Raw genomic sequence first — 72,089 nt, forward strand, 5'->3', positions numbered from 1 at the left:
CGTACATGAAGAAAAGGTACTTTCTTACTTGGAAGCTGCAAGATCAATGTTTGATGTGTGGGTGGCGGAAGGATGGAACTGATCTGATACCATAATTGTAACAACCGCACTTCTATACCCTGATTCAAGCCACGGATGTTACTCCTTTCATACTACTAAGGACATTATTGTGTGTACACTGTTGGGTTCAGAGATCTACTCTGAACTTGTTTAGACTGTTAAGTCATGGTTTGGGAGTGAAATAGAGCTAAGATGAAGTTTTGAATTGCTTTAGAATCTGGGTCGTGTGGTGATGACCAGCCGTGTAAGGTTCTCCCTGCTGGAGCAGGGCACGGCCGTGTGTGCCACACGGTCGTGTAAGGTCCTCCCTGCTGGAGCAAGGCACGGCCGTGTGGCTTCCACTCGGCCATGTCACCTTGGCCGTAATGAAGAGGGGCATGGTCGTGTGGCTCACACGGCCGTGTCACCTCGGCTGAGTCAAAGGGGTGCACGGTCGTGTGAATCCACACGCCCGTGTCATTTTTCCCGAGGAGGAGAGGTGCATGGCCGTGTATGGCACATGGTCGTGCAACCTTTCCAGAGACAAAGCCTTGCATGCCCGTGTGTGGCACATGGCCGTGCAACTTTTCCAGAGACTAAACCTTGCATGGTCGTGTGTGGCACAAAGCCGTGCAACTTTTCCAGAGACTAAACCTTGCATGGTCGTGTGTGGCACAAGGTCGTGCAACTTTTCCAGAGACTAAGCCTTGCATGGCCGTGTGTGGCACACGGCTGTGCAACCCTGACCAAGAGGGAGAGGGTTGGGGTCGTGTGACTCCACACGATCGTGTCGGGGTCACGCCCTGCACCCAAAAAGGAGTGGTTCTCCCCCTTTGTACTCCTTCTTGACTTATCATTTTATCTCACAACCTTAGGGAGAATATTTGATACTTCAACTACTACCAAATCGCAAATTCATTGTACATCATTCTTAATAGTACTTTTACACTAAGCGAAGATAAGAACATATGTCCATCAGCACCAAAATCTAACATGGTCAGATACTAGCAAATTTCCAGGATCGCTTCCCACTGTTCCATCACCCCTACCATCAAACATTGCTCCTGCTGCCCCTTCTTACTCCAGCTTTCCCTTACCTTTATCTATAGTATAAGGAAATGCAAACTATAAGCAAAGGCTTAGTAGGTACCATCTACTCACAAACTACTCATTAAAGAGAACATGCTTTTTAAAAAAAGAACTGCTTGGAAAGAAAACAACAAACATGCACTTGAGTATAGTTCACGCTAAAACACATGCTTTGTAAATATGCACATGATATGTATTTTTAAACTAGTTCATCATGCTAATCATCAACTTAAACCATGCTTGTGATGTAACGAGAACAAAAATCTTAGCGTATCATAAAGTTCATCAACACTACACTTTATAACTCAAGTTGTCCACTTAATGATGGTTTTACTTTAACAAACCAATGAACTTTGAAAACTTTATAATACATAATAGTGAACATAATAGTCAACTTTCTTGGGTCCGGCAATGTACCACTTTGCGCGCATCCTTAATAAGACTCGAGGTAGCTAATCCCGAATATATTAAGGTACTACTAGGCGAACTTATGCCTCGGGGCAATCTAGGAGCTCATCCCAAGGACCTTGGTCCAGTACATACCACTTCAAAGAAAATACTTTCTTCTAATATCATTTTCTTTTACTTTGCACTTGCTTGTCATTTCAACAAACACTTGATGTGAACTTTATCCCCTCACACTTATAGGGAAGCACGTTTAGGGCCTTTGAATCTGCTTCTTAGCCCCAAACTAAATGGGAAGCAATTCGATACTCCCTACACATGCTCTTAGTCCCCAAAACTTTTGAGGGCTTCTTACATAATATGATAAGCTTCTTCCTTAACATGTCTAAAGCATAACTCAACATAAATCTTCTAGATCATTCATAAAAGACATTACTAAATACTTCTTCGAAGTAACTTATACTGCAGGTGAGAGGTACTTACATTCTTTTGCTATTTCTTACTCTTACACCGCTAGGGTTTAGGGAGAACGACCTCTCTTATACGCTTTACTCTCCTTGGTTAGCCCTTCTAAGCATACACCTTCCTTGGGAGAGATCCTCCTCCTAGATTCTTCCCTCGAAAGGCTTTAAAAACATAAAACCCTAAATTCTGGCCGAACTTGAGCAAGAGGAAGGAGAGAATTCGGCTAGAGAAGAAGAAGAAGATAAAAACTAGGTTTTCATCTCTTCAACTCCCTTTTATACTAGGTGTAAGTTGAAGCATCTCTTCACACAAACTCCACATAAAATGAATTGTTTCATATTGCTCATGTGATGCTTTACCACCACCCTAATGGAAACTCTAACCAATCATAGATAAGAGGTCTTGGGTTCAATCCTACCTAAGGTCACTTTTAAATCTATTTTTATTTTTTTTATTTCTTTTTCTCTTCTTCTAGTTCTTTTTACCTTTTTGAACAGAGAGAAAATTTACGGGTGTTACAAACTCCCCCTTATGCTTTCTTAACTTAACATTAACTATTCTCTCCCCCTTTCACATAAATCAAAAAGAATATAAGTAGAGAGAACTATGTAAAAAAAAACAGCTTTTAATCTGTTTAACTTGAAGGTCCCCCTGAAAGGTAGCACCCTTTTTTTTTAAAAAAAAAAAAAAAGAACTTAGCTAAATTCTTAGATTTTTAAGAAACTTTGTCAAGTACCTAACTTTTGAAAAAGAATTTTGATAGCTTTCGAAGAGCTTTAGATAAAAAGGATAGTTAAGTAATTTAGCTTTTAAAAAGAAAGAAAACATAGTTAAGTACTGAGTTTTAAAAGAAAAAATCTTCTAAAAATAGTTAGCTAAGATAATGATTTCTTTGAAAAAATATTAAAAAAAAACTTTATCGGGTACTTAGCTTTTGAAAAGATTTTTAAGAAAGACTTAGTTAAGTACATTGAAACTTAGTGAAAAATACTTTTTCAAAAATTTATTTTTCTAGATATAAAAATATTTTAACTTGATGAAATATTTAATGTTTATTTTATAAAATTGAATTATCTTTTAAAAAACTTTAATTTAAAAAAAGAATTTTGAAAAAGAATTGATGCTTTAATTTGTTGATGTGGAAAGCATCCGACGATTGAACTTTAGTTTTGATAATAGCAAAAGGGATTCAAAGTTAAGTTTAATTGTTATCTAATGAGCTTAAACAAGTTTGTAGGAAAGTCCTAACTAAAGTTAGGAAGGAGAAAATCCCTAGGGGGTGGTAACCCTAGGTCCTAGGGGGTGCTAACCCTAGGTCATAGGGGGTGGTAACCATAGGTGGAGGAGAAATCCTAAGGGGGGGTAACCTTAGGTCCTAGGGGGAGGTAACCCTAGGTGGAGAAAAAAACCCTAGGGAGTGGTAACCCTAGGTCCTAGGGGGTGGTAACCCTAGGCAGAAAGTCTAGTCGGTCTGGAGGACCGGACTGGCATCAGGTATGCTCTCCCGAGAGGAGTAGGTGAGGATGCGTTCCTCGGAACAGGGAACAGTAGGCGTCGGTTTGACCTAGGGTTTCTGGTTGGAAATTCGAAGTTAGAATTTGATGGTCCGATGACTGACAGATTTTATATTTATGATATTAAGTGCAAACTTTGTGTTGCAGGGTATCGTTTGGACTAACGTATCTTCCAAGTACAAAGGAGCAACCTTAAGCCTCAGATGAACAGTGTCCGAGGTGCCTCCATGGAGCTTGGAGGCGCCTCGGGTGCAAAGGAGTAGAGCTTGTGTGCTACAGAGCTGGAGGCCCCTCAGACTGAACTGGAGGTGCCTTGGACCGCAGATTGGAGGTGCCTTGGACTGGCATGGAGGCACCTTCGACTGGCATGGAGGCGCCTTGGACTAGCATGGAGGCGCGTTCAAGTGGATCATAGGAGAAGGTTTCAGCGCTGATCCACACGGCTGACTCGGCATGTTTGAGGCACCTTGAATGGACTTTGAGGTGCCTCCAGCAGGTTTATAAGGGGTTTCGAATAGCAACCTTAGGACAACAATACTGAAGTGGTCCTCTACTGTCTGCTGCTCAAGAAACGACCCTGAAGTGCTATAGCAACGCCTCGACAACCAGGAGCTTCAAATTACTATTTTCTGTTGTCGGTATAAGCTTACTTTCTGTATTATTTGTATTGCATTTGTGTAAAATTTTGCGTGATATAAGTTGTTGCCCAAAGTAAATGCTCAAAGAGCATGGGCCTTGGAGTAGGAGTCGCCCTAGGCTCCTAACCAAGTAAAAATCTTGGTGAGCATCTGTGATTGTTTTTCTTTTCCTATTATTTGTTCCGTTGCCTTATTCGTCGAGTTTTTCGAATCTGAAATGCGTGAAAGTCATAAACGCTATTCACCCCCCCCCCCTCTCTAATGCATCTCGATCCAACATAACTTTCTTTCACACCCCCTTAATTAATGTCAAAAATATTATAGGGTGTCCTAGATTCCAGGCATGAAAATTCAAAGTAAAAATACAAGTTTAAAATAGAAGTAATTATTTATTATCCTAATTTTCCATCTCACCCTTTCTAAGTTATCAAACATGTTCAGCTTATGAGTTTGTGTGAGATGAACTTAAGTTAATTTTCAACTAAATTTTAAGTTCATAAATATTTAAAAATATTGAAAATATTTTATATTTGAACTTAAATTTAGAGAATTTTGAATTTAAATTTGACTTTAAATTTAGATTAAATTTTGAAAATATTTGATGCATTTTGAAAAATATTTAAGTTTCATCTAGATTTCAACATATTGAATTTTGAAGAATATTTAAGTTTGACTTAGAATTTAGATTTCAGAAATATTGAAATTGAGATTTAAAAACTTAAGTGTGACTTTTCAATGAGTTTGAATTTTAAATTTTAAAATATAAATTTAATTAGATTTAAATATTTGACAATAATTAAAATTTTGAAGATTTTAAAAATATATTGACAATTAATTAAGCTTGGAATTACAAACTTACACATTAGTTATGATTTAAAAATTAATTAGATTTTGAAATTAATAATAATTTGATTCTGATTTGAAAGTAATTAACATTTTAAATTTAAAAATAATAATAATTTAATTATGATTTGAAAGTAATTAACATTTTGAAATTTGAAAATAATTATAATTTAATTATGATTAAAAATCAAATAATCAGGATTTTTGAAATTCATTATGATTTTAAATAAGATTTTGAAATTAAGATTTTGAAATTAATTAGAAGTTGCAATTAAGATTAATTAAAATTTATTAAGATATATTAATTAAGATTAAATTCATTAATTCTAAATTTTACCTAAGTCCATCCCACCCTTTTCTAAATTATCAATCAAGGAACCTTATAGGTTTTTGTGAGATGGTTAATTTAATCTTAAATTTAGATTGCAATCTAAGGATTTGTTTACATTTTAGTTAGACTCAGGTTTTACAGTTAGTTAATTAAATATTTATTTTGATGATTGGCTTCCAAGCTGTGGCGAGGCACTAAACCTTCTTGGGTATGGGATCATCCACCATTTCTAGACAAAGCCTTTCAAAGAAATTGAATATTTAATTTCCTTACATTAACTCCTAGGTCTAACTAGTTAAGTGTAAATCAAGCCTAGGTCTTTATCTAGCCTAGTCTAATCATGTATAATAAAAGCAGTAAAATCAATCATTAAACAAATCTATTTATTAATAAAAATAGTCTTTCTATTGGCTCTCCCTGAATTATAGCCTCGATAAGGTCTATCAAAGTAATGAATTTGATCCTTGGGGACCTAATATTGTCCAAGTCCAACTTGATTAATCAAGTTAGACTTGGGGACCCATGGTTTAACTAGTTTTCTATTTGATCGATTTACTAATGATAAGTATGATCTAAATCTTTGTTTGGTCTTGAATCCAAGTCTAGTTCAGTTGTATACGACCCTTTGTTTTTCAAGAATTATGTCAAGGTTCTTGGAACCCAAAGTGAACTGTTCTAATAAGTCCTTGAGTTCTTTGACTTGAGTTCTTAAATTAGAATTCTCTGGCTCAGTCAAAAAATTCGAGTTAGTCACTTCTTAAGGGTTGTTACCTCTTTTTGGAGTGACTTAACTCAGACGATGGATTTGGCCAACTCTTTTAATAAGTATGAAACTAGATTTTGCAATTCATCTACGTTAGTACCAGAAATTAGAGAGATTACAATGTTATTTGGCCCTTTTGAAATGGATACGGATCTGTGCCTTCTCTCGGACTCAGTTTCTGATTCGCTCTCGATATCAAACTCGGACTCGGTTTCGACAATGTACGCTTGTGCTGGTAGAGCAACAAAGCTTGATTGCTCGTGTTCTTCTTCGTCGAACTCTTCTGATGATTCAGACCACGTTGCCTTCAACGCCTTCCTTCTTCATTACTTCTAGTTTGGACACTCCAGCTTATAGTGTCCCTTCTGATTGCAACCGTAGCATGTAACTCCAGTCTTGACCTTCATATTCGATTAAGTCACCTTCTTCTATTTGCACATTTTTTGTAACAATTTTATGAGCTCGGAGGAAATTTCATCATCTTCTGAGTCCGATTCATTTTTGGATTCAATTTCAGTTCTGTGCTTAACTTTTGGTTCTCGGGTTCTGCTCATACCTGCAATCAAAGCAATACCTTTCTTGGCTGGACATGCATTAGTTTATTCATGCAATTCAAATTTGGAAAATAATTCATCTAATTTAATTAGAGAAAAATCCTTGGATACTTTGTAAGCATCTACCATTGATGCCCACAAGGTATTCCTCGGAAAAGCATTTAGTGTGTACCTTATTACTGTAACGACCACCCTTCTTAATACTCTACTACTCTCTAAGAATGACTGTCACTTAACTACTAACTCTACTTAACCGGTATAATTAAAAACCACGAGGAATCCCTACCGAAAAATTTTGACTGAGTCTCCCCTGTACCGGTGACCATAATCATTAATACATAACATAATATACACAGCCACAGGCGGCTGGAACATTTATCAAACAACCACGCAGTTTATAAGACACAACAACTAAAAAAAAATAAACTATTCTAGCAATAACAAATGAATAAAACTCCAACAGTGGAAAATAACCAAACTAACAATGCGGAATGAAAATACAATCTCAAAAGACATAAACCATAAGGTACAACTCACCTATTTCTATCCACTAAACATGAAAACTCAAAACTTCCCAGGTCTCTCCATAGTCTTGGCATCACACATCCTTCGTACACCTCCTTGTCGCCTTCCTTTCTATATCTTTTCCTTTCCTGTATCTGCAGTAAGAGGAAATACAAACTATAAGCAAAATTTGCTTAGTAAGCGCTATCTAACTCACAAAAACATGAATATGCATGTATACAGAAAGAACTAGAAACTATATGCTCTAAAAGGAAGTAAAGCATAAACATAACTGCTCATGTCAAATTAATAGCAAAGAAAAGCTAAGGAATCTACTCATGTAATTCTAATAGCTAATCATGCTGCTCATCTAATAGGTAAACATGAAAAACTACTCATCTACTAGATAAACATGGTAGAATAAAGAACTAAACTTACTGATTTTTAGAACTATATGAAACTTATTTCATTTGTTCTAAACTTAATCTTTAATACTTTATGTTTATGTAAAACTCGTTTTACTTGTTCAAAAACTTATACTTATAATACTTCAAAATAATAATCAACTTCTTCTTGGGCCCAGGCTTAGTACCATCTAATGTGCATTCCCTAATAGGTTGGGGTAGCGAGCCACCAATCCTAAAAGAGCATACCTTGGCCTACCAGGGCCAAGACCTTGGAATTGGACACCAGGCTTTGTTTAACGACAACCTTGTGAAGTCGGGTACTAGCCTCTTCTTAAAAATAAAATACTTATAATCTTAATTACTTCTTCTTTAAATGCCTTGGCATTTTAATAGACACCTTGTGTGTAACGACCACACTTCTTACTACTATTACTCTCTAAGAGTGACCATTACTTAGCTACTAACTCTACTTAACCGGTAATATTAAAAACCACATGGAAACCCTACCGAAAAATTTCGACAGAGTCTCCCCTGTACCGGTGACCTTAGACTGATATACAAACACTATATACACAGCCACAGGCGGCTGGAACAGATAACAACTCTCACGCAGTTATATAAGTGTCAAAACCAAAAGAAAACAATACCACAAATCATCACACAAGAACACAATTCATCTACTATGTCCTAATCACATCAAAATAACATATACTGTCTCAAATACTTCTAACATAGCAAAAGAAAAAGAAAACTAAAGGAAACTCCTTCCTAGTCCCAAGGCTTCCATAGTCCTGGCATCACACATCCTTCGACCACCTCCTTGTCGCCTTCCTTTCTATATCTTTTCCTTTCCTGTATCAGCAGTAAGAGGAAATGCAATCTATAAGCAAAATGCTTAGTAAGCGCTATCTAACTCACAAAATCTCGATATGCATAAGAATATACTGAAATCTAAAACTGAATGCTCAAAAGGAAATCTACTCATACTCATCTACTAGTGAAAGAAACATACTGAAAGGCTAAACATGTAAAGTAAATCTATACAACATGCTAGCATAAAGAACTAAACTTACTGAATTCTAAACTCCTTCTGAATCTTATTTCACTTGCTTAAAGACTTATTCTTTAATACTTATGTGAAACTTATTTTACTTGTTCAAAAAAAACTTATACTTATAATACTTCAAAATAATAATCAACTTAGTCTTGGGCCCTGTCAACTGTACTTACTTTGCGCGCATCCCTAACTTGACCCGAGGTAGCTAGTCCCGAATCTAGTAGGGTATACTCGGTTATCTGAACCTAGGGACAACTATGGGAGCCCAACCCAAGGACAACTGAGAGTCCAACACAGTTCCACTGATAAAAGTAAAATACTTGTTATCTTTTAATACTTCTAATATATAATGCCTTGGCATTTTAATAAGCATCCTGTGTGCCAAAATCCCTAAAGTCTTGACTTTGGGATCTACTTAAGCCTTGGCCTTTTACTTTCTTTTCTTTATCTTTCTTATACTTTTCTTAAACTCAAAATACTGTTAGGGTATTTTTAAATATGCATCTATAAGTGAAATCAACTAGGTAACACACAATCATGCATATTTAAAAGAAATCTAAAGCCTTGTTCTACAATGCTTTCTATAAACTATCTGTATTTTAAAAATAAAGACTACAGCTTTAGTTGTTCCATAATTCCAAACCTCCTAAGCAGTTAGGTGAAGCAACTACATTAAACCTCAATAGTGCAGTAACATTCAAATATCATAAAATCGATGGATCACAACTACACAAATTTAGCTAACATGAGGTAAACTTCAACTCTACTCATTCTACAATCTTGCTCCTTTAGTCATGATAAAGAGTTATCTGAACTAACCATTACCCTATCTAGAAGAAAGGTTTGTCATTATACAAATATTGTACCAACATTTAGGGTCATCTAGAAAGAGTAGAAATCATGCTCAGAATTGATCTAACAGTTAACTCTCTTTTCTCATCTTCTAAACTAAACTTCTACTCTGAAGTTTCTACTTGCATATCTAAAACACTCACATACTTCTCACCTATTAAATTCATTACATCACTTCAAATCATCTTTTAGTCTTAATACATGATACTCACCAAAACAACATATTACATATGCACATCTTCACTCCTTCATCCACACTTCTGCACTAAAGAGATTACACTACCTACTTCATCGTAAAATAAACCAAAATCACTGCCGGATCAACCTCCAATTAGCCTAATAAACCAATACTTAATCCAAGTCATTCTGTGTTCATTGCCTATTAGCATAACAAAGGGAAACTAAAAGCTTAAAGATAAATCTAACTTTATATATACTTGAAATACAAGGCAGTTCGTTGCATAGATATATATATAAACTAAAACTGAAAATCTACAACTGAAATGTTTTCATGAAATTTGAAACTAACATGCTCCAAATTAATCTAACTCATTCTAAACTGCAAGACTTCCTCAATTCTGTACAAACACAATCAAAAAGTGTGCCTAAAGACTTCCTCAAAACTTATCATATCAAGTAAAGAACATCTTTAACCCAACAGAACCTCACAAATCTACAAAGGAATATACTTGAAACCTCTTAATCTACACCGGAGATTTCCACAAGCAAGGAAAGAACTAAAATGTTTCTTATCTTCTAATTCTTTTATTATAGAATGTCTCAGCATTTCTTCGAGCACTTGGCGTGCTGCTGATCCCAAATTCTGAAATTTAGAGATCCTATCAAGACCTTGGTCCTTTCTTTACTTATAACTACTTATAATCTTCTACAAAGATTTAATGAAACACATGCTTTAAATTAAAGAACTATTCTTGCTCATTAAGGAAGTAGCAAACTTCAAATCTGCACCCTAAAAGTGGAGGACTGCATCTTCGTGATATGCATGTTGTTTATGCACACGACAGTAATGGAAAGACTATAAACTATATGCTTATTATTAGAAGGTTGTGCAAGCTTATTATAAAGATTGTTCTTGCCTATTAAGGAAGCGAAACTCCTCTGCACACTTAAGAAGATCTACACTAAAATTCTGCACTACAATAGATCTACACATGCCAAATTGTTTCCAACAAAACAAAGCATAAGGAAAGGGTGCTTCTATTAAACTAGAACTCACTAGAATTTTTGGTTCCTATATAACTTGTTTCGTTTGTTCTAAGCTATTACTTCTATTTCCTCCCAATTGCTACTCCCAAATTTAAATCCGTTTATGTAAATTTCTTAGCACAAACAAAACTAGAACCTGCTGAAATTTAATCCTATGCAAGGCTTGTTCTTTTCTATTACAGCAAGGAAAAATCCAAACTCAGGTGCTACACAATGCAACTAAACTGCATATTCCAATTCGTGTTCCAATATCTCAACAAAAGATCTATAACTGATATCAAAGAAAAGGATGATACTGCTATCAAAGAGTTGATACATGATATACTTAGAACCAGAACTTAAGAAATCCACACATTCTAAATTCTTTAAAAATAGAATATAGACTTAATTCAATTCATATCATATAATACCGGTAAGCATGCATGGCTTCTCTACTGTTATTCTTAAAGGACTCAACTCAAAACTTCAAGTAGTACATGTGTAATCCAAGTTTCATAAGAGAATGTTGTAGACACATACACTTAACCACACTAAAACCTATCCCTTCGAATCTGCCCAGCATTTCCCAGCCTACACCAGTAGTGCAACACAATGACCAACATCTTAAAACACTTCAATCTTGTCCAAAAGTTCCACTGTCAATACAAGAACCAATAACACCAAACCGACCATGTACAAGAACACAGAAACATCCTCAATTCTCCTTGTTACTGAACTTAATGTTTAAAACACACCATACTAAAAGATCTTGTTCACAGTTTCTCGACTAAACTTAGGTTAAATAACTACAATAAAATCATCTAATTAATAGCATAAATGAATTTAAGAACATAACTCAAGAATACATCAAAACTCACGGCAGATGGTCCACCATATTGCTATTGCTTGAAACCTATTAGCAACTCACCTAACCTTGTCTGTCTCAATTCATAGTTTCAAGGTTATTACAGAAATTACTATATGCTTAAAAAAACTAGGTTCTGTAGTGGTCGGCACAGATGCAACTATGTAGCATAGAATCCGATCAAAAGCACAAACCACCTACAATTTATCCCAAAGCTTTCGGAAAAGAAAGGAACAATCGGAGCTATCCTACTGCAGGTGAGTAGCAACTTACCTCTTGTTCTTGGACTTACAACCGAAGAGGAGGAGATCTAGGGTTCGGGTAAAGCTTCAAATCTCGGCTCTTCTTCGTGCTCAAAGCTTCTCCTTGACGAGAAGTGAAGAAAACCCCTCGGAGAACAACCTCGCCGGCCGCCGGAGACGTGATCGCTCGCTGCCACGATTTCGCCAGAGAAGAATCGCCGTCGTACGCCGAAGAGAGGAGAGAAGGGAAATTAGGGCTTGGGGAAAACTTTCCCCTCTTTTGTAACTAGGGTTTTTTATTAACAACTATTGCTTAAGAATATTTCGCTCCTTCCTAAATTAGCAAAGCCCGCTGGCGCAGTTGGTTGGCTGTGTTCCGCTTAAAACTCGGTTCATGGGTTCGAGTCTCGGCTGCAACCATTTTATTTCCTATTTATTCTTTATTTCCTAACTACTGCTTAAATAAAAATTTTCTCCTTCTTTAATAACAAACGATCGCTAGCACACTTGGTTAGCCCGGCTTTAACCAAATCCCAGGTCGCAACTTCAATTCCTCAGCCGTGCACTTTTTATTTCCAATTTATTTAAACGTTCCTAAATACTGCTTATATATATTTCATCCCATATATGTTCACAAACAGGTCGCAGACCAGTTGGTTGGCTGGATTCGGTTAAGACTCGAACCAAGTTCGAGGTTTTGGGTTCAAAACCCGACTTCAACATTTTTTTTTCTTTTTTTTTAAACTTCTTCCTCTTGGTAAAAATACCAAACGAACTCCAAAAATTACATAAAAATACTCTAAAAATTTCTAAAAACTCTAGAATTTTTCTATAGCATTTAAAAATATTTTTGAATTATTTTTGGGGCTCAAAATGAGGAAATTTGGGTCGTTACAATTCCCCACACCTTATAAAAAGTTCGTCCTCGAACTTAGAATAATTCCGGATATTTCTATCTCACACTGTCCTCACACTCCTAGGTAACTTCCTCGTACTTCTGATTCCAAATGACTTTCACTAACGGTACTCTTTGTTCCTTAGTCTCTTAACATCTCGGTCCTTATCATTCATATCGCATCATACCCATTAGTGGTCCTTGGAAGGCCTGTTATAAGGTCTCTGGAGACCATAGGTGCATTAGTCACACCAAATGGCATGACTACAAATTCGCAGTGTCCATATCTGGTCCTGGAGACTGTTTTGGTGCATCACCTCCTTTCACTTTCAACTGATGGTTCCTAGAATGCAGATCTATTTTAGAGAACATTGTTGCCCTCCTTAGCTGATCAAATAGATCATCCATTCTGGGAAGAGGGTACTTGTCCTTAACCGTTACTTTGCTCAACGCTCTAAAATCTATGCACATCCGCATAGATCTGTCTTTCTCCTTAATGAACAACTCTGGAGCTCCCCGGGTGAATGACTAGGGCGGATGAAACCCTTGTCAAGTAGCTCCTAAATTTGTTCTTGTAACTCTCTTAGCTCTGCTAGAGAAATTCAATACAGAGCTTTTGAAATTAGGCTGGTATCAGGAAACAACTCAATTTCAAACTTTACTTCTCTGTTGGGAGATAGTCCTGGTAGCTCTTCTAGAAATACCTCTGGATATTCACAGACTACCTGAATGTCTTCCTGCTTGGGTCTTTCTTGTTATCATTGTCCTTCTAGTTCTAATTACTTAACTGGGGCTTCTGACTCCCCACTGTCTTGTCCTCTATCTTAACATCTAGTTATGCCAAGAATAATACCTGATATCTTCTCTATCCTTTCTAAACATACTTATGTATATATGAATATAAGAGAAACAAAACTAAAATTGTCTCTATTCTTTCTAAGCATATGTATCAAAACATAGAAAATTAAAACATGAATTTTTTTCTTTCCTAAGTACATATAAGAAGATACTCTATACTGCAAATAATAAAGAAAGCATAAAAGAAAATTAAATACTTTCTTACTTGAAGACGGCAAGGATGGTGCTGATGTGTGATGCTAGAGAATGGGACCTGCTCTGATACCAACTGTAACGACCACTCTTCTTACTACTACTACTCTCTAAGAGTGACCGTTACTTAGCTACTAACTCTACTTAACCGGTAATATTAAAAACCACATGGAAACCCTACCGAAAAATTTCGACAGAGTCTCCCCTGTACCGGTGACCTTAGACTGATATACAAACACTATATACACAGCCACAGGCGGCTGGAACAGATAACAACTCTCACGCAGTTATATAAGTGTCAAAACCAAAAGAAAACAATACCACAAATCATCACACAAGAACACAATTCATCTACTATGTCCTAATCACATCAAAATAACATATACTGTCTCAAATACTTCTAACATAGCAAAAGAAAAAGAAAACTAAAGGAAACTCCTTCCTAGTCCCAAGGCTTCCATAGTCCTGGCATCACACATCCTTCGACCACCTCCTTGTCGCCTTCCTTTCTATATCTTTTCCTTTCCTGTATCAGCAGTAAGAGGAAATGCAATCTATAAGCAAAATGCTTAGTAAGCGCTATCTAACTCACAAAATCTCGATATGCATAAGAATATACTGAAATCTAAAACCGAATGCTCAAAAGGAAATCTACTCATACTCATCTACTAGTGAAAGAAACATACTGAAAGGCTAAACATGTAAAGTAAATCTATACAACATGCTAGCATAAAGAACTAAACTTACTGAATTCTAAACACCTTCTGAATCTTATTTCACTTGCTTAAAGACTTATTCTTTAATACTTATGTGAAACTTATTTTACTTGTTCAAAAAAAACTTATACTTATAATACTTCAAAATAATAATCAACTTAGTCTTGGGCCCTGGCAACTGTACTTACTTTGCGCGCATCCCTAACTTGACCCGAGGTAGCTAGTCCCGAATCTAGTAGGGTATACTCGGTTATCTGAACCTAGAGACAACTATGGGAGCCCAACCCAAGGACAACTGAGAGTCCAACACAGTTCCACTGATAAAAGTAAAAAATACTTGTTATCTTTTAATACTTCTAATATATAATGCCTTGGCATTTTAATAAGCACCCTGTGTGCCAAAATCCCTAAAGTCTTGACTTTGGGATCTACTTAAGCCTTGGCCTTTTACTTTCTTTTCTTTATCTTTCTTATACTTTTCTTAAACTCAAAATACTGTTAGGGTATTTTTAAATATGCATCTATAAGTGAAATCAACTAGGTAACGCACAATCATGCATATTTAAAAGAAATCTAAAGCCTTGTTCTACAATGCTTTCTATAAACTATCTGTATTTTAAAAATAAAGACTACAGCTTTAGTTATTCCATAATTCCAAACCTCCTAAGCAGTTAGGTGAAGCAACTATATTAAACCTCAATAGTGCAGTAACATTCAAATATCATAAAATCGATGGATCACAACTACACAAATTTAGCTAACATGAGGTAAACTTCGACTCTACTCATTCTACAATCTTGCTCCTTTAGTCATGATAAAGAGTTATCTGAACTAACCATTACCCTATCTAGAAGAAAGGTTTGTCATTAAACAAATATTGTACCAACATTTAGGGTCATCTAGAAAGAGTTGAAATCATGTTCAGAATTGATCTAACATTTAACTCTCTTTTCTCATCTTCTAAACTAAACTTCTACTCTGGAGTTTCTACTTGCATATCTAAAACACTCACATACTTCTCACCTATTAAATTCATTACATCACTTCAAATCATCTTTTAGTCTTAATACATGATACTCACCAAAACAACATATTACATATGCTCATCTTCACTCCTTCATCCACACTTCTGCACTAAAGAGATTACACTACCTACTTCATCGTAAAATAAACCAAAATCACTGCCGGATCAACCTCCAATTAGCCTAATAAACCAATACTTAATCCAAGTCATTCTGTGTTCATTGCCTATTAGCATAACAAAGGGAAACTAAAAGCTTAAAGATAAATCTAACTTTATATATACTTGAAATAAAAGGCAGTTCGTTGCATAGATATATATAAACCTAATAAAAGGCACTTCGAGCACTTGGCGTGCTGCTGATCCCAAATTCTGAAATTTAGAGATCCTATCAAGACCTTGGTCCTTTCTTTACTTATAACTACTTATAATCTTCTAAAAAGATTTAATGAAACACATGCTTTAAATTAAAGAACTATTCTTGCTCATTAAGGAAGTAGCAAACTTCAAATCTGCACCCTAAAATTGGAGGACTGCATCTTCGTGATATGCATGTTGTTTATGCCCACGGCAGTAATAGAAAGACTATAAACTATATGCTTATTATTAGAAGGTTGTGCAAGCTTATTATAAAGATTGTTCTTGCCTATTAAGGAAGCGAAACTCCTCTGCACACTTAAGAAGATCTACACTAAAATTCTGCACTACAATAGATCTACACATGCCGAATTGTTTCCAACAAAACAAAGCATAAGGAAAGGGTGCTTCTATTAAACTAGAACTCACTAGAATTTTTGGTTCCTATATAACTTGTTTTGTTTGTTCTAAGCTATTACTTCTATTTCCTCCCAATTGCTACTCCCAAAACCAAATTTGTTTATGTAAATTGCTTAGCACAAACAAAACTAGAACCTGCTAAAATTTAAACCTATGCAAGGCTTGTTCTTTTCTATTACAGCAAGGAAAAATCCAAACTTAGGTGCTACACAATGCAACTAAACTGCATATTCCAATTCGTGTTCCAATATCTCAACAAAAGATCTATAACTGATATCAAAGAAAAGGATGATACTGCTATCAAAGAGTTGATACATGATATACTTAGAACCAGAACTTAAGAAATCCACACATTCTAAATTCTTTAAAAACAGAATATAAAATTAATTCAATTCATATCATATAATACCGGTAAGGATGCATGGCTCCTCTACTATTATTCTTAAAGGACTCAACTCAAAACATCAAGTAGTACATGTGCAATCCAAGTTTCATAAGAGAATGTTGTAGACACATCCACTTAACCACACTGAAACCTATCCCTTCGAATCTGCCCAGCATTTCCCAGCCTACACTAGTAGTGCAACACAATGACCAACATCTTAAAACACTTCAATCTTGTCCAAAAGTTCCACTGCCAATACAAGAACCAATAACACCAAACCGACCATGTACAAGAACACAGAAACATCCTCAATTCTCCTTGTTACTGAACTTAATGTTTAAAACACACCTTACTAAAAGATCTTGTTCACAGTTTCTCGACTATACTTAGGTTAAATAACTGCAATAAAATCATCTAATTAATAGCATAAATGAATTTAAGAACATAACTCAAGAATACATCAAAACTCACGGCAGATGGTCCACCATATTGCTATTGCTTGAAACCTATTAGCAACTCACCTAACCTTGTCTGTCTCAATTCATAGTTTCAAGGTTATTACAGAAATTACTATATGCTTAAAAAAACTAGGTTCTGTAGTGGTCGACATAGATGCAACTATGTAGCATAGAATCCGATCAAAAGCACAAACCACCTACAATTTATCCCAAAGCTTTCGGAAAAGAAAGGAACAATCGGAGCTATCCTACTGCAGGTGAGTAGCAACTTACCTCTTGTTCTTGGACTTACAACCGAAGAGGAGGAGATCTAGGGTTCGGGTAAAGCTTCAAATCTCGGCTCTTCTTCGTGCTCAAAGCTTCTCCTTGACGAGAAGTGAAGAAAACCCCTCGGAGAACAACCTCGCCGGCCGCCGGAGACATGATCGCTCGCTGCCACGATTTCGCCCGAGAAGAATCGCCGTCACACGCCGAAGAGAGGAGAGAAGGGAAATTAGGGCTTGGGGAAAACTTTCCCCTCTTTTGTAACTAGGGTTTTTTATTAACAACTATTGCTTAAGAATATTTCGCTCCTTCCTAAATTAGCAAAGCCCGCTGGCGCAGTTGGTTGACTGCGTTCCGCTTAAAACTAGGTTCGTGGGTTCGAGTCTCGGCTGCAACCATTTTTTTTCCTATTTATTCTCTATTTCCTAACTACTGCTTAAATAGAACTTTTCTCCTTCTTTAATAACAAACGATCGCTAGCACACTTGGTCAGCCCGGCTTTAACCAAATCCCAGGTCGCAGCTTCGATTCCTCAGCCGCGTACTTTTTATTTCCAATTTATTTAAACGTTCCTAAATACTGCTTATATATATTTCATCCCATATATGTTCACAAACAGGTCGCAGACCAGTTGGCTGGCTGGATTCGGTTAAGACTCTGGCCAGGTCCGAGGTCTTGGGTTCGAAACCCGGCTTCAACATTTTTTTTTCTTTTTTTTTAAACATCTTCCTCTTGGTAAAAATACCAAACGAACTCCAAAAATTACATAAAAATACTCTAAAAATCTCTAAAATTTTTCTATAGCATTTAAAATTATTTTTGAATTATTTTTGGGGCTCAAAATGAGGAAATTTGGGTCGTTACATTGTGTGTCAAAATCCCTAAAGTCTTGACTTTGGAATTTACTTAAGGCCTTGGCCTTTCTCTTTCTTTTCTTTTTCTTTCTTTTACTTGTTAATACTTCTAAAAGTATTTAATAGGATTCTTATTTTTCCACTAGAATACATGGTTGCTCATGTGTATCTAGTAGTAAAGGACTAAAAATAGGAATCAATACTGCTCATGTTAAACTGATAGCTAAGAAAAGTTGCACGTCTAATAGCAATAGAAAAGAAGTCTGCTCATACTTGCAAACAGCTAAGGAAAAGCTAGAAAAGGAAAACTGCACTTCTATTACTTAGAAAAAAATCTGCACTGCTCTTCAAAATAAAAGCCTGCACTGATATACTTAATAAAAATCTGCACTGCTATTCCTAATAAAAATCTGCACTCTAAAGATTTAATCACACTTCACTATAATCTTTTAAAACTGCACTATGAGGAGATCTAAACTAAATTAAAACTTCCAAATTGATTCCAATTATCTCAGTTTCCCCACTCATCTAAAATCAACCACTGCTTTCTAAACTTTATGTTTCATCATCAACATGATCTATTTATGATTAGAAGGATACTTACTCCAATTTTCCTTACTTTTTAAGTATGTTCCTACTTCAACCAATATGAAGAAGTGATCTAACTGGAATTGTAAACTATGAATATTCAATCCAAATAACTTAAGTGCATATTGGAAAAACATTTGCTTAAGCATCATAAGTTCAGATTCTATTAAATCCATTCAATAGTCTAGGTGATCCACTAAAATGATCCTGCTCCTCTCTACTTGGTCTATCACTGCACAAGCTAAAGTCATTCAACATCTCTCACTTTACACTAAAGAGATTACACCACCTACTTCATCTAAAAATAAACCAAAATCACTGCCGGATCAACCTCCAATTAGCCTAATAAACCAATACTTAATCCAAGCCATTCTATGTTCATTGCCTAATAACAGAACCAAGGGAAACTAAAAGCTTAAAGATAAATCTAACTATATATATATATATACTTCGAATAAAAGGCAGTTCGGGTTTTCTACGGCAGCAAAGAAAACTAACTTGAAACTGAATTTGCACTTGCTTAACCTGCAAATTGAAAGGGTTGTTTTAAGCTTCAAGTAAAGTTGTTCAGGCCCGCAGAAATACAAAGAAAGAAAGGCTATTCTAAGCTATAAATAGAGTTGTTAATGCTTGCTGTAAACACGAATTCTGCACTATACTACTAATACCTAACTGAAGACTAGCATAATGTGTACATAGTATGGAAAGAATATTTTTACCCTCAAGTTAGAAAAACTTGTCCAGCCTAGGATAGCTAAACTAACGATTCTATTGTCATCGTAATTAAATCGTTATGTAAACAGCTTCTTTGCTTGAGTATTCTTGACCATTGTTCAAACACTAAAATTGTCTTGTCACAATACCTAACAACCTAGTTGCTGGACAAAAAGATGAAGACTCCAAACATAGCATTCTTCTAAATCCTTTTAATTCTAAGAGGGAAACATTAAAACCCTATCTAACCTCTTCCACACTCTTTTATTTGTCCAGGTATACTTATCCCCAACAAAACATGCACTAGCAAATCTTGAACACATCACAAATTCCATATCAATTGCATAAATCTGCAGTACATTTACTTACATGCTTTAAGGACTAAGCTACAATCAAGTATCTCACAGCATATTCACCAACATTGTGCCATTGTACACACCTTGCAACCAAATAAAGATTTGCTACTGAAAACCTAAGAAAACATGGTTGTTCTTCATGTATTGTATCATAACATACCATTCTACAAAATCAAACTACATGCTTTAAAGGAAACTAAACTCTTCCTTGTTCCTTGCCCAACACAGAAATCCGAAATCTTTTCGTGCACATCCAAAAGCAATGGAAAACCAAAATCTGCAATGCTACAATATGCAAAAATCTGCACTGCTCCTAAATGCAAAAATCTGCACTACTACAAAAGCTATTCACTCCTTTTCATGCATGCATATAACAAAAGAAATCCGGACTGGAATATTCTCCAAAGGGGGATGTCCTAAGCTCCAATAGAGTTGATCATGCTTGCTGTAAACACAAGGGAAATGCGGTTGTTCGTGCCCTTTTTTTTCTTAGCAAATATTAAACTCTGTCTGAAACTTTTGGAACCACTAGGAGGAAACAAAACACTCACTAACCAGCCAAATCCATTAAGCAAAAACAGCAGTAACACCTCCAACTGAACCTTATCTACTCATGGCATTAAGAAGCACAAAGGAGAAACAGAACTTCATCGTTCCAATTCGAAACCATCCAGTGATTGCAAAACCATAAGAAATCAAAGCTTCACAGTTTAAATCGCAAAACCTCAACAATCACCAAATTAAACTTGCTAAAAACTTAAAACATAAACCTCTACAAAACTGATTCACCACTTGAACTTCTATATATTGCTCTACTGAAAATATAGCAGCCCTAAAGAACCACTGTTAATACACGGCAGAAACAAGGAATCCCAAAACCGTATGCTAAATATATAAGGGTTGTCCTGGCTTGACAAAAAGATTAGCAACAAAATAAATACAACTCTTAAGGCATGCTGTGAGATAAAAATAGCTTATCAATTCACCTTCAAACAAGCCCTAGGGTTTCATGCAAAGCTTCGGGAACAAGGAGAGGAACAAGGAATAGACTTCGAAACTATCCTACTGCAGGTGAGTAGCGACTTACCATGATTCTTGAATTCAAACCGAAGGAGATAACCCCTAGGGTTCGCGGAGAAACTTCAAATTTCAACCCTTCCTCGTGCCCACGAGCTCTCTTCGACTAGGAGACCTCGAATCTGTGAAGAACTCAGGGAGAGAAGTGCTCGCCGGCCGCCGGAGACGAAGCCCTAGCTTCGTTTTCGCCCGAGAAGGAATCGCCGTCGCGAGAGGAGAGGAGAAGAGAAGTTCGGGTGAGAAAAGTTTAGGGTTCGGGAAAAAACTTAAGCCTTTTCTTATAACTAAGATTTTTATTAATTACTATACCTTAAATATTATTCACTCTTTCCTTAATTAACACCGGCCGCCAGCACATCTGGTTAGGCGGGTTTAGCTCGGGTCAAAGGCCTCGGCTTCGATCCCTCAGCCGCGCACTTTTTATTCCAATTTATTTCTGATTTCTTAACTACTGCTTAAATATAATATTTCTCCTTCTTTAAGAAGAAACGCCCGCTGGAACAGTTGGCTGGCTGGATTCGGTTAAGGCTCGGTTCAAGTCCGAGGTCCACGGTTCGAATCTCGACTTTAACATCTTTTTTGTCGAAACTTCCTTCGTTTAGTAAAAATATCAAACGACCTCCAAAAATTACATAAAAATACTCTAAAAATTTCTAAAAATCTCTAGAATTTTTCTATAGCATTTTTAAATATTTTTAAATTACTTTTGGGACTCGAAATGGAGAAATTTGGGTTGTTACAATTCCCCATACCTTATAAAAAGTTTGTCCTTGAACTTAGAATAATTCTGGATATCTCTGTCTTATACTGTCCTTTACTAGTGGTACTTCTTTGCTTCTTAGTCTCTTAACTTCTCTGTCAATCATCACTTATATCGCTTTGTACCCATTAGTAGTCCTTGGAAGACTTGTTATAAAGTCCCTGGAGACCATAGGTGCATTACTCACACCAATTGGCATGACTACAAATTCGCAGTGTCCATATCTCGTCCTGGAAACTGTTCTGGGTGTATCACTTCCTTTCACTTCCAACTGATAGTATCCAAAGCATAGGTCTGCTTTAGAGAACACTATTGCCCTCTTTAGCTGATCAAATAGATCATCTATTCTGGAAAGAGAGTAATTGTCCTTAACTGTTACTTTGTTCAGCGCTCTAAAATCTATACACATCCGCATAGATCCGTCTTTCTCCTTAACGAACAACTCTAGAGCTCTCCGGGGTGAATGACTAGGGAGGATGAAACCCTTGTCAAGTAGCTCCTGAAATTGTTCTTGTAACTCTTTTAGCTTTGCTAGAGAAATTCGGTACGGACCTTTTGAAATTGGGTTGGTGTCAGGAACTAATTCAATTTCAAACTCCACTTCTCTGTTGGGAGATAGTTCAGGTAACTCTTCTAGAAATACTTCTGGATATTCACAGACTACCCGAACGTCTTCCTGCTTGGGTCTTTCTTGTTATCATTGTCCTTCTAGTTCTAATTACTTAACTGGGTTTTCTGACTCCCCACTGTCTTGTCCTCTATCTTGACATCTACTTATGCCAAGAAAACACTTGATATCTTTTCTATCCTTTCTAAATATACTTATGTATATGAATAAAGAAAACAGCAAAAACTCTTATCTGACTTAAGCACTTATAAGCAATCACTCTATGCTGCAAAGAATAAAGAAAGCATAAAAGGAAACTTAAATACTTTCTTACTTGAAGACGGCAAGGTTGGTGCCGATGTGTGATGCTGGAGAATGGGAACTGCTCTTATACCAACTGTAATGACCACCCTTCTTAATACTCTACTACTCTCTAAGAGTGACTGTCACTTAACTACTAACTCTACTTAACCGGTATAATTAAAAACCACGAGGAATCCCTATCGAAAAATTTTGACAGAGTCTCCCCTGTACCGGTGACCATAATCATTAATACATAACATAATATACACAACCACAGGCGGCTGGAACATTTATCAAACAACCACGCAGTTTATAAGACACAGCAACTAAAAAAAATAAACTATACTAGCAATAACAAATGAATAAAACTCCAATAGTGGAAAATAACCAAATTAACAATGTGGAATGAATATACAATCTCAAAAGACATAAACCATAAGGTACAACTCAACTATTTCTATCCACTAAACATGAAGACTCAAAACTTCCTACGTCTCCCCATAGTCCTAGCATCACACATCCTTCGTACACCTCCTTGTCGCCTTCCTTTCTATATCTTTTCCTTTCCTGTATCTGCAGTAAGAGGAAATGCAAACTATAAGCAAAATTTGCATAGTAAGCGCTATCTAACTCACAAAAATACGAATATGCATGTATACAGAAAGAACTAGAAACTATATGCTCTAAAAGGAAGTAAAGCATAAACATAACTGCTCATGTCAAATTAATAGCAAAGAATAGCTAAGGAATCTACTCATGTAATTCTAATAGCTAATCATGCTGCTCATCTAATAGGTAAACATGAAAAACTACTCATCTACAAGATAAACATGGTAGAATAAAGAACTAAACTTACTGATTTTTAGAACTATATGAAACTTATTTCATTTGTTCTAAACTTAATCTTTAATACTTTATGTTTATGTAAAACTCGTTTTACTTGTTCAAAAACTTATACTTATAATACTTCAAAATAATAATCAACTTCTTCTTGGGCCTAGGCTTAGTACCATCTTATGCGCGTTCCCTAATAGGTTGGGGTAGCGAGCCACCAAACCTAAAAGAGCAGACCTTGGTCTACCAGGGCCAAGACCTTGGAATTGGACACCTGGATTTGTTTAACGACAACCTTGTGAAGTCGGGTACTAGCCTCTTCTTAAAAGTAAAATACTTATAATCTTAATTACTTCTTCTTTAAATGCCTTGGCATTTTAATAGACACCTTGTGTGCCAAAATCCCTAAAGTCTTGACTTTGGAATTTACTTAAGGCCTTGGCCTTTCTCTTTCTTTTCTTTTTCTTTCTTTTACTTGTTAATACTTCTAAAAGTATTTAATAGGATTCTTATTTTTCCACTAGAATACATGGTCGTTCATGCTTGTTAAAATAGCAAATGAAAACTAAAGGAAACTGCTCATGTGTATCTAGTAGTAAAGGACTAAAAATAGGAATCAATACTGCTCATGTTAAACTGATAGCAAAGAAAAATTGCATGTCTAATAGCAATAGAAAAGAAGTCTGCTCATACTTACAAATAGCTAAGGAAAAGCTAGAAAAGGAAAACTGCACTTCTATTACTTAGAAAAAAATCTGCACTGCTCTTCTTAATAAAAGTCTGCACTGATCTACTTAATAAAAATCTGCACTGCTATTCCTGATAAAAATCTGCACTCTAAAGACTTAATCAAACTTTACTATAATCTTTAAAAACTCCACTATGAGGAGATCTAAACTACATTAAAACTTCCAAATTGATTCCAATTATCTCAGTTTCCCCACTCATCTAATATCAACCACTGCTTTCTAAACTTTCTGTTTCATCATCAACATGATCTATTTATGATTAGAAGGATACTTACTCCAATTATCCTTACTTTTTAAGTCCGTTCCTACTTCAACCAATATGAAGAAGTGATCTAACCGGAATTGTAAACTATGAATATTCAATCCAAATAACTTAAGTGCATATTGGAAAAACATTTGCTTAAGCATCATAAGTTCAGATTCTATTAAATCCATTCAATAGTCTAGGTGATCCACTAAAATGATCCTGCTCCTCTCTACTTGGTCTATCACTGCACAAGCTAAAGTCATTCAACATCTCTCACTTTACACTAAAGAGATTACACCACCTACTTCATCTAAAAATAAACCAAAATCACTGCCGGATCAACCTCCAATTAGCCTAATAAACCAATACTTAATCCAAGTCATTCTATGTTCATTGCCTAATAACAGAACCAAGGGAAACTAAAAGCTTAAAGATAAATCTAACTATATATATATGCATATACTTGGAATAAAAGGCAGTTCAGGTTTTGTACAGCAGCAAAGAAAACTAACTTGAAAGTGAATTTGCACTTGCTTAACCTGCAAATTAAAAAGGATGTTTTAAGCTTCAAGTAAAGCTGTTCAGGCCCGCAGAAATACAAAGAAAGAAAGGCTATTCTAAGCTCTAAATAGAGTTGTTCATGCTTGCTGTAAACACGAATTCTGCACTATACTACTAATACCTAACTGAAGACTAGCATAATGTGTACATAGTATGGAAAGAATATTTATCCCCTCAAGTTAAAAAAACCTGTCCAGATTAGGATAGCTAAAGTAACGATTCTATTGTCATCATAATTAAATCAATATGTAAACAGCTTCTTTGCTTGAGGATTCTTGACCATTGTTCAAACTCTAAAATTGTCTTGTCACAATACCTAACAACCTAGTTGCTGGACAAAAAGATGAAGACTCCAAACATAGCATTCTTCTAAATCCTTTTCATTCTAAGAGGGAAACATTAAAACCCTATCTAACCTCTTCCACATTCTTTTATTTGTCCAGGTATACTTATCCCCAACAAAACCTGCACTAGCAAATCTTGAACACATCACAAATTCCATATCAATTGCATAAATCTGCAGTACATTTACTTACATGCTTTAAGGACTAAGCTACAATCAAGTATCTCACAGCATACTCACCAACATTGTGCCATTGTACACACCTTGCAACCAAACAAAGATTTGCTACTGAAAACCTAGGAAAACATGGTTGTTCTTCATGTATTGTATCATAACATACCATTCTACAAAATCAAACTACATGCTTTAAAGGAAACTAAACTCTTCCTTGTTCCTTGCCCAACACAGGAATCCGAAATCTGTTCGTGTACATCCAAAAGCAATGGAAAACCAAAATCAGCAATGCTACAATATGCAAAAATCTGCACTGCTCCTAAATGCAAAAATCTGCACTACTACAAAAGCTATTCACTCCTTTTCATGCATGCATATAACAAAAGAAATCTAGACTGGAATAAGCTCCAAAGGGGGATGTCCTAAGCTCCAATAGAGTTGTTCATGCTTGCTGTAAACACAAGGGAAATGGGGTTGTTCGTGCCTTTTTTTTTCTTAGCAAATATTAAACTCTGTCTGAAACTTTTGGAACCACTAGGAGGAAACAAAACACTCACTAACCAGCCAAATCCATTAAGCAAAAAAAGCAGTAACACCTCCAACTGAACCTTATCTACTCATGGCATTAAGAAGCACAAAGGAGATACAGAACTTCATCATTCCAATTCGAAACCATCCAGTGATTGAAAAACCATAAGAAATCAAAGCTTCACAGTTCAAATCACAAAACCTCAACAATCACCAAATTAAACTTGCTGAAAACTTAAAACATAAACCTCTACAAAACTGATTCACAACTTAAACTTCTATATATTGCTCTACTGAAAATATAGCAGCCCTAAAGAACCACTGTTAATACACGGCAGAAACAAGGAATCCCAAAACCATATGCTAAATATATAAAGGCTGTCCTGGCTTGACAAAAAAATTAGCAACAAAATAAATACAACTCTTAAGGCATGATGTGAGATAAAAATAGCTTATCAATTCACCTACAAACAAGCCCTAGGGTTTCATGCAAAGCTTCGGGAACAAGGAGAGGAACAAGGAATAGACTTCGAAACTATCCTACTGCAGGTGAGTAGCGACTTACCATGATTCTTGATTTCAAACCGAAGGAGATAACCCCTAGGGTTCGCGGAGAAACTTCAAATTTCAACCCTTCCTCGTGCCCACGAGCTCTCTTCGATGAGGAGACCTCGAATCTGTGAAGAACCCACGGAGAGAAGTGCTCACCGACCGCCAGAGACAAAGCCCTAGCTTCGTTTTCGCCCGAGAAGGAATCGCCGCCGCGAGAGGAGAGGAGAAGAGAAGTTCGGGTGAGAAAAGTTTAGGGTTCGGGAAAAAACTTAAGCCTTTTCTTATAACTAAAATTTTTATTAATTATTATACCTTAAATATTATTCACTCTTTCCTTAATTAACACTAGCCGCCAGCACAGCTGGTCAGGCGGGTTTAGCTCGGGTCAAAGGCCTCTGCTTCGATCCCTCAGCAGCGCACTTTTTATTCCAATTTATTTCTGATTTCTTAACTACTGCTTAAATATAATATTTCTCCTTCTTTAAGAAGAAACGCCCGCTGGAACAGTTGGCTGGCTGGATTCGGTTAAGGCTCGGTTCAAGTCCGAGGTCCACGGTTCGAATCTTGACTTTAACATTTTTTTTGTTGAAACTTCCTTCGTTTAGTAAAAATATCAAACGACCTCCAAAAATTGCATAAAAATACTCTAAAAATCTCTAGAATTTTTCTATAGCATTTTTAAATATTTTTAAATTACTTTTGGGACTCGAAATGGAGAAATTTGGATTGTTACAATTCCCCATACCTTATAAAAAGTTCATCCTCAAACTTAGAATAATTCTGGATATCTCTGTCTTATACTGTCCTTTACTAGTGGTACTTCTTTGCTTCTTAGTCTCTTAACATCTCTGTCCATCATCACTTATATCACTTTGTACCCATTAGTGGTCCTTGGAAGACATGTTATAAAGTCCCTGGAGACCATAGGTGCATTAGTCACACCAATTGGCATGACTACAAATTCGTAGTGTCCATATCTGGTCCTGAAAATTGTTCTGGGTGTATCACTTCCTTTTACTTCCAACTGATAGTACCCAAAGCGCAGGTCTGCTTTAGAGAACACTATTGCCCTCTTTAGCTGACCAAATAGATCATCTATTCTGGAAAGAGAGTACTTGTCCTTAACTGTTACTTTGTTCGGCGATCTAAAATCTATGCACATCCGCATAGATCCGTCTTTCTCCTTAACGAACAACTCTGGAGCTCTCCGGGGTGAATGACTAGGGCGGATGAAACCCTTGTCAAGTAGCTCCTAAAATTGTTCTTGTAACTCTTTTAACTCTGCTAGAGAAATTCGGTACGGAGCTTTTGAAATTGGGTTGGTGTCAGGAACCAATTCAATTTCAAACTCCACTTCTCTGTTGGGAGATAGTTCAGGTAACTCTTCTAGAAATACTTCTGGATATTCACAGACTACCCGAACGTCTTCCTGCTTGGGTCTTTCTTGTTAACATTGTCCTTCTAGTTCTAATTACTTAACTGGGTTTTCTAACTCCCCACTGTCTTGTCCTCTATCTTGACATCTACTTATGCCAAGAAAAGACTTGATATCTTTTCTATCCTTTCTAAATATACTTATGTATATGAATAAAGAAAACAGCAAAAACTCTTATCTGACTTAAGCACTTATAAGCAATCACTCTATGCTGCAAATAATAAAGAAAGCATAAAAGGAAACTTAAATACTTTCTTACTTGAAGACGACAAGGTTGGTGCTGATGTGTGATGCTGGAGAATGGGAACTGCTCTGATACCAACTGTAACGACCACCCTTCTTATTACTCTACTACTCTCTAAGAGTGGTCGTCACTTAACTACTAACTCTACTTAATCGGTATAATTAAAAACCACGTGGAATCCATACCGAAAAATTTCGACAGAGTCTCCCCTGTACCGGTGACCATAATCATTAATACATAACATAATATACACAGCCACAGGCGGCTGGAACATTTATCAAACAACCATGCAGTTTATAATACACAACAACTAAAAAAAATAAACTATTCTAGCAATAACAAATGAATAAAACTCCAATAGTGGAAAATAACCAAACTAACAATGCGGAATGAAAATACAATCTCAAAAGACATAAACCATAAGGTACAACTCAACTATTTCTATCCACTAAAAATGAAAACTCAAAACTTCCCAGGTCTCTCCATAGTCCTGGCATCACACATCCTTCGTACACCTCCTTGTCGCCTTCCTTGCTATATCTTTTCCTTTCCTGTATCTACAGTAAGAGGAAATGTAAACTATAAGCAAAATTTGCTTAGTAAGCGCTATCTAACTCACAAAAATACGAATATGCATGTATACAGGAAGAAATAGAAACTATATGCTCTAAAAGGAAGTAAAGCATAAACATAACTGCTCATGTCAAATTAATAGCAAAGAAAAGCTAAGGAATCTACTCATGTAATTCTAATAGCTAATCATGCTGCTCATCTAATAGGTAAACATGAAAAACTACTCATCTACTAGATAAACATGGTAGAATAAAGAACTAAACTTACTGATTTTTAGAACTATATGAAACTTATTTCATTTGTTCTAAACTTAATCTTTAATACTTTATGTTTATGTAAAACTCGTTTTACTTGTTCAAAAACTTATACTTATAATACTTCAAAATAATAATCAACTTCGTCTTGGGCCTAGGCTTAGTACCATCTTATGCGCGTTCCCTAATAGGTTGGGGTAGCGAGCCACCAATCCTAAAAGAGTAGACCTTGGTCTACCAGGGCCAAGACCTTGAAATTAGACACGTGGATTTGTTTAACGACAACCTTGTGAAGTCGGGTACTAGCCTCTTCTTAAAAGTAAAATACTTATAATCTTAATTACTTCTTCTTTAAATGCCTTGGCATTTTAATAAACACCTTGTGTGCCAAAATCCCTAAAGTCTTGACTTTGGAATTTACTTAAGGCCTTGGCCTTTCTCTTTCTTTTCTTTTTCTTTCTTTTACTTGTTAATACTTCTAAAAGTATTTAATAGGATTCTTATTTTTCCACTAGAATACATGGCTGTTCATGCTTGTTAAAATAGCAAATTAAAACTAAAGGAAACTGCTCATGTGTATCTAGTAGTAAAGGACTAAAAATAGGAATCAATACTACTCATGTTAAACTGATAGCAAAGAAAAATTGCACGTCTAATAGCAATAGAAAAGAAGTCTGCTCATACTTACAAATAGCTAAGGAAAAGCTAGAAAAGGAAAACTGCACTTCTATTACTTAGAAAAAAATCTGCACTGCTCTTCTTAATAAAAGTCTGCACTGATCTACTTAATAAAAATCTGCACTGCTATTCCTGATAAAAATTTGCACTCTAAAGACTTAATCAAACTTCACTATAATCTTTTAAAATTGCACTATGAGGAGATCTAAACTACATTAAAACTTCCAAAATGATTCCAATTATCTCAGTTTCCCCACTCATCTAATATCAACCACTGCTTTCTAAACTTTCTGTTTCATCATCAACATGATCTATTTATGATTAGAAGGATACATACTCCAATTTTCCTTACTTTTTAAGTCTGTTCCTACTTCAACCAATATGAAGAAGTGATCTAACTGGAATTGTAAACTTTGAATATTCAATCCAAATAACTTAAGTGCATATTGGAAAAACATTTGCTTAAGCATCATAAGTTCAGATTTTATTAAATCCATTCAATAGTTTAGGTGATCCACTAAAACGATCCTGCTCCTCTCTACTTGGTCTATCACTGCACAAGCTAAAGTCATTCAACATCTCTCACCTTACACTAAAGAGATTACACCACCTACTTCATCTAAAAATAAACCAAAATCACTGTCGGATCAACCTCCAATTAGCCTAATAAACCAATACTTAATCCAAGCCATTCTATGTTCATTGCCTAATAACAGAACCAGGGAAACTAAAAGCTTAAAGATAAATCTAACTATATATATATATACTTCGAATAAAAGGCAGTTCGGGTTTTGTAAAGCAGCAAAGAAAACTAACTTGAAACTGAATTTGCACTTGCTTAACCTGCAAATTGAAAGGGTTGTTTTAAGCTTCAAGTAAAGTTGTTCAGGCCCGCAGAAATACAAAGAAAGAAAGGCTATTCTTAGCTCTAAATAGAGTTGTTCATGCTTGCTGTAAACACGAATTCTGCACTATACTACTAATACCTAACTGAAGACTAGCATAATGTGTACATAGTATGGAAAGAATATTTTTCCCCTCAAGTTAGAAAAACCTGTACAACCTAGGATAGCTAAACTAACGATTTTATTGTCATCATAATTAAATCGTTATGTAACCAGCTTCTTTGCTTGAGGATTCTTGCCCATTGTTCAAACACTAAAATTGTCTTGTCACAATACCTAACAACCTAGTTGCTGGACAAAAAGATGAAGACTCCAAACATAGCATTCTTCTAAATCCTTTTCATTCTAAGAGGGAAACATTAAAACCCTATCTAACCTCTTTCACATTCTTTTATATGTCCAGGTATACTTATCCCCAACAAAACCTACACTAGCAAATCTTGAACACATCACAAATTCCAAATCAATTGCATAAATCTACAGTACATTTACTTACATGCTTTAAGGACTAAGCTACAATCAAGTATCTCACAGCATATTCACCAACATTGTGCCATTGTACACACCTTGCAACCAAATAAAGATTTGCTACTGAAAACCTATGAAAACATGGATGTTCTTCATGTATTGTATCATAACATACCATTCTACAAAATCAAACTACATGCTTTAAAGGAAACTAAACTCTTCCTTGTTCCTTGCCCAACACAGGAATCCGAAATCTGTTCGTGCACATCCAAAAGCAATGGAAAACCAAAATCTGCAATGCTACAATATGCAAAAATCTGCACTGCTCCTAAATGCAAAAATCTGCACTACTACAAAAGCTATTCACTCCTTTTCATGCATGCATATAACAAAAGAAATCCGGACTGGAATAAGCTCCAAAGGGGGTTGTCCTAAGCTCCAAAAGAGCTGTTCATGCTTGCTGTAAACACAAGGGAAATGGGGTTGTTCGTGCCCTTTTTTTTTTTCTTAGCAAATATTAAACTCTGTCCGAAACTTTTGGAACCACTAGGAGGAAACAAAACACTCACTAACCAGCCAAATCCATTAAGCAAAAACAGCAGTAACATCTCCAACTGAACCTTATCTACTCATGGCATTAAGAAGCACAAAGGAGAAACAGAACTTCATCGTTCCAATTCGAAACCATCCAGTGATTACAAAACCATAAGAAATCAAAGCTTCATAGTTCAAATCGCAAAACCTCAACAATCACCAAATTAAACTTGCTGAAAACTTAAAACATAAACCTCTACAAAAACTGATTCACAACTTGAACTTCTATATATTGCTCTACTGAAAATATAGCAGCCCTAAAGAACCACTGTTAATACACGGCAGAAACAAGGAATCCCAAAACCGTATGCTAAATATATAAGGGTTGTCCTGGCTTGACAAAAAGATTAGCAACAAAATAAATACAACTCTTAAGGCATGCTGTGAGATAAAAATAGCTTATCAATTCACCTACAAACAAGCCCTAGGGTTTCATGCAAAGCTTCGGGAACAAGGACAGGAACAAGGAATAGACTTTGAAACTATCCTACTGCAGGTGAGTAGCAACTTACCATGATTCTTGAATTCAAACCGAAGGAGATAACCCCTAGGGTTCGCGGAGAAACTTCAAATTTCAACCCTTCCTCGTGCCCACGAGCTCTCTTCGACGAGGAGACCTCGAATCTGTGAAGAACCCACGGAGAGAAGTGCTCGCCGGCCTCGTGAGAAGAAGCCCTAGCTTCGTTTTCACCCGAGAAGGAATCGTCGTCGCGAGAGGAGAGGAGAAGAGAAGTTCGGGTGAGAAAATTTTAGGGTTCGGGAAAAAACTTAAGTCTTTTCTTATAACTAATATTTTTATTAATTACTACACAATTAACACCAGCCGCCAGCACAGCTGGTCAGGCGGGTTTTGCTTGGGTCAAAGGCCTCGGCTTCGATCCCTCAGCCGCGCACTTTTTATTCCAATTTATTTTCGATTTCTTAACTACTGCTTAAATATAATATTTCTCCTTCTTTAAGAAGAAACGCCCGCTGGAACAGTTGGCTGGCTGGATTCGGTTAAAGCTCAGTTCAAGTCCGAAGTCCACGGTTCGAATCACGACTTTAATATTTTTTTGTCGAAACTTCTTTCGTTTAGTAAAAATACCAATCGACCTCCAAAAATTGCATAAAAATACTCTAAAAAATTCTAAAAATCTCTAGAATTTTTCTATAGCATTTTTAAATATTTTTAAATTACTTTTGGGACTCGAAATAGAGAAATTTGGATTGTTACAATTACTGTTGAAACCCCAAGGTTGTTTTGATGTGATCAAACAAGTTAGGTCCTATGGTTTTTTATCCCTGTATCTAAGTGTGCAGGAGCTAAGAAGCATAGGAAGTCGAGTGGAAGACGCGGCTAGTGAGAAGAACGACACAGGAGAGAGTCGACGGGTTCGGTGGTCTGAGGGATGAGGCACCACGGAAGAGTACACCGGTGGACGAGAAGAACGTGCATGACATTCGAGGAACGAGAAGCTAGAGCGAAAGCCTGCTCGAGGAGAAGCCTGAAATTGGATTCGGGTGAGCTTTATTTCGGTTGGCCGAAATCACCCAAGCGAGCTGAGCCGGAGTGAAAGACCCGAAGTGAGGCGAGCAGCACCGGAGCAGAGAGCCCAGATCGAAAAAGTCAACTTTATTGACTTTAAGGGTCTAGGCGCCCGGACCCATTCTGGGCGCCCAAACCAGTCAGGGCGCCCGGAGTGATTCCGAGCGCCCGGAACCCGATCCTATCCAGATCATGTTTGACCTGATCCGTTATGGAGGGGATAAAGTTTTATCCCCCTCTATGTGTCTGCAACCCTTCCAGGCACCCCGACCAAGGCTATAAATATAGCCTTGGTCCAAGAAACTACAATCAACAAGCAATTTCATTTACAATACTTGTGCGCTTTCCATTTTTTTAGGTTCTTCATTTTTTTTGCTTTCACTATTGTAAGAGGCTTCTCCGCCTGAAGGATTATTTTAGTGTGCTTCATTTTCTTAGATTAACAACCTCCTTAGTTGTAACCAAATAAATCCCTTGAGCCTCTATTTTTTTTATTTCTTGTTTTAATTAGTTTTATGCTAGTGTTCTATTAAAGTCCAAGAAGGGTTTATTTTTGAATTTTTATAGGGCTATTCAACCCCCCTTCTAGCCGGCCCAACGGTCCCAACAAGTGGTATCATAGCCAAGATGATTCAGGAGGACTAACCGTCGATCAAAGCAAAGACGATGGTCAGACCAAGTATATACTCGCCGAAGTTCGAGGGAGAATTCGCTAGCTGGAAAAAGCGAATGCAGGTATTCTTTAAACCTGACTTTGAATTACTTTTAATAATGAAGTTTGGTTTTGTAGCACCCGAAGGTAAGGAAAAATACCAATAGATGAAGAAAGAGCAGGCCAATTACGTGGCAAACGGCAAAGCAGAATTCCATCTGCTGAGCATCCTTCCTATTAGAGTGTATACTAAAAGCCTATTTTTTGTAAATATTTATTTTGAAATAAAGAATCACATTGGTCAAATGTCTATATTTATATGCTAAGTGTAGTTGTTTAATTAATTTATATTGTAGATAACATGGTGTGCGGTGTCACACACAGAAGATCATGTTATCAGTTCCTTATAAGTTATAAATAGTAGCTCACGACTAAGATGAATAGGAACAAACCATTGGAATAGTCATACTGTAATTTGGTATTAGTTTATCTTGACTATAAAATTACACTAGTACACTCGGTGTGATTTAGTTTGATAAATCAATAGGCCCGATAAGTTGGGAAATAATATTATTTATAGTGTGTGTTGTTAATTATAGAAGGAAATTGTGTCCTAGCGATCTAGGTTGATAATGTCCCCAAGAAGAGCTCATAAGGATTGTCATGTAAACCCTGCAGGTGGACTTAGTCCGACATGACAATAAGGTTGAGTGGTACTACTCTTGGAGCTAAATATTAATTAAGTGAGTTGTCAGTAACTCATTTAATTAGTGGGCATTTGATACCTTAAACACAGGAAAATTAACACACTCATGATAAGAAGGAGCCCAAAATGTAATTTGGGATTGATGTAGTAGTTCAATGATAGCTATTTAGTGGTATGAGTTATTATTGATGAATTGAGTTGGGTGTTCGGGCGAACACAGGAAGCTTAAGTTCATCGGGAGACCATAACCAATTCTTCCTCTCTGTCCCTATTGTAGCCTCTTATATAAAGCCTTATATGCACCCAAAGCCTAACCTCTTAGCCCATGCTAGGAGTCGGCCCCTATCCTTGCTTGGAGCCCAAGCAAGGGGTCAGTCAAGCCAAGCTTGGAGCTAAGGCTAGGGCCGACCAAGCCTTGCTTGGTGCCCAAGCAAGGGGTCGGCCAAGTGTGAAAGGGAAGAGGGATTTTATTAAAAATAAAATTTTGATAAAATCTTTCCTTTTATGTTTTTATCCACATGGTTTTAAAAGAGAGTTTTTAATTTTAAGATCTTTCCGTTTATAGATTTTCTACAAAAGATTAAAAGAGAGATTAGATATCTTTCCTTATTTGCAGATATCTATAATGATAAGAGAAAGATTTTAATTTTTAATAAAACTTTCCTTTTTTGTAACCATGATATAAAAGGAGTTTTATTTTTAAATCTTATCTTTTATAGATATCCATAAAAGGATTTAAAAGAGAGAGATTTTAATTTATAAAATATTCCTTTTATAGCTAACCACAAAAGGGATTTTTAAAAGAGAGATTTTAATTTTTGTTTAAAATCTTTTCTTGTTTGTTTAAACATGGTGTGGCCGACCATAGAGAGGAATAAAAGGAAGTTTTATTTTTTGTTATAAAACTTCCCTTTTTGGATTCACCAAGGATTATAAAAGAGAGGGAGGGTGCCTTCATGGCACACACAACCTATTCTATTGTTCCTCTCTTCCATCCTTGGTGGTCGGCCCTTCCTCTTCTCTTTCTCTTCTTCTTTGTGGTCGGCGGCATCATCTCTTGTGGAGCTCTTGGTGGTCGATTGCTTGGAGGTGAAGAAGTAGAGAAAGGAGGTATTTTTTTTCTAGCATCCCTTGGAGCATTGTGGTGGTCGCCAAAACATGGAAGCAAGGAAGGCCTTGGTGGATTTCTTCTTGGTAGATCGTCGCCTACACGATGCCCAAGAGAAGAAGAGAAATACAATAGAAGATCAAGAGGTTTTTGTTAACAAAGAAAGGTATAACTAGTTGTCTTGTTCCGCATCATACTAGTTTTCTTTGTACAAATTTTGAATTACCAAACACAAGAGGCTAACGATTCTAGGCAATCGAATTTATGTTTCGATTTTGTGTTTCTTTTATTTTTCGATCTTGTGATTCGATTGTTCGTAATGGTTAAACCTAGGGTTACTATAAGGAGATTAAATATTGAATTTTGTTGAAAGGCTTTGTCTAGGAAGTAGTGGATGATCTCATACCCAAGAAGTCTAGTGTCTCGCCATGTTTAACCTGGAAGTCGATCTTTGAAATAAATATTTAATCAACTTTGTAACATGGGTGGATTTGGATCAATAATGTTAAGCATCATTTGCGATCCAAGTCAAAACCTCTAAGAACAAATAAGTTGAATTTAGAATTAATAATGTTAAGTTCTGTTTGTGATTCCAAATTTAATTTCTAAAGAACACAATAGGTTGTTAGGAAAGGCTCGGGACTTGTACAAAATTTTTGTACAGGGGAACCAGTACGATATTCCGAGTAGCAACCAACAATTGGTATCAGAGCTAGGATATTGCCTCTGTGTGTTTAGTTTTTCAGTTTAATTATGTACATGTCATGCATATTTTAGGCATGATAATAGTAGGATGTGCAAATAGATTAACTCTGTGGTTACAGGCATCCTAGATCCAACTATTATGGCCCTAATGTGTTTGTGTGTGATTGGACCCTCAGACATATCGAGGGCATTTTATGTGTGTGCATGATTGTATGTATTAAATACAGCATGAGTTGTATTAGTTTTAGGATTTTTACTTTTTGTTCGATCTAGATTACATGTACATTCCTTCGTGGAATATAGGATCGATAAATGTAAAATTCTATTTTTGTCGCGGATCGTATCCTTTCAAGGTGTGGTGCTATTTGAGGACCAGAGGCGCAGCGGAAAAACAAGCAAGATAGATGTGGCAACTAGACCCGATTGCGGTGGCTAAAGATGGCAGCAGCTAGGGTTGGCAGCACACGGAGGACAGTGATAGAAGAGATCATAATAGTTGGATAATTATTTTTCCATATTTATTGCTTTTATTTGCTGTGATATGTGTGCATGATAAAATCCTCATCTCAAATAACTAAGTGGGAGAGGGATTAGTAAATAAATTCCACGGTCTCCATTACTGGTTTGTAAGTGATGCGACAAACTTGCGCATTGGCTCTGAGTGCCTCCCTCCACATCGGATGGGTTTGTTTGCGGATCGCTAGATCAAACTTCCTTTATGGATGGTTATAGGAAATTATTTAGGAGCATGTAATCTTCTCCAACTGAAGGGGCACAATCCTATTTAATGGACTAAGTATCAAGTAATGGTATACACTTAGGCGCATTTAATAGTATCCTCCCCAATGGAGTCACTGCTATTATTTGTGTGGCCAAAGGAATACCAACTATTAATTTTATTTGTCATAAAGTTATGATGACAATAATAAAATTAATGGGTAAAACCTCCTCTTACAAATATTTGATTTTGTATACGTCCACACTAACGTGGCATACAAAATTCACGGTGTTTTGAGGTGTTGGTGAATTTAAATAATATTGTTTGAGGATTCAATATTATTCTAAATTCTAAAGTCTTGACTAGAACTTATTTTGTGATTCTTAGGATGACTTTCAACCCACTGGATATTATTCTGAAAGAGAACAAACTTACTGGTCCAAATTACATAGATTGGAAAAGAAACATGGATATTGTCCTAACTGCTGAAGGTTATAAGTTTGTACTATTTGAGGTTTGCCCTAATGTGCCTAATAGTGATTCTAGTGAAGAGGAGATTGAGTATCATAAGAAATGGGTGAAGGCATATGAGATGGTGTGGTGTTAAATTATGGCTTCAATGTCAAATATGCTGCAACATCAGCATTAGGACTTGCCAACTGCCTATGACATGATGAACAATCTCAAGGAACTCTTCGGACACCATAATCGGGCTGCTAGGCAAGAGATAATGAAAAAATTAATGACAGCCACCATGTCAGAAGGGACACCTGTAAGGGATCATATCCTAAAGATGATGGCTTACTTGAATGAGATACAAATCCTTGGAGCTGAAATCGATGGGGAAACCAGGTCGATATTATTCTCCAAATGCTACCCCAAAAGTTTTGAGCAGTTCTACCTGAACTACAATATGAATAAAAGGATTTATTTATTAGCAGAACTACTGACAAAACTTCAGGCAGCAGAAGGGCTATTTCGTCATAATTCTCAAATTCACTTTGCTGAAAATGTTTCTACTTCTAAGTCGAAAGTCAAAAGAAGAATAAGAAACAAGCTGACTCGGCAAAGAAAGTGAAACAATCTCTAGGTACTCGACTTAAAGCAGGAGTAAAGAAGCCGAAGGGCAAGTGCTTTATTTGCAAGCAGTCTGGACATTGGAAGGCGGACTGTCCTCATAGGAAAGAGAACAATAAAAGTATATCTTATTCTCTTGTAGTTGAAACATGTTTAGCGGTGTTATCTACCAGTACCTGGTGTGTAGATACAGGAGCCACTGATCATGTCTGCAATACATTGTAGGGGTTCCAGGAAACTCGACGGCTATATGAGGGAGAGATAACCGTCTACATGGGCAATGCTACGAAAGTGGTGGTTGTTGCAGTGGAAGACATCTACTTATCATTTGATAGGAATAGAACTTTGATTTTGAGAAATTGTCTTTATGTACCAAGTTTTAAAAAGAATTTAATTTCAGTTTCTAAACTATTTTTGGATGGATATACTGTTTCTTTTGATGACAAAGTGGTTGTTAAGAAAAATAGGGTAATTATCTGTTCTGCTACATTAGTTGGCAATTTGTATACTCTAAATCCGATAACTGCCACAAAGTAACAAATGGAAATTAATAACACATCCTCTAATTCTAATAAGAGAAAGGAACCTTCAAATATGAACCAAACATATCTTTGGCATCTAAGACTTTGTCATATTAACTTGAGTAGGATTCAAAGGCTAATAGCCGATGAACTTTTGGGTTCATTAGTGTTGGAAAACTTTCCAACTTGTGAATCTTGCTTGGAAGGAAAAATGACCAAGAGACCTCTTAAGGCCAAGGGGTATAGAGCAAAAGATGTGTTGAAATTGGTTTATTCTGATTTATGTGGACCTATGACTATCCAGGCGAGAGGTGGTTTCGAATATTTCATCTCTTTCATAGATGACTATTCGAGATATGGATACATTTACTTGTTGCGCCACAGTCTAAGTGTTTTGATAAGTTCAAAGAGTACAAGGGTGATGTGGAGAAACGTCACGGTAAAAGTATCAAGACACTACGGTCTGATCGTGGTGGCGAGTACCTCAAAGGTGAGTTTAGGAATTACTTATCAAAGGTTAGGATTTAATCCCAATTGTCTGCACTTGGTACACCCCAACAGAATGGTGTGGCAGAATAAAGGAATAGGACTCTTATGGAAATGGTTAGATCGATGATGAGTTATTCAAAATTACCAAATTCATTCTGGGGATATGCTTTAGAAACGGCACTGCACATTTTGAACTTGGTACCTTTTAAATCAGTACCCTCTACTCCCATGGAATTATGGAATGGGCCTAAGCCTAGTCTGAGTCATATTCGAATATAGAGTAGTCTAGCATATGTGCTGAAGGGAGATACTGATAAGTTGGAATCTCGTACAGAAGTACGCTTGTTTATAAGTTATCCCAAAAAGGTGGTTTGTTTTATAGTCCTAAAGATCCAAAAGTTATTGTTAGTATGAATGCTCGATTTTTAGAAGAGGAGTATGTAATGAATCATAAGCCCATGAGTGAAATTGTTCTAGAAGAAATGAGAGAGGGAACGCCTACTTTAGTACTAACAGTGCAAGATGAAATATCACAAGAAACTGTAACACGTATCACAAATGATACACAACCACAGACAGTGTCTCGTCGTAGTGGGAGGGTTGTGAGGCAATCTAAAAGATTCATATTTTTGGGAGAGTCTTCGGACTTGATCCCAGGTAAATATGAACCTGATCCCCGAACATATGACGAAGCACTCCAAGATAAAGATGCAGCATCTTGGCAAAGAGCAATGAATTCAGGAATAGAATCTATGTATTCTAACAAAGTCTGGGAGCTAGTAGAACTATCAAATAGTGTAAAATCTATTGGATGTAAATGGATCTACAAAAGTAAAAGAGGGGTAGACGGGAAGGTGGAAACCTTCAAAGCAAGGCTTGTTGCGAAAGGGTATACTCAAAAAGAGGAAATCGATTATGAGAAAACCTTTTCACCAGTAGTTATGCTTAAGTCTATCTGGATACTCTTATCTATTACTGCTCATATGGATTATGAGGTTTGGCAAATGGATGTCAAGACAGCTTTTCTTAACGAAAGTCTTAAAGAAAACATCCATATGAAGCAACCAGAGGGGTTTATTGCAAAAGGCAAAGGACATCTAGTATGTAAGCTCAATCAGTCTATTTATGGACTGAAGCAAGCATCAAGGTCTTGGAACATCTGGTTTAATGAAGTAATCCAGTCATATGGATTTATTCAGTGTCCGGATGAGTCTTGTGTATACAAGAAGTGTGATGGAAACGTGGTGGTATTTCTTGTACTACACGTAGATGACATTTTGTTAGTTGGAAACAATATCAAAGTGTTGTCGGAAGTAAGGGTATAGTTGTCCAAACAATTCGATATGAAGGACTTGGGAGAATGTGCACATATTCTCGGGATCAAAGTAATAAGAGATCGCAAGAAAAGAATGTTGTGATTATCCCAAGCTTCATATATCGATACGATCCTAGCTCATTTTAGCATGCAAGTCTACATCAAGCTATGTGTTTACTTTAGGAGGTGGAGCCATAGCATGGAGGAGTGTTAAGCAGAAATACGTTTCAGACTCAACCATGGAAGCTGAGTATATAGCAGCCTCTGAGGCAGCCAAAGAAGCTATATGGCTCAAGAACTTTTTGATGGACTTAGATGTGATTCCTGGTTTACCCAAAATCATCACAATTTATTGTGATAATAGTGGTGCAGTAGCAAACTCGAAAGAACCACGAGCCCATAAGGCGAGTAAACACATTGAGCATAAGTACCACCTAATACGAGACATCGTAAAGCAAGGAGAAGTTGTTGTCGCCAACATTACATCAGCAGATAACCTGGCAAATCCTTTCACTAAGGCCCTTCCGGCAAAAGCTTTTGATCGGCATGTTGAGGGGATGGGGATCAGATGTATGGCAGCGTTTATGACAACATTGTCTTTTAGTATAAGTGGGAGATTGTTAGAGTGTATACTAAAAGCCCCTAGCTTTTTGTAAACATTTATTTTGAAATAAAGAATCACATTGGTCAAATGTCTACATTTATATGCTAAGTGTAGTTATTCAATTAATTTATATTGTAGATAACATGGTGTGTGGTGTCACACACAGAAGATCATGTTATCAGTTCCTTATAAGTTATAAATAGTAGCTCACGACTAAGATGGATAGGAACAAACCATTGGAATAGTTGTAGTGTAATTTGGTATTAGTTTATCTTGACTATAAAATTACACTAGTACACTCTGAGTGTATTGAGCAGGATCATTTGAGGTAGTTTTTTTTATACTGACTACATAAAAGAACAAGACCTCTGTTATTATGAAAGTGTGTGCTCTTAATCCCGATATAATAGCAAGCACATATATTTAGTATTTATGTCTTTGATTTATCAAAAGTTGCGATTTAGTTCGATAAATCAATAAGCCCGATAAGTAGAGAAATAATATTATTTATAGTGTGTGTTGTTAATTATAGAAGGAAACTGTGTCCTAGCGATCTAGGTTGATAATGTCCCCAAGAGGAGCTCATGAGGATTGTCATGTAAACTCTGCAGGTGGACTTAGTCCGACATGACAATAAGGTTGAGTGGTACTACTCTTGGAGCTAGATATTAATTAAGTGAGTTGTCAGTAACTCATTTAATTAGTGGACATTCGATATCTTAAACACAGGGAGATTAACACACTCATGATAAGACGAAGCCCAAAATATAATTTGGGATTGGTGTGGTAGTGCAATGATAGCTCTTTAGTGGTATGAGTTATTATAGATGAACATGAGTGGGGTGTTCGGGGCGAACACGGGAAGCTCAAGTTCATCAGGAGACCATAACCAATTCCTCCTCTCGGTCCCTATTGTAGCATCTTATATAAAGCCTTATATCTATCCAAAGCCTAGCATCTTAGCCCATGCTAGGAGTCGGCCCCTATCCTTGCTTGGAGCCCAAGCAAGGGGTCGGCCAAGCCAAGCTTGCAGCTAAGGCTAGGGCTGGCCAAGCTTGCAGCTAAGGCTAGGGCTGGCCAAGCAAGGGGCCGACCAAGTGTGAAAGGGAAGAGGGATTTTATTAAAAATAAAATTTTGATAAAATCTTTCCTTTTATGTTTTAATCCACATGGTTTTAAAAGAGAGTTTTTAATTTTAAGATCTTTCCTTTTATAGATTTTCTACAAAGGATTAAAAGAGAGATTAGATATCTTTCCTTATTTGTAGATATCTATAATGATAAGAGAAAGATTTTAATTTTTTAAGAAAACTTTCCTTTTTTGTAACCATGATATAAAAGGAGTTTTATTTTTAAATCTTATGTTTTATACATATCCATAAAAGGATTTAAAAGAGACAGATTTTAATTTATAAAATATTCCTTTTATAGCTAACCACAAAAGGGATTTTTAAAAGAGAGATTTTAATTTTTGCTTAAAATCTTTCCTTGTTTGTTTAAACATGGTGTGGTCGGCCATAGAGAGGAATAAAATGAAGTTTTACTTTTTGTTATAAAACTTTCCTTTTTTGGATTCACCAAGGATTATAAAAGAGAGGGAGGGAGTGCCTTCATGACACACACAACCTATTCTATTGTTCCTCTCTTCCATCCTTGGTGGCCGACCCTTCCTCTTCTCTTTCTCTTCTTCTTTGTGGTCGGCGACAACATCTCTTGTGGAGCTCTTGGTGGCTGGTTGCTTCGAGGTGAAGAATTAGAGAAAGGAGACATTGGTTTCTAGCATCCCTTGGAGTATTGTGGTGGTGGCCGAAACTTGGAAGCAAGGAAGGCTTTGGTGGATTTCTTCTTGGTAGATCATTGTCCACACGACGTCCAAGAGAAGGAGAGGAATACAATAGAAGATCAAGAGGTTTTTGTTAACAAAGAAAGGTATATCTAGTTGTCTTGTTCCTCATCATACTAGTTTTCTTTGTACGGATTTTGAATTACCAAACACAAGAGGCTAACGATTCTAGGCAATCGAATTTATGTTTTGATTTTGTGTTTCTTTTGTTTTTCGATCTTGTGATTCGATTGTTCTTAATGGTTAAATCTAGGGTTACTATAAGGAGATTAAATATTGAATTTCATTGAACGGCTTTGTCTAGAAAGTGGTGGATGATCTCATACCCAAGAAGGTCTAGTGCCTCACCATGTTTAACCTGGAAGCCGATCTTTGAAATAAATATTTAATCAACTTTGTAACATGGGTGGATTTAGATCAATAATGTTAAGCATTGTTTGCGATCCAAGTCAAAACCTCTAAGAATAGATAAGTTGAATTTGGAATCAATAATCTTAAGTTCTGTTTGAGATTCCAAATTTAATTTCTAAAGAACACAATATGTTGTTAGGAAAGGTTCGAGACTTGTACAAAATTTTTGTACAGGGGAACCAATCCGATGTTTCGAGTAGGCCGACTAAAGAGCAGTACAATATCAGTGGACGAAGAAAGAGCAGGCTGACTACGTGGCAAACGGTAAAGCAGAATTTCATCTGCTGAGCATCCTTCTGCCACAAGAAGTCAACCAGATTGGTGCCTACAACTTAGCAAAGGAGCTTTGGGAGAAGTTCCTTGAGCTACACGAAGGCACGTCTGAGGCCAAGCTCGCGAGACGAGACTTACTCCGCAACCAGTTGACGAACCTATAGCTTGAAGAAGACGAAACGATTGCACATCTTCACTCGAGAACTAGGGAGCTCATCACCGGACTTTCGAATCTCGGATAAAAGGTAAGTAACCGAGATTCTCTAAGGTACACTCTTAATGCATTCCCTAGGAATACCAAATGGCCATCATTAATAGATGCCTTCTATATCTCTAAAGACTTAGAATCTGTTACCTTAGAAGAATTCTTTTCGACTTTTGAAGTGCATCAATCGAGATGTGCAAGTACGAAGGAGCCAAAGCACAACATTGTCCTCAAGGTAACAAGAGACAAACATGAGTCAGAATCTTCTCTCGACGACGAGGAAATGGTGATGATGGTAAGATGTTTTAAAAAGTTATGTAAATCAAGAAAAACTAACCATCCACAGGATAGAAAGAAAAGGATGATTAGATGCTACCACTGCAATGAAGAAGGGCACGTCAAGGACAACTACCCCAAGCTAAGGAACAAGGATAAGGATAAAGGAAAGAAACCTATCCAAACGAACAAGTACAAGACTCTAAAGGCGACGTGGGATGATACGTCGTCCGAATCAGAAGTCGAGGCTTTCTTCCGACTTGCATTAATGGCAAGTCATCAAGAAGATGAACACGAAGCAAGCTCATCTGAAATGAGAATCGAGAGCATCGATGAAGGGGGAGCTACATCGAAAGAAAGCAGCAGTTCAGGGGGAGCTATGGATAACAAGGTCGACAAGATAAGTCAGGTACGATCTCTCCCACCTGACAAGTTGTTTAAGTTTGTAAAATTATTAACTAAAGATTGTTGCAAACTTGAAAAAGAAATTAAAATTTTAAAATTAATTTTAGCAAAATCTTTCTCATTAGAAGAGTTTGACAAAATAAAATTTAGAAAATGAAATTTTGTAAAAAGAAATAAGTAACTTGAAAAACCATACATGTTCATATAATGCAAGTTTTAGGAAATTCAATAACCTAAATTGGTATTTTAGATATCATAAAGAACAAATTAGAAATATTTTAAAGAAATATATCCCTAAGAAATACCTAATCAATCCAGTTGGTTGGAACCTATATTGGGTTCCTAAGTCTTGCCTAACTTGAACCTTATTTAGACTTAGAGCTTTCAGCGATAAAATTAAACGTTTAATTTCCTTATGTGGTTTTGTCTAGAAGTAGTTGATGATCCAATAACCAAGAAGGCATAGTGCCTCGCCACAGCTTGGAAGCCAAATATTGAAATAAAATGTTTAATTGACTAACTGATAAAACATTAAATTGAAATTAGATAATGCTTTAAAATGTTTTTCAAGCATTTTTTTCTGTACATGGAAATTTCTTAAAATAGTTACAAATTTTTTTTGGAAAATCCTCAAATTTTTCAAATTTGGTTAACTTAAAAACTTGTTTGCCTTTTGCAAATTTGTTTAACTTAGGATTTTTTTTACTGGTAAAACTTAAGAAAATTTTTATTTTATAAACTTTGCTTTATCAAACTTTATTTTTATGGTGCACAATTTTTTTCTCTGCTTGAAATTTTCTTACTTAGAAATTTTTTTCTGCAACACTTAAATACTCTAAAAATTAGTGCCAAATTTTTTATATCAAAATAATTTTCAAAAAAAAAAATCTAAAGTTTTCCAAAATTGTTACCCTTAGATTTTTCTTTATACCCCATTTTTATGTGATCAAAGGGGAAGAAAGAAAAGATTAAGTCTAGGGGTAGGTAGATAATTTATTTTTTTAAATTTTTGCACTTTATTACAGAATTTATTGTTTTAAATTTATGTCTGTTTACCCTATCTTAACTTGGGTTGCTCACATCAAAAAGGGGAAGATTGTTGGAACCCCAAGGTTGTTTTGATGTGATCAAACAAGTTAAGTTAGGTCCTGTGGATTTTGATCCCTGTGTCTAAGTGTGCAAGAGCATAGGAGCACAGGAAGTCGAGTCGAAGACGTGGCTAGCGAGAAAGATGGCACGGGAGAGAGCCGACGGGCTCCGTGCGTCTAAGGGACGAGGCGCTGCGGAAGAGTACACCGGTGGATGAGAAGAACATACGTGACATTCAAGGGACGAAAGCCGGAGCAGAAGCCTGCGCGAGGAGAAGGCCGAAATTGGGTTCGAGTGGGCCTTATTCTGATTGGACGAAATCACCCAAGCGAGCAGAGCCATAGAGGAAGACCCGGACCGAGGCAAGCAGCACCGAAGCAGAGAGCTCGGACCGAAAAAGCCAACTTTGTTAACTTTATGGGTCTGGGCGCCCGGACCCATTCAGGGTGCCCGAACTAGTCCGGGCGCCGGGAGTGATTCTGGGCTCCCGGAACTCGATCCTATCCAGATTACATTTAACCGTGATCTGTTGCGGAGGGGATAAAGTTTTATCCCCCTCCAGGCGCTTGGAACCCTTCCAGGCGCTTGGAACCCTTCCAGGCGCCTCGACCAAGGCTATAAATATAGCCTTGGTCCAAAAAGCTACAATCAACAAGCAATTTCATTTACAACACTTGTGCACTTTCTATTTTTATTTAGCTTTTTCATTTTGTGCTTTCACTACTATAAGAGGCTTCTCCACCTGAAGGAGTATTTTAGTGGGTTTCATTTCCTTGGATTAACAACCTCCTCGGTTGTAACCAAGTAAATCCCTTGAGCCTCTTTTTTTTTGTTTATTTCTTGTTTTAATTAGTTTTATGCAAGTGTTCTTTTAAAGTCCAAGAAGGGTTTGTTTTTGAATTTTTGCAAGGCTATTCAACCCCCCCCCTTCTAGCCAGCCCAACGGTCCCAACAATTACGTCTCGATTCTCCACCTCCTGTCCAATCGCGTGGAGGTCGTTGAGGAGTTCTTGGATGCGTGCGTGCAATTGACTTGCCGATTCACCATCCTGTAAATTTATGTTATAAAGTTTATTCAAAATTAAATCGTGCTTACATACTTTCATATCAGAGGTGCCTTCGTGCATCTTGATTAGCTTCTCCCACAAATCTTTGGCACTTGCGAACGAACCAACTCGGTTCTGCTCCTCCTTTGTTAGCCCACATTGAAGAGTATATGTAGCTTTGGTGTTGGCCTCAACCTTCTTTATTAGACTTGCATCCCAGTTCTTGCATGAAACTAGTTTCCCCAAGCCGTCGAGTGGGAGTGAGATGCCAGTTTTGATGATCATCCACATCTCTAACTGGGTTTGGAGGTAGGACTCCATTCGTCCCTTCTAGTAGCCGAAGTCTTCGCCAGAGAAGAGCGGCGGGCAAGTTGTGTTGTAGCCTTCTTGATGGGCCATTGTAGCAGAAAAATCTCACACACAAAAAATGAGTAAACTTGTTCTAAGACTTGGTCTTGAATTAGTAGTGTGGGATTAAGAAAAAATAAACTCGAGGATGGTTGCACTAACTTCGAGAAACGAGAAAACTCGATCAATAAAACAAATTGGAAGGCGGTAATTTTACCAATTCTGATTGACTTCAAAAATTTTAAAATTACCATGAAAAAATTACTTGAATGGTGGTTTCACCAATTCAAAGTGACCCCGCTCTAATACCAATTGTAGGATCGAAAGCGCTAGAGGGGGGATGAATAGCGCTCGTGGCTTTCATGTTTGTTTTTAAAACTATCGAGTAATACGCAGTGGAAATAAACGAAACAATGGAAACACAAAGATTTGCTTGGTTCGGAGCCTGTGGCGACTCCTACTCCAAGGCCCGTGATCGTTGATCGCTTTCGGTGGGCAATCACTATAAGTTTAGAAATTCTTTACAATTTACGTAAGATTGCACAAAAGGAGTCTAGCTTCTTGAATCCCAGTCAGGACCCTAGGTTTTCCATAGAGGACCTACACTAATCCTTTAGCAACAAATTGTCTTAGTTGTAGTAACTCGATGCCTTGATCTTCCCTTCTATCAGACCTACTATCCTGATATTATAGATATAATACAACATTATTTGTTAGACAGTCTTGTCTTCTATAAACATGCATACAATCCCATAATATGTACTAAATTCTAACATAATCTGTGTGAGATTAATGCTCATCATTTTAAGACTAGAGTTGTATTAAGGAATATGATATTTGATCTTGACATATTCCTACACATATTTCTCTTACACCCTTCACCTAACTAGATATTTCTCTATCCCTTATATCCAAACACTTTACTTGATCTATTTTCTTATTTAACCCTCGATATCATGTATGCTGACTTTTTCCAAAGTCCTTAACCAAAGAAGATGTCATCAGTACCTCTTAGTCCAAATGACAATGCACATTACAAGATGGTTGACTCATGTATTCATCCTCTTTCATCTAGAGATCAGACAGTCCTACATCCAGTCCGTCTCTTCCTAATGTATTCACTTAAGCATAAACTGGATTTGGATTTTGGTTATTGGGTTTTTAAGTCCATGATCTACTATTTAGGATATAGTACCTCGTTTAAGGTTCATATGGTTCACTATCACATCGTTACTACTTTTATAGCATCATTAGGGATAGGAGTCAGACGTGGAGAGTTGATAGAGTTATTTGACTTTGTGGGTATCCATCAAATATCCCTGGTTGAGATCAAGGCTAGTTCTTAGGGTCTAGTATACAAACATACTCATACGTGTTACATTTGGCTTGCTAGAGAAGAGGTTGATATTAAGGATATACCTATAGTTATTGAGGAGCCCTATGTTCCACTGGTGGTCTAGGAGTTCTCCATGACTCCATACTTTGATGCAGCTCAGGGAGCATCATCTACAGATCCTCCATATACTAATGATCCTTTCAATTAGTTTTGAGATGACATCTTTGGTCATTTCTACTCTCTTTAGACCATGATTCAGGATTATTGATGTAGGGAGCACCAGATGATCAAATCTAAGTTTTGATAATGGCAAAGGGTTCAAAAGTTAAGATGTCTTGTGATCTAACAAGTGTGGCTGAGCTTATAGGAAAGTCCTAAGTGTTCTTAGGTAAAAGTTCTAGTGGATTCTAGGTAGGTAGAAAATCCTAGGGGGATGTAACCCTAAGTCCTAGGGAGAGGTAACCCTAGGTTATGGAAAGTCCTAGCTGCGGTTAAGCATTGAAGTTCTGGTCTGGGGGACTAGGCAAAGTATTGACGGGTCGAGAACGTTGGGCGAAATGCTAGAGTTGAGGCCTCTAGGTGAAAATCCTAGGGGTCGCAGACACTAGGTAGAAGACTGGACGGGTTGGGATCAGACATTCAGTAGGAAGTTCTAACATCTCAGAAGCTGAGTAAAGTCCAAATGGTCTAGAAGACCGATCTGGTAAAAGCTAAACTCTCCTGAGAGAAGTAAGTGAGGATATATTCCCTAAAGAGGGAACAGTAGACGTCAGTCTGACTTGAAGTTTCAACAAAACTTAACATCAGGACCGGATAGTCTAGAGATTGTCAAAGTTACATTTTATACTATTTATCTATTATTCTAACTCTGTTTTATAGGAAACTAATAATTTTATAGGTTTAGATTTTGTCTTGTTCGGTCAACCGAACTACCAAGCTAGAAGATTATATTTCAACTTGCGATGAAGTGTAGACCGAGGGATCGGTCGACCGAATGGTGGATAAACTTCAGACTAAGTTGATCAGACTAGATAAGCTAAGGAGCGTCGAGAGTTTGGTTGACTGAATGGCAGGATTGGTCACTCGAATGAAGACTCTTATCCGAGTAGTAGCATATGGGCAAAAATCTAGGAGGATTTAGGAAGGATCAATCGACCGATATGGGGGATCGGTCGATCAATCAACGCCAAGTCAAACGTGATCCCAAGATCAGTGGATCTGGATCAGGTTCAACTTGTCTATAAAAAGGGGTTCGACCAGTAGCTTCAGTAACAACAATTCGAATATCTTCTACTCCTACATGTTGCTCTAAAGACAAGTCCACAAAGCTGTAACGTTGTTCCAACGACCGAAAGCTCACATCTCCAACTCTCTAAGTCATCGATATAATTTCATTTATAGCACTTAATCTTTAATCACATTGTAATTATACTTGTCTTTGTAATTTTATGAATTGATAGTGAATTGTCCAAAGTAAATGCTTAACGAGTGTGGACCTTGGAGAAGGAGTCTTCACAGGCTCCGAACCAAGTAAAAACAACTTGAGTCATTGTTTTTGTTTATTCCTTTATTTCCACTGCACCAACTCTTATGCGAGTGTTTTTCAAAAAATGAATATGAAAGTCACAAGTGCTATTCATCCCCCCCCCCCCCCTCTAGCATGTCTAGGATCAATACAACTCATTCCAAGGCAAGCTTACATATTTCATCAGAACATGACTGATCGAGTTGACACTCTCGAGGTAGAGCAGCATAGGATGTTTGATTACTTTCATGCTACACACATGATCCTCCACCTCCTTCATCTGATGCATGACTTGCTGCATTTGGACTAGTTATATTTTATTTGACATTATGACTTTGGCTGTATTTTGATCAATATTTGGTACTTAACTTTTGATGACAGTAGTTATGACCTTTAATCAGCATTATGACTTTTATGTTTAAGTTATGTATTATTTTCTATATGTGTTTTATAGAATAGGTATTTATTTTGTGCTATTTTTAACTGATAGTTTTGAAAAATTTTGTTTTTATTTTATACCCATGATTTACAAAATGGAATTATCTTAGATAATACCGTAGCAAGCATGATCTGATAACTTTAGGAAGTCAACATCTCACAAGCATACTAGGATCCCTTGTTTATGTATTGTGAAACATAGAATGGTGTGAGATACTTAGAACTTAACCTAAGATTTCAGAAGCTTATGTTAGTGTATTGATATAAATCTAGTCTTTAAACAAATACATTGATCAATTTGAGTAATCTTACTAGTAACAAACTAGTTAGAGACCAAAACTCAAATTGACTAACCTAAGTTAGTAACTGATATCTTGTGGTAGTCAGCTAAGTATGAAGGTTGTGTAGGATCGATGACGTGTTAGAGGGGGGTGAATAGCACTCGTGGCTAATTCGTTTCGGAAAACACAAGGTAACTACAGTGGAATAAAGAATGAAAAGACAAGCAATGCTAACAAGCTTTCTTTTACTTAGTTTGGAGCTTGTGACGACTCCTACTCCAAAGCCCGCGATCGTTGATCACTTTTGATGGGCAATCACTAATAGCTTGAATAATGATTACAAGTTTGAAGTACAACGGTAATATAATAAAGTTACTAACAATACAAAGATGAAGAAATAGGATCGTCGATTGTCAGAGCAGTTGATCATTGTTGAGTCATTTCATAGTAGCGCGTAGCTTAGAAGATCGTTCTGATTTCTATTATCAGTGTTGTGTTCAAAGCTGTTGGTCGTAGCTGAGGTAGACCTAATCCAAATCCACTGATCTCGGGATCAATCATTAACTCGACTATGATCGGTCAACCGATCTAGGTGTTCGGTCCACCGAACCCTCTGAACCTGCCCAACTTCTCATCCACATGCTTCTGCCGCCTGGATAAGTCTTCTTTCGGTCGACCGATCTCACCATTCGATCGACCGATCCCACTGACCTCGCTGACCTATCTGATCCGATCCACTCGGCTTGACCACGTCGACGCCTATCCACCGATCGGTCAACTGAACCCCAAGTTCGGTCAGCTGGCCTGGAAGTCTACTCTGCTTACTTGGAGGTTCGGTCGACCGATCCCCAGTTCGATCGACCAATCAGGGTTAAGTTTGACCCTACAAAACTATTAGTTTTCTACAAAACAGAGATAGATAAAATAGCAAATAATATATAAATCAATAACTTGACAGCCTTCGGACTGTCCGATTCTGACTTTGGATTTCCTTCAGAAACCCTAGGTCGAACTGACACCTACTGTTCCCTCCACGGGGTATGCGTCCTCACCTACTCCTCTCAGGAGAAGTTGCCTGTTACTAACCGGTCTTCTAAAGCGACTGGACTTTTGCTCAGCGCTCGATGTTTCAAGACTTTCTGCTGAACGCCCGCTCCATGACTTATTCAGTCTTTCACCTGTTTCACAACCACCAGGACTTTCACCTAGAGTTCCTAACTCTAGGATTTTTCACAAAGCACTCGACCCACCAAGATTTTCCGCCTAGGGTTACCACCCCCTAGGACCTAGGGTTACCACCCGAGGGTGCGTTTGGTTAGGGGTTATCCTTGATAACCTTGGTTATCCATCCAAGGTTATCAACGAAAACCCTATTTGGTTTAGATAATCGATGATTCACGAGTAATGTTCCATGCCCGACACATCAGCAAAAGGGGCATGCAATCCGAAATCGAAAAACTGAGATTTTTCTTCATTCCGGGTTTAACAAATTTTTTTTTACAAAAAATACACTCCGATAAGAGAAAATTATATAAAAAAGAAAATAGTAACGAAAAAAATTAAAAAACATAAAAAATAAAATAAAAAAACTTAGAAAAAAAAAGAAGATGTAAACAAATAAAAAAACGTAAAAATAATAAAAAAGCACAAAAAATAGAAAAAGTAGAAAAAATGTAAAAAAATTAAAAAAAACGTAAAAAAAATAAAAAATAAAAATATGGGGAAAAATTAAAACATATAAAAAACATTAAAAAATTTTAAAATATATATAAAAACATAAAAAAATAAAAATAAAAACATAAAAATAAAAAAAACATAAAAAATATAAAACGTAAAAAATTGAAAAAAAATTAAAAAATGTAAAAATAAAAATAAAAATAAAAATAACATATAAAAATTAAAAACCGTGAAAAAAATAAAAACCCCATAAAAATGAAGAGTTTAAATAATAAAAATAATAATAATAATATTTTTATTATTATTATTATTATTATTATTATTATTATTATTATTATTATTATTATTATTATTATTATTATTATTATTATGTATAGTTGGTTTTGTAACTAGGTGTTAGCTAGAGCCCTAGAGCCAATCATTTGATGATTGTATTTTGGACTTATTGTATCATATTCTATATATAAATAAAGGCATTTGGTTTTGGTTATTATACTTACTTGTATTGGTGCCAAATAAACTAAGTATAATAACGTCCTTGAGTAAAAGGTTCTTACCTATTTCAATCGATTGGTTAAATCGATAATGAGATGATATAGGGAACACTACTCTTAATCATTCCTAGTCGAGTATTAACATTCAGGGACAATGTTAATGCAATAAGACTAGCATGTAGATCAACTCGATGACTTGATCTCACAAGTCATGGATATAGAGATATCAAGTTGACACTTGGGTATGCATTAGAGAATGTATACTGAATGACCCGCCATGAGAAAGTATCATGGATCGTTATATGAGTGTCATATACTTTCTCATGTGGCTATTAGTATGACTACTAGTTCTTAGACCTGAAGTCACCATGGTTCCCTACATAAGGAGTTATGTACTTTGGTTTCGTCAAACGTCACCCGTAACTGGGTGGACTATAAAGGCGATTGCTAGGTATGTAACGAATTTGCAGAGGGATGTGAGTGATGTAGATGGGATCTATCCCTCCTATATGACGGGAGCGACATCGATATTCTTGATAGAGTGAGACCACGAAGTGCATGACCATGCCCAAATGAGTCAATATAGGATATTGAGCTCATTTGATTGAGTGAGTCTACTTGGAGTTCAAGATTTGGATTGATTAGAGGATGACACGGTCTATGCCTCACATTGATCAATCTAGATGTCTAGGATAGAAGGACACTTGTCATATTTTTGTGAGGAGTCACAATTAGTAGTCACAAAGGTGATGTTGAATCTCAACATTCTTTTAATATTGGGTAGTAATGATGTGTTGCTAGATACCGCTCATTACTTATGCTCCTAAATGGGTTTAGGCACATTGCCAACGTTACAAGAACCTATAGGGTCACACACTAAGGACAATTAGATGGAGATTAGTTTCATATGATGAACCAAGAGGATTAGATTCATTTGATGAATCAAATTGGATTATGAGTAATCCTAATTGGGCTAATTGAGTTAGACTCAAGTTGATTCATGTGTTTAATGAGTCTAATTTGGATTATGACTCATTAAATCAATTTAATTAAATGAATTAGATTCATTATATTAAATTGGCTTGAATTAAATGGTTGGATTAGATCAACCATGAGAGAGATTAAGTCAAGTTTGACTTGACTTGAAAGGAAGATGAAGAGTCAAGTTTGACTTGACTTTATGTCACCTCATTGGTGAGTTGGCATTGAGTGGGCCAATGATGATGCTCCACATCATCATGGTTGCTTAAGTGGGATGCCACCTCATGGGAGTTACCAAGAGTTGTGACTCTTGGCATTCCATGGGAGTTACTCACCCTCTTAATGTGGCCGGCCACATGAATGGGTGATATGTTTTTCATTTTGTGAATTAATCTCATTCATTCCTTCATCTTCTTCCTTGCTCCAATTTTGCTCTCCCCTCCTCTCTTGGCCGAACCATCCAAAGGTGCTAGCACACCTTGTTTTGGTCATCTCCACCTAGTGTGTTCGTGTGGATACGTATAGAGAAGTATCTATCCTTGATACTTTCGAGATCCGACGAATCTTGGACGAGCGGGATACGAAAAAGGGCACGCATCGAAGGTATAGATCTCTTCCATGTAGATCTAGGAGTAGATCTAAGTTTTAGTAAACTCGTACTCGTATTTAAATTATTGAAATCTATCCTTCGCACGAGATCTAGTGGCATGGGTGATTCGGGATTTCCGCAACGTGAAAATACGGTTTTCGCGGCCCGATAACTCAACACTAGGGGTAATACACTAAAATATTAAAATAGGTTATTCATTAAAACTTTCAAATAAACAAGTTTTTATTGCATTACCTAGGTTGAACCAAACAATATTTGGTTATGTTTTATTTCTCATAACCTTGGTTATGTGATTACCAGATAATTACATAACTAAGATTATACATGATAACTTGAACCAAACACACCCCTAGGGTTTTCCACCTGCCTAACCCAGCTAGAACTTTCCATCACCTAGGGTTACCGCCGCCTATGACTTAGGGTTACCACCTCCTAGGGTTTTCAACCCTCCTAGAATCCACTAGGATTTTTGCCTAAGACAACTTAGGACTTTCTTGCAAGCTCAATCAACCTTATTAGATTACAAGACAACTTAACTTTGGACCCGGCCCTTTGGCATAATCAAAACTCAAGTTCGATTGTCTAGTACTTTCTGCACCAATAATCTCCCCTTTTTTATTATGGCAATATGATTCAAAGTTAAGTAAAACATAACAATAATTAAAGGAATTTTAGCATGAGCATAAATACAATAATTTGTTAAAAAAAACTCCCTTATTCTCGCTCTTTCATAAAAATTATGTTTAACTCTTAACTTTGACTTTTCTCTCCCCCTTTAACATAAATCAAAAATAAAATAAGGTTGTTTAACATGTAAAGATAGTACAAAATAAATTTACTCTATTAAGCTCCCTTGAAGGGTAGCACCCAGAAAAAAAACTTAGTTAATTTTAACTTTTAAAAATAATGTTTTGACAAACACTTAGCTAAACTCTTTGAAAAATATACTTTGTCAAGTACTTAGCTATCTGAAGTTTTGATAAAAGCTTGACTTTAAAAATTCTTTGATAAAAACTTAGATTTAAAAATATTTTGATAAAATCTTAGCTTTAAAAATATTTTGATAAAAACTTTAGCTAAGTAAATGATTTCTTTAAAAAATACTTAATAAAATTTTATCAAATACTTAGTTTCTGTCTTTTTAAAAATAATTTATTTTTCTTTTCAGAAATAGTTTAAAAAAATTGAACTTCCTCTTTTAGAAGTATTTTGAACTTTTGAAAAGTTTAACTTTGAAAAATAATGCTTTATCAAAATAAAAATTAATGTCTTAACCTTCCTTTCACTCTCCCTTAATTAATGCCAAAAATATTTGAGGGTCCTAGAGTCCAAGCATATAAATCAAAAATATAATAATTATTATTTATTTTCCTGATTTTCCATCTCGCCCATTTTAGATTATCAAGCATGTTCAGCTTATAAGTTTGTGTGAGATGGAGTTAAATATTTATGATATTGAAGAATAATGAATTTGAAAAATAAGTTCAGGTTAAATTTGGATTTTAATTGAATTTTGAATTTTAGAATATTTAAGTTTGAATTTTATAATTTGAAATTCAAAATGTTGAAGTTTGAAAAAGTATTTTAAGTTTAAAACATAATTAAGTTTGAATTTCAAAATATTTATGTTTGAATAATTAAATTTTGAAGTTTGAAATTTTTTAAACAATGTTTAAAAATAATTATGATTTCAAAATTAATTAATCATTTAACAATAATTAAGATTTTGAAATTAATTAGTTAGGAATTTTGAAATTAATTATACTTTGAAATTAATTATATTAATTATACTTTTGAAATTAATTAAATAAATTATACTTTTAAAATTAATTATAGTAACTTAGGTTAATTGAATTATTTTTAAGTTAACTTAATTTTAATTAATTTAGATTTGGTTAACTACTTTTTATTTTAAACTTACGTCCATCTCACCCTTTTCTAGATTTTCAATCAGAGAACCTTAATAGTTTTGTGAGATGGTTAATTTAATCTTCAATTTAAATTCCAATCTAAGGTTTAATCTACATTTGAATTAGACTAAGGTTTAATAATTAGTTAATTTATTTTAATAATTGGCTTTTAGGTTGTGGCGAAGCACTAGGCCTTCTTAGGTATGAGATCATCCATCACTTCTAGACAAAGTCTTTTAAAGAAATTAAATATTTAATTTTCTTTCTGAAAATCCTAGGTCTAACTAGTCAAGTGTAAATCAAACCTAGGTCCTTATCTATCCTAATCTAAGCATGTATAATGAAAAATAGTAAAGCAAACATCAGATAATTCTATTTTATGATAAAGACGATCTTTTTGTTGGCTCCCCCTGGATCATAGCCTTGATAAGGTCTATCAAGGAAATGAATTTGATCCTTGGGGACCTAATATTGACCAAGTCTAACTTGATTAGTCAGATTAGACTTTGGGACTCATGCTTGGATTGTTCTTCTATGTGTTCGATTAATAAGTGATAAATAAGATCTAAACTTACGGTTAGCCTTATATCCAAGTCCAGATCAATTGTATATGGCTCTTTATTTTCCAAGAATCAGATCCAGATTCTTAAAAGCCAAGGTGAACCGTTCAAATGTATCTTTCAGTTCCTTAACTTTACTTTTCCGGTTGAAATTTTCTTCCTCAAGCTTTTGGACTTGAGTTGAAGTTCCAATCTGACTTGATTCAGTCAAGGAGCTTGGGTTAGTTACTTCCTTAAGGGCTTTGACCTCCTTTTGGAGTGACTTGACTTGGATATTTGACTTAGCTAATTTACGCATTAAATAATTAATTAAATTATATAATTTATCTACATGAGAAGATCTTACAGCATATTTGGCCCTTCAGAAATGGATACAGATCCATGGCTTCTCTCAGACTCAGTTCCTGATTCACTCTCGATTTCGAACTTGGACTCGATTTCGGCAATGTAAGTTTGTACCGATAGGGCAAGGAAACTCGCTTCTTTATGTCCTTCTTTGTCTGACTCTTCTGATTGTTGGTGCAATATCCCTCAGGTCAAGGTTGACCTGGGTAACCAAGCTGAGTCTTGGTTTGGGTTTAGATGTTTGACAATAAGATATTGATTGAAGAAGAGTCAAGTAGGTCAAGGTTGACTGGATACTTGACTGGGAAATCCTAACTGGGATGTTAGGTAAAATGAAAGTCCTGGTGAGTGAAGCCAGGCAGAAGAAAAGTCCTGGTGAGTGAAGCCAGGCAGAAGGAAGTCCTGGTGAGTGAAGCCAGGCAGAAGGAAGTCCTAGTGAGTGAAGCTAGGCAGATGGAAATCCTGGTGAGTGAAGCCAGGTGAAAGTCCTAGTGAGTGAAGCTAGGCAGATGGAAATCCTGGTGAGTGAAGCCAGGTGAAAGTCCTAGTGAGTGAAGCTAGGCAGAGGGAAATCCAGATGGATCAAGGATGATCGGACATCTGGTGCTGGGAAGTCCAAGTAGGTCAAAGGATTGACTGGATACTTGGCATGAAAGAAAAGTCCAAGTAGGTCAAAGGGATTGACCGGATACTTGGCACAGAGAAAAGTCCAAGTGGGTCAAAGGGATTGACCGGACACTTGGTAAGGGAGTCCTAGCAGGTCAAGGGAGTGACTAGATGCTAGGCATGACATACCAACAGGTCAAGGTTGACCGGATGTTGGTTTGGGAGGTTTAGGACTTGGTTTTGGACAAAAACCAAGTGCTGGATCGATCAGTGGATCGATCCAGACCTGTCCCAGCGAACAGAGAGCTTCTGGATCGATCCGTGGATCGATCCAGAGGTCCCAATCGATCAGTGGATCGATTGGGACGCGGCTGCTTCGCGCGATAAGCGCTGGATCGATCCGTGGATCGATCCAGGCGCGTTTCCAGAGCACAGAGGCGCTCTGGATCGATCCGTGGATCGATCCAAAGCCTCCCCGATCGATTGGGAACATTCGAATCGATCGGGATCCGACCGTTGACATCGTTTATAGCTGCAGGCGTTCGATGGCTGCGGTAGAACTTCACCGATTCATTCCAGATTCATCACAGCTCCTCCCCAACACTCTCTAAGCTCCTCACCGCCAGTTCTTGAAGGTTCTTGGAGGTTCATCCAAGTCAAGAGGCGAGTTGCAACGAGAAGAAGAAGAAGCTAGGGTTTTTACTGCATCTCTTGTAAGCTTTTGCTTATTCTTTACTACCCTTTCTTCTACTTGTATTGAGAGTCTTGTAGGGCTTCTCCGCCTTCGGTAGTTACCGAAAAGGAGTGTTTATTAGTGGAGGTGTGTGTGTGTGCGTGGATCCTTGGACTAGTCACCTCTTGTGAGGTGGATACCAAGTAAAATCCTATTGTTAGCATTGTTGTAGTTTGTTTCTTTGTATTCCGCTGCGCATCACTTCGAAGAAACAAGCAACGAAGCACGACGAGCACACGCAAAGCTATTCACCCCCCCCCCCTCTAGCTACTTTTGGTCCTAACAAGTGGTATCAGAGCGAGGCCGCTCTTCACCGGAATCATCGTCGGAAGGGTCAAGCATAACAAGAAAAGCTAGAGGGTGAAGAAGTTGAAGCAAATTCTTCAAGTTCAAGACTTTATCAAGCTCAACTTCAAGATGCAATTCCAAGATGGACTTGGATTTGACACAAGGGTGGCTCCACCATATTCATCTACAAGCTTCGATTCTTGGAAATCAAGAATCGAAAATTTTCTTATGATGGAGATAGAGCAATGGTTTGCTCTCATGGAAGGTTTTGAAGCTCCCACAAATTTCAAGGGCAAAGTACTCAAAAGGAGCAAGTGGAGCAAAGACCAAATTCAAAGATGTGAGGCCAATGACAAAGTGACCAAGCTTTTGGTCAATTTATTGCCAAGCAACATCTTGGAACAAATTGGAGAGTTTGAAGATGCCAAGGAGCTTTGGAGCAAATTGGCAAGAATTCATGAGATCCCCTCCACTGTATCAAATCAAGGAGAATCCAAAGAGGGCGACTCATTGGATCAAGACCAAGAGGAGGACTCCGAGGTTGAGAGATGCTCAACCTCCGAAGAAGAGGAGATCCAAGAAGCTTCATCCTCAAGGGAATGCAACGAAGGGAACAAGGAGGGAGCATACTCCTTGTTTCATATTCAAGATGATGAAGCCTCCACCTCTAGGATTGAGGGGGAGCAATCCTTGGTGACACCGGATCAAGAAGAAGAAGAAGCTTCTACATCCGAGTCAAGAGAAGAAGAGGAGGAAGAAGCTTCTACCTCCACAAGTCAAGAAAAATCAAATGGAGGAGAATCAAGGTCCGATCAAGAGGAAGCTTCTACCTCCGGATCCAAAGAAAAAGATGCCACCCCTGCAAGCAAAGGTATAAATATTTCAATTAATAATAAAAATCATATAATATGTTTTGAGTGTAGGGAACATGGGCACTATAAGAGCAAGTGTCCCAACTTGGCCAAGAAGAAGGGCCAAATGGCACAAAAGGGCAAGGAGAAGCTCAAGGAGACCACCCCGGGACAAAGAAGAGCAAGGAGCACAGTGTGTGCTTCTTGTGTCAACAACAGGTGCAGTTTCGAAGTCGATGCCCCAAGGTGAAGAAGATGGTCAAGGCTCAGTGAGGCACTAGTCAAGGGGAGCCTCCAAGGTAAAGAAGAAGGTAACATTCATTGAGCCTATTCCTTGCAAAATGGTAAAAAGCATGCTAGGTCAATTTTTATCATCTTAATGCGATTTACCATAATAATAGGAAGCATGAGGGCTTTAAGGAAAAGCATGTGGCCCTACATGCCAAAACTACTATCCCAAAGGCTAGGAATGTAGGTAAAAACCTAGGCGATAACTCTAAGGATGTAAGATACAAGCCTAGAAACAAAAATGCTCATGAACTTAATGGGAAACCAAAAACTAAGGACTTAGTGATGGAAAATCAAGTCTTGAGGTCAAGACTTGATAAAATTGAAAAGACCCTAAAAAGGATGGAAAATATCCTATTAGGGCAAAATGAGCATAACCTAGGTTTAGGGGTACAAACGCCATCCAATGGCCATAGAGGTTTGGGATACAAACCAAAGGCTAAGAAGGATGTGCCCTCTTACCATAGAGTTCCATATAGTTATGGAACAAACCCTAGGTCTAGTGGTCAAGCCAAAAATACTAGGGAAGTCATCCCTAAGAGTATTTTTGCAATAAATGTGACTAAGACTTCTAAGAAGTCTAAGAAAGTCACAAACAAGGTCACAAGGGAGGTTATCCCTAGAGTTGACCTAGAAAATGTGACCAAGGCTTCTAAGAGGCCCAACAAGGTCACTAGGAAGGTATCTAGGGAAGTTATCCCTAGTGAGTACCTAGAGCATCCAAGGAGCACCAATAGGTGTTGGGTTCCTAGGAGCATCTTCTCTACTCCATAGATGGGTTAGAGAGTGTCAACTCCGATTAGAAGGGTAGTTAACCCAACTTTGAGGAAATTGACACTCAAGGAGCATTTTCAAGGTTTTTGTTAACCTTTGAAAATAAAATGGAATTATTGATTACTCCTTGAAAGAGTAAAATGTGCCTAATGGTGGAAGAATTGATTTTAATTTTAAATGGCACATATTGGAAAATTAATAAGAACTATCAAGTTGGGTTTTTGGTATGTTCTTAGGCAATTTAAGGCAATCCGGGCCTTAAATTTAAAAGTGCTACTCTTGAGGAAAAATGGAATATGCCAACATTTGAGGACATGTTTATTTTAATTGGCATAAATTAATCAAGGGAATAAGAAATGCAAACTTAGGCTTTGGCATTTTCTTGAAGCACTTTAGGGCAATCTAGGTTTAAGGTGTAAGTTTAGCTAAGACTTTAAGGATACTTAGATAGTTAATCTAGGTATATTTTATTTATGCTAAATCTTGCCATGATTGTTTTCCCATCATATGCCATGACATCATGTCTATTTTTACATTCATGTTTTATTATGAAAAATCCAAAAAATACCATGTCATGACATTCATACATCATGTAGCAATAGAATATTTTCTTTTGAAAATTATTTTCTTTTGATGTATGCCATAACATAATCATGCATTAAGTTTAATTCCTTGTAATTAAGGACAAGTGGCATCTAACGACACTTATTGACAAGTGACATCCTGGGTGGATGTCTAATATCTCTAAAATGCCTAGATAGATATGCATGATCCCTAGAATAGGGCAAAATCAAATTTTACATCTCACAAAGACCTCTAAGGTGACTTGTATGTGTTTTAGTGCATATTATATACAAGTGAGATGTTAGGATGATGAACAAAGCTCAAGATGTTGATTTAGTGCATTCCTTTGAGTTTTAAATTCATCAAAACACATAGTTATGTGTTTTCCCATCATTAGGAAAGCTAATGTACAAGTCATGTGCATTATGCCCAAGGAACATGATGGGATATTGGTTTTGAAAATGTTTTTAAAATGTTTTTGGAAAACCTTGGTGAAGGCTATCTTTTGATAGTAATCACCATTGAATAGTTAGACACAAACTTGAAGAAAAACACTAAAGTTTTTGCAAGTTTTCAAGTTTGTGTCAATCTTTGAAAATATGATGTATTTTCATAGAAAGCTATTTTTCCATGATTAAGTATGCCCTAAATAATGTCTACACGAAATTTCATAATTTTTGGATTTTTGTAGAATTTTCTAGGGGTTTCTGAAGTTGACTGAAATGGAATTTCAGCAACTATCAGAGCTCCGATCGATCCATGGATCGATTGGAGTTCCTGAATCGATCCATGGATCGATTCAAACGGCAATTCCCGCGAGCAGAAGCTCGCTGGATCGATCAGCCGATCGATCCAGGGAGTCTGAATCGATCCGTGGATCGATTCAGAAAGGTTCAATCGATTGGAACCCAACTCCAATCGATCCAAGTTGCTGATTTTGGCTGGGAAGGCCTGATTTCAGCATCTTTGAACCTATTTTAGTCTAGGTAACCATTCCAAACCCCTTAAATACATTTGTATACATACAAAGGGTGTTTTCATGTTGAAAACAAGGATGGATTGGTTAACGAAGACTAAGTAGAAGTTTAGGTTGAGGTTGTTTCAAATTTTGAATATTTGAACCTCAAAACTTCCAAATTTGGGTTTCCTAATGTTTTAGGGATTCCAAGTCATTGTTGGTGCAATGACAGAAGTTACCACCATGTCTTTAGGGGGAGGGACTCTTTAAAGACATGAAAGTTATTTTTCATGAACCTTGGAAGGTGGTTAACCTTCTGTTGTGAACTTGCTCAAGGTTGAGCATTTAAACTTGAAATGGGGAGAAATGGGGAGTGGATATCCTCATTATTTCAAGTGGACACTCAAGTGGTAGATAATGCTCAAGGTTGGGTAGTTGTCTACATTGAGGGAGAAGTTAAGGATAAATGAAGGGTATGGGACCTTCATTATCGTGTTGATCACAACGAGTGATGTTGTGAACAACGATGAGCAACTCTTCGGGGAGAGTCTTCAACAAATGGATTTGTTGAAGTGTGCCCAATTGGAGCATAGGTTGATGTGTGTCCAACGATGGGTTGATGTGTGCCAATAGGGGAGAATGTATGGTTAGCTGTGCCTTTCATTACCTATGGGAAGGTCATAGGGGGAGAATGAAAGGACTCATGAAAGGGAGTAAGTTAGGCTTTCATTACCTAGAGGGAGTTTGCCCTCTTAGGGGGAGAATGAAGAGCTTAATTTATGCTTTCATTACCTAGTGGCATGAAGAAGGAGGCTATGGGATTAGCCTAACTTACATATGGGATTGTAAGTGTTATTGTGGTATTGTCAAACATCAAAAAGGGGAAGATTGTTGGTGCAATATCCCTCAGGTCAAGGTTGACCTGGGTAACCAAGCTGAGTCTTGGTTTGGGTTTAGATGTTTGACAATAAGATATTGATTGAAGAAGAGTCAAGTAGGTCAAGGTTGACTGGATACTTGACTGGGAAGTCCTAACTAGGATGTTAGGCAAAATGAAAGTCCTGGTGAGTGAAGCCAGGCAGAAGAAAAGTCCTGGTGAGTGAAGCCAGGTAGAAGGAAGTCCTGGTGAGTGAAGCCAGGCAGAAGGAAGTCCTAGTGAGTGAAGCTAGGCAGATGGAAATCCTGGTGAGTGAAGCCAGGTGAAAGTCCTAGTGAGTGAAGCTAGGCAGATGAAAACCCTAGTGAGTGAAGCTAGGTGAAAGTCCTGGTGAGTGAAGCCAGGCAAGGGAAAATCCAGATGGATCAAGGATGATCGGACATCTGGTGCTGAGAAGTCCAAGTAGGTCAAAGGATTGACTGGATACTTGGCATGAAAGAAAAGTCCAAGTAGGTCAAAGGGATTGACCGGATACTTGGCACAGAGAAAAGTCCAAGTGGGTCAAAGAGATTGACCGGACACTTGGTAAGGGAGTCCTAGCAGGTCAAGGGAGTGACTAGATGCTAGGCATGACATACCAACAGGTCAAGGTTGACCGGATGTTGGTTTGGGAGGTTTAGGACTTGGTTTTGGACAAAAACCAAGTGCTGGATCGATCAGTGGATCGATCCAGGCTCTGGATCGATCAGTGGATCGATCCAGACCTGTCCCAGCGAACAGAAAGCTTCTGGATCGATCCGTGGATCGATCCAAAGGTCCCAATCGATCAGTGGATCGATTGGGACGCGGCTGCTTCGCGCGATAAGCGCTGGATCGATCCATGGATCGATCCAGGCGCGTTTCCAGAGCACAGAGGCGCTCTGGATCGATCCGTGGATCGATCCAAAGCCTCCCCGATCGATTGGGAACATTCGAATCGATCGGGATCCGACCGTTGACATCGTTTATAGCTGCAGGCGTTCGATGGCTGCGGTAGAACTTCACCGATTCATTCCAGATTCATCACAGCTCCTCCCCAACACTCTCTAAGCTCCTCACCGCCAGTTCTTGAAGGTTCTTGGAGGTTCATCCAAGTCAAGAGGCGAGTTGCAACGAGAAGAAGAAGAAGCTAGGGTTTTTACTGCATCTCTTGTAAGCTTTTGCTTATTCTTTACTACCCTTTCTTCTACTTGTATTGAGAGTCTTGTAGGGCTTCTCCGCCTTCGGTAGTTACCGAAAAGGAGTGTTTATTAGTGGAGGTGTGTGTGTGTGCGTGGATCCTTGGACTAGTCACCTCTTGTGAGGTGGATACCAAGTAAAATCCTATTGTTAGCATTGTTGTAGTTTGTTTCTTTGTATTCCGCTGCGCATCACTTCGAAGAAACAAGCAACGAAGCACGACGAGCACACGCAAAGCTATTCACCCCCCCCCCTCTAGCTACTTTTGGTCCTAACACTGATGACTCAGACCACATTGCCTTCAATGCCTTCCTTCTTCCTTGCTTCTAGTTTGGACATTCAGGCTTATGGTGTCCCTTCTGGTTGTAGCTATAGCAGATAACTCTAGACTTGGTCCTTGAGTGTAATTGAGTCACCTTCTTCTTCTTGACAGCTTTCCAAACTAGTTTGACTAGTTCGATGGAGATTTCATCTTCAAGATCCAATTCATCTTCGAATTCGGGTTCAGTTTGACGCTTGATTTTTGGTTCCTTCTTTCTACTTGTACCTACAATTAAAGCAATACCTTGCTTGGTCGGGCACGCATTAGTTTGTTCATGAAGTTCAAATTCTAAAAAGAGTTTATCTAGTCTAATAGGCAAAAGATCCTTGGATGCCTTGTAGCAATAGCAATATAATAAAGCTTGAAGTACAATAGCAATATAATAAAGTTACCGACAATATAAAGATGAAGAAACAGGATCGTCGATTGTCGGAGTAGTTGAGTATTGTTAAGTTGTTTCGAAGTAGCGCGCAACTTAGAAGATCATTTTGAATTCTGTTATCAGTGTTGTGTTCAAAGCTGCTGGTCGACCCTCCTTTTATAGCTAAGGTAGACCTGATCCAGATCTACTGATCTCAGGATTAGTCTTTGACTCGACTATGATCGATCGACCGATCCAGGTTTTTGGTCGACCAAACCCTCTGAACTTGCCCAGCTTCTGGTCCACATGCTTCTGCCGCCTGGATAAGTCTTCAATCAGTCGACCAATTCTGCCATTCTGTCGACCGATCCCACTGACCTCGCTGGCTTATCTGATCCGATCCACCTGGCTCAACCATGTCGACACCTATCCTCCGATCGGTCGACTGAACCCTAGGTTCGGTCGACCGATCCTTCAGTCAAACCCAATCAGCTGGCCTGGAAGTCTACTCTACTTGCTTGGAGGTTCGGTCGACCGATCCCCAGTTCGATCGACCGATCAGGGCTAAGTCTGACCTTGTAAAACTATTAGTTTCCTACAAAACAGAGTTAGACAAAATCACAAATAATATATAAATCAATAACTTGATAGTCTTTGGACTGTCCAGTTCTGACTTTGGATTTCCTTTGGAAACCCTCGGTCGAACGGATGCCTACTATTCCCTCAACGAGGAATGCATCGTCACCTACTCCTCTCAGGAGAAGTTACTTGTTGCCAGATTAGTCCTTCAGACCAATTGGACTTTTGCTCAGTGCTCAACGCTTCAGGACTTTCTGCTAAATGCCCTCTCCAAGACCCATTCAGTCTTTTACCTGGTCCGCGACCACCAGGACTTTGACCTAGAGTCCCCGACTCTAGGGTTTTGCCCAAAGCACTTGACCCACCAAGACTTTCCGCCTATGGTTATAACCCCCTAGGATCTAGGGTTACCACCCCCTAGGGTTTTCCACCTGCCTAATCGTAGCTAGGACTTTCTATCACCTAGGGTTACCGCCCCCTAGGACTTAGGATTACCACCCCCTATGGGTTTTCACCCGCCTAGAATCCACTAGGACTTTTGCCTAAGACAACTTAGGACTTTCCTACAAGCTCAATCAACCTTGTTAGATCACAAGACAACTTAACTTTGGACTCTTTGACATACTCAAAACTCAAGTTCGATCATCTGGTGCTTCTTGCATCAACAGGTTGAACATTTATTTAACGATTATTTTCTAGATATTTTAGTTTTTTAAACTATTTTCAAAATCCTACATATCATACTTGGACTTTATGATATTCTTTAATTAAGGGGGACATCAACATCATTTTGAATATATTTCAAAACCAACTTTTCCTTCCTTATAATTTTTCAAAATTCATATTTTCAAACTTATTGGTTCAAAATTTCTCTTCCTTAATATTTTTTTTTAAATGGCTTACGTATTTTCAAAATATGTTTAAAATTCTCTTTATGAAACATTTCAAAATTTCTTTAAACTTTACAAAACTTAATTTTTGACTCAAAGATTCTTCTTCAAAAATTGTCTTACAAAATTTTTCATGAAAAATTTCAAATTCTAAAACAAATTTCAAAACCTATTTTCCTTTAGATAAATTTTCTAAATTTTAAAGACTAATTTGAAAAATTAGTTTTGGTTCCCTATTTTCCCTTAGAAAATTTTAAGTTAATTTGTAATGTATTTTTCCTTAGAAAAATCTTCAAAATTCTACTTTTCAAAATTTTCAAAATTTAAGGTAATTTTCCAAACATTATTTTCAATATCATTTTCAAAATATATCTTAATTCTTTTCAAAGAAATTTCAAAACTTATTTCTTAAAAATTTTGTGAGAAATTTTTTTCAAACTAAGCTTTTTGGTACAATATTTTCCTAGAAAATTTTCAAAATCATGGATTCTAACTTATGCTTAGAAAACTTTGGTTACAAATTTTTTTCCCCAAGTAATTTTTCTAACTACAAAACATAGTTTTGATCTGGAATGTTTTCAAACTTGGTGATTGATATTACCTTAATTTTCGATGTGTGTCAATGGGAGAGAGATATTATAGTATAAATTCAGGAGGAGTTTTACTTGAGGGGTGATGTGTGTAAATAGTATGATTGTTTATGCATGTTTTGACGCACATTCACTTGCATTATACGTATATATTCCTTGCATGATCGCCTCTTTTAGCATGTATTCACCATATATACTCTTTTGTTCGGATATCCGCTCTTTGTTTAGTTTTGTGTTGACAGGGATAACTTTTGGAGCGAAAATGGTGATTGTCGACACACCAGGACAAAGCAAAGAGAACAGCCATGCAACCTTGCACGGTCGTGTGGCCAATCTAGAGAGGAATCAGAGCACGGTCGTGCAACCCTGCACGGCCGTGCCTCACCACCAGCAGCCAAGCAAGGTATGGCCTGTTGGTTGCTACTCGGAAAACCTAATGGTTCCACTGTACAAAAATTTTGTACAAAGGTCTGAACCTTTTCCTATCTACCATGTGTTCTTTTAAATTAAACTTGGATCGCCTGCGGAACTTAACACGTTTGATCCTAAGTTTAATTTATTTGTTCTTTTAGGTTTAGATTTGGATCTCCTGCGGAACTTAACATGTTCAATCCCAATCACCTAGGTCACGAAGACAATTAAATATCTATTTCCAAAATCAGCTTCCAGTACTGCATGGCGAGGCACTTGGCCTTCTTGGATATGGGAGCAACCACCACCGACTAGACAAAGCCTTTTAAGGAAATTAAATATTTAGCCTTCCTATAGTAACCCTAGGTTAACCGCTAAGAACAATCAAATCACAAGGAAAAGAAAAAACAAAAGAACACAACTTTGAAAAATAATTCGAAAAACTAGAATCGCATGCCTCTTGTATTTGGTATTTTTACAAAGAAACAAAACTAACATGATGCGGAAAACAATTATTAGTTATACCTTTCTTTGAGAATAATGACCTCTTGATCTTCTACCGTATTCCTCTTCTAATCTCGGACGTTGTGTGGGAAACGATCTTCCGAGATGAGAACCACCTAACACCTTCTTCTCCTTCCTTCAAGTTTCGGCCAAGGACAAAACTTCCAAAGGATGAAGAACTTTTTCCACCAACCAAGCTCCAAGGGATGCAAGCTTTCTCTCCTTCTTCTCCAAGCTAGGATCCGGCCACCACTTGATCTCCAAGAAAGAAGAGAGGTTTGGCCACACCAAGGAGAGGAGAGAACTTGAAGGGGCCGGCCACACCAAGGAAGAAAAGAGGGAGAAATAGAATAGAGGTTGTGTCCATGAAGGCACTCAAACCCCCTCTTTTATATTCCTTAGCCTTGGCAAATAAGGAAAATTTAATAAAACCTTCCTTAATTCTTTTGCCATTGAAAAATAAAATTTTAATTAATTAAAATTAAAATCCTTTTCTACATGCTTATGGTCGGTCACATCAAACAAACAAACAAGGAAATTTTTCGCTAGAAAAATTAAAGCTTCCTAATTTGCTTCCGGAAAAATTTTAAAATAAAATTTCTCTTTAATAATCCCTTCATGATTAATGCTATAAAAGGAAATTTCTTTATTTTTAAAATTTATCTTTTCAACATGTGGATGATTTATAAACAAGGAAAGTTTTTACCAAAATTAAAATCAACCTTTTAATCTACAAATAAGGAAAGAGATTTAACTCTTCTCTTAATCTTTTGTAGAATCTTATAGAAGGAAATATTTTAATTTTTAAACTCTCTTATAAATCATGTATTCCACATAAGAAAAAATTTAAAAATTAAAATTCCTTTTGCATTTTTAATGGCCGGCCACCTAGGCTTGGGTTCAAGCTAGGGCCGGCCACCTAGGCTTGGGTTCAAGCTAGAGCTAGGGCCGGCCACCCATGGACCAAGGCTTGGCCGGCCCTAGCTTGATCCCCAAGCTAGCTTGGTCGGCCCCTATTGTAGGATCGAAAAGAATTTAGATATATCCACAATGACATGATATTGTCCACTTTGGGCCTAAGCCCTCATGGTTTTGCTCTTGGGCTCTACCCAAAAGGTCTCATGCCAATGGAGATATCTTTTTCTCTTATAAACCCATGATCTTTCCCATGTGTTTCCAATATGGGACTATGTTTGCAACCTTGCAACCCCAACAATCCCCCCCTCAAACAAACAACCATAGGCTTCCCACGTCCGATCCTCGACCCACCAGGTCTTCCTGCCCCTCGGTCCACCCGACCTACTAGGACTTCCTTGCCTAGTCGCAACTAGGACTTCCTGCCTGATGTCTGGTCCTCTTGATCCAAACATAGGAGACCCCACTTTCTTTGTTCGAGGTCAATATTGTACCCACATGGCTCAATCAGACCATAACTCTTGTGCACAGTCGGTGGTTAAACCTTCTGGCAGTCCGGGCTCTGATACCAATTGTAGGATCGAAAAGAATTTAGATATATCCACAATGACATGATATTGTCCACTTTAGGCCTAAGCCCTCATGGTTTTGCTCTTGGGCTCTACCCAAAAGGCCTCATGCCAATGGAGATATCTTTTTCTCTTATAAACTCATGATCTTTCTCATGTGTTTCCAATATGGGACTATGTTTGCAACCTTGCAACCCCAACACCTATAACATGGATATAAAGGTGGGTATAGGTGGGTATAGTACTCTATAACTAAGAGGCTACGATAGGGACCGAGAGGAGGAATTGGTTTTGGTCTCCCGATAAAATTAAGCATCCCGTATTCGCCCTGAACACATAACTTAATTTTATCAATAATAATTCATTCCACTAGAGAACTATTATTGAACTACCGCACCAATCCCAAATTACATTTTTGGGATCCTTCTTATTATGAGTGTGTTAGTCTCCCTGTGTTTAAGATAATGAATGTCCACGAATTAAATGAATTACTGACAACTTATTTAATTAATATCTTAGTCCAAGAGTAGTATCACTCAACCTTATTATCATGTCGGACTAAGTCCACCTGCAGGGTTTAACATGACAATCCTTATGAGCTCCTCTTGGGGACATTCTCAACCTAGATTTCTAGGACACGGTTTCCTTTTATAATCAACAACACACACTATAAGTGATATCATCTCCCAACTTATCGGGCTTATTGATTTATCAAACTAAATCTCACTCATTGATAAATTAAAGAAATAAATATCAAATATATGCGCTTGTTATTATATTAGGATTAAGAGCACACATTTTCATAATAACTAAGGTCTTTGTTCCTTTATAAAGTCAGAATAAAAGAAACAACCTCTAATGGTCCTACTCAATACACTCTAAGTGTACTAGTGTAATTATATAGTTAAGATAAACTAATACCTAATTACACTACGACCTTCCAATGGTTTGTTCCTTTCCATCTTGGTCGTGAGCTACTGTTTATAATTTATAAGGTATTGATAACATTATCTTCTGTATGTGACACCACATACTATGTTATCAATAATATAAATTAATTGAACAACTACAAATAAATGTAGATAATTTGACTAAATGTGATTCTTTATTCAAAATAAATGTCTACAAAAGCTTAGGCTTTCAGTATACACTCTAACAATCTCCCACTTATACTAATGACTAAGCTGCCATATTTGTTGTCATACATCTGATTCTCATCCCCTCCACATGCCGATTGAAAGCTTTTGCTGGAAGGGCCTTAGTGAAAGGATCTGCCAGGTTATCTGCTGATGCAATCTTGGCGATGACAACTTCTCCTCGCTTCACGATATCTCGTATCAGGTGGTACTTGCGCTCTATATGTTTACTTGCCTTATGGGCTCGTGGTTCCTTCGAGTTTGCAACTGCACCGCTATTATCACAATAAATTGTGATGATTTTGGGCAAACCAGGAATCACATCTAAGTCCATTAGGAAGTTTCTGAGCTATACTGCTTCTTTAGCTGCCTCAGAGGCTGCCACATACTTAACTTCCATGGTTGAGTCCGAAACGCATTTCTGCTTAACACTCCTCCATGCAATGGGTCCACCTCCTAAAGTAAACACATAGCCTGATGTAGACTTACTGTTGTCCCTATCTGATTGGAAATCTGAATCCGTGTAACCCACAGGGAGCAAATCGTCTACTTGGTAAACTAGCATATAATCTCTAGTCCTTCTCAGGTACTTTAATATATGCTTTACCCCAGTCCAATGTCCTTGTCCAGGGTTACTCTGATATCTGCTAACCATGCCCACGACAAAATAGATATCAGGTCTCATACACAGCATTGCATACATAAGGCTTCCTACAGCCAAAGCATAAGGAACTCCTTTCATGTCCTCTATCTCCTTGATATCTTCGGAGACATCTCTTTAGATAGAACTACTACATGCCTAAAAGGTAAGAAACCTTTCTTGGAATTCTGAATGTTAAAACGAGCAAGGATTGTATCTATATATGAACCTTGGGACAGACACAACATTCTTTTCTTGCGATCCCTTATAACTTTGATCTCAAGAATGTGTGCACAATCTCCTAAGTCCTTCATATCAAATTGTTTGGATAATCATACCCTTACGTCCGATAATACCTTGACATTGTTGCCAATTAACAAAATATCATCTACGTATAGTACAAGAAATACCACCACGTTTCCGTTACACTTCTTGTATATACAAGACTCATCCGGACATTGAATAAATCCATATGACTGGATTACTTCATTAAACCAGATGTTCCAAGACCTTGAAGCTTGCTTCAGTCCATAAATGGACCGATTAAGCTTGCACACTAGATGATCTTTGCCTTTTTCAATGAACCCTTCTGGTTGCTTCATATGGATGTTTTTTTCAAAACTTCCATTAAGGAAAGCTATCTTGGCATCCATTTGCCAAATCTCATAATTCATATGAGTGGTAATGGATAAGAGTATCCGGATAGACTTAAGCATGGCTACCGGTGAAAAGGTCTCCTCATAATCGATTCCCTTTTTCTGAGTGTACCCTTTTGCAACAAGACTTGCTTTGGAGGTTTCTA

At 37.1% G+C, this 72,089-nt stretch overlaps 1 protein-coding gene across 1 annotated transcript; it reads right to left on the bottom strand.

The window, feature by feature from the left end:
* Positions 1-24,808: 24,808 nt before the first annotated feature.
* Positions 24,809-46,999, bottom strand: LOC121998196. The gene is made up of 4 exons (XM_042552991.1): positions 46,763-46,999; positions 46,622-46,711; positions 24,942-24,968; positions 24,809-24,826 (listed from the first exon to the last, which is right to left on the bottom strand). Exons 1-4 carry the CDS (start codon positions 46,997-46,999, stop codon positions 24,809-24,811), a joined length of 372 nt encoding a protein of 123 aa, XP_042408925.1.
* Positions 47,000-72,089: the final 25,090 nt, after the last annotated feature.

The sequence above is a fragment of the Zingiber officinale genome, chromosome 1A (assembly GCF_018446385.1).
Source record: "Zingiber officinale cultivar Zhangliang chromosome 1A, Zo_v1.1, whole genome shotgun sequence".
Lineage (NCBI taxonomy): Eukaryota > Viridiplantae > Streptophyta > Magnoliopsida > Zingiberales > Zingiberaceae > Zingiber > Zingiber officinale.

Bases quoted from the DNA above. Each gene is read 5' to 3' on its own strand.
- LOC121998196 (XM_042552991.1), bottom strand. From the start codon at position 46,999: ATGTGGATGATCATCAAAACTGGCATCTCACTCCCACTCGACGGCTTG. The intron at 46,712-46,762 runs GTATGTAAGCAC...ATAAATTTACAG, and splicing joins AAGGCACCTCTGATATGAAA to GATGGTGAATCGGCAAGTCA. The intron at 24,969-46,621 runs GTAATTGTTGGG...TTTAATTTGCAG, and splicing joins AGGAGGTGGAGAATCGAGAC to GTTAAGCAAGTGCAAATTCA.